At 43.1% G+C, this 70025-nt stretch overlaps 3 protein-coding genes and 4 long non-coding RNA genes across 16 annotated transcripts; 5 read left to right on the top strand and 2 right to left on the bottom strand.

Annotated features, from left to right (window-relative positions):
• Positions 1-33988: 33988 nt before the first annotated feature.
• On the top strand, positions 33989-39585 carry LOC142882431 (uncharacterized). Of its 5 annotated transcripts, XM_076017168.1 has the most exons (8): positions 33994-34282; positions 34717-34965; positions 35040-35138; positions 38586-38678; positions 38762-38790; positions 39067-39147; positions 39230-39295; positions 39431-39585. In XM_076017168.1, exons 1-8 carry the CDS (start codon positions 34159-34161, stop codon positions 39497-39499), a joined length of 810 nt encoding a protein of 269 aa, XP_075873283.1. In that variant the 5' UTR covers positions 33994-34158; the 3' UTR covers positions 39500-39585. The 5 variants fall into 5 exon arrangements, with proteins under 5 accessions (XP_075873285.1, XP_075873284.1, XP_075873286.1 ...); XM_076017170.1 differs by lacking the exons at positions 38586-38678; positions 38762-38790; positions 39067-39147; positions 39230-39295; positions 39431-39585 and adding exons at positions 35239-35325; positions 35418-35446; positions 35669-35728; positions 35821-36217 and having other exon boundaries at positions 33989-34282; XM_076017169.1 differs by lacking the exons at positions 38586-38678; positions 38762-38790; positions 39067-39147; positions 39230-39295; positions 39431-39585 and adding exons at positions 35239-35325; positions 35418-35446; positions 35669-35734; positions 35821-36217 and having other exon boundaries at positions 33990-34282.
• Positions 39586-39944: 359 nt separating this feature from the next.
• Positions 39945-41126, top strand: LOC142882432 (uncharacterized). Its single transcript, XR_012925789.1, has 4 exons — positions 39945-40041; positions 40450-40698; positions 40792-40917; positions 41018-41126. It is a non-coding gene; the product is annotated as an uncharacterized LOC142882432 (long non-coding RNA).
• A 1758-nt stretch (positions 41127-42884) lies between these two features.
• LOC142882430 (uncharacterized) lies at positions 42885-45260 on the top strand. Of its 4 annotated transcripts, XM_076017165.1 has the most exons (7): positions 42889-43204; positions 43345-43647; positions 43887-44132; positions 44208-44306; positions 44407-44493; positions 44586-44662; positions 44749-45260. In XM_076017165.1, the coding sequence occupies exons 1-7, from the start codon at positions 42895-42897 to the stop codon at positions 44848-44850; spliced, it is 1224 nt and encodes a 407-aa protein (XP_075873280.1). In that variant the 5' UTR covers positions 42889-42894; the 3' UTR covers positions 44851-45260. The 4 variants fall into 4 exon arrangements, with proteins under 4 accessions (XP_075873282.1, XP_075873280.1, XP_075873281.1 ...); XM_076017166.1 differs by having other exon boundaries at positions 43887-44306; positions 44586-44614; positions 44709-45260; XM_076017164.1 differs by having other exon boundaries at positions 43887-44306.
• A 12696-nt stretch (positions 45261-57956) lies between these two features.
• On the bottom strand, positions 57957-59759 carry LOC142882435 (NLR family CARD domain-containing protein 3-like). Of its 3 annotated transcripts, none has more exons than XM_076017175.1 (3): positions 59602-59759; positions 59074-59198; positions 57957-58875 (listed from the first exon to the last, which is right to left on the bottom strand). In XM_076017175.1, exons 1-3 carry the CDS (start codon positions 59676-59678, stop codon positions 58205-58207), a joined length of 873 nt encoding a protein of 290 aa, XP_075873290.1. In that variant the 5' UTR covers positions 59679-59759; the 3' UTR covers positions 57957-58204. The 3 variants fall into 3 exon arrangements, with proteins under 3 accessions (XP_075873290.1, XP_075873291.1, XP_075873293.1); XM_076017176.1 differs by having other exon boundaries at positions 59074-59195; positions 59602-59758; XM_076017178.1 differs by having other exon boundaries at positions 59074-59192; positions 59602-59758.
• Positions 59760-64636: 4877 nt separating this feature from the next.
• LOC142882434 (uncharacterized) lies at positions 64637-66185 on the bottom strand. The gene is made up of 3 exons (XR_012925791.1): positions 66033-66185; positions 65691-65864; positions 64637-64837 (listed from the first exon to the last, which is right to left on the bottom strand). It is a non-coding gene; the product is annotated as an uncharacterized LOC142882434 (long non-coding RNA).
• Positions 66186-67666: 1481 nt separating this feature from the next.
• LOC142882436 (uncharacterized) lies at positions 67667-68887 on the top strand. Its single transcript, XR_012925792.1, has 4 exons — positions 67667-68079; positions 68246-68317; positions 68399-68459; positions 68709-68887. It is a non-coding gene; the product is annotated as an uncharacterized LOC142882436 (long non-coding RNA).
• A 27-nt stretch (positions 68888-68914) lies between these two features.
• On the top strand, positions 68915-70013 carry LOC142882433 (uncharacterized). Its single transcript, XR_012925790.1, has 3 exons — positions 68915-69565; positions 69653-69768; positions 69846-70013. It is a non-coding gene; the product is annotated as an uncharacterized LOC142882433 (long non-coding RNA).
• The last annotated feature ends 12 nt before the right edge of the window (positions 70014-70025 follow it).

Here is a 70025-nt window from a genome sequence, read left to right as displayed (position 1 = left end):
CCGCCAGCAGTTTCCAGTCGCGAGCTAAGCACAGCTGGCCTCTCTCCGATGGTGTGGAGCTGCCCCTGATTACCTTAGCCCCCTCCCGGACAAACGCAGTCTCCCATGGGGGGTTGGAAACAGGGGGTGGTTGGGAATTGTTGGTAATGCGCTTGCCCTCCAGGGAGGATGTAAGGGCCTTTAACACTTGGTTGTGACGCCAAGTGTACCGCCCTTGGGCGAGGCTGGTTTTGCACCCTGTGAGAATGTGCCTGAGGGAAGCTGGCATGGCGCACAGGGCACACTGCGGGTCTTCACCAATCCACTGCTGGAGATTGGTTGGTGTCGGAAGGACATCGTATGTAGCTCTGACCAAAAAGCTGAGGCGGCTTGCCTCCATTGCCCATACGTCCTTCCAGCTGAAGTTCCTCCTCTCAACACCTTCCCATCGTGTCCACCGCCCCTGCTTGCCAAGGGACACCGCCCTGGCCCACCTCACAGCCTCCTCCTGACGGCGTACTTCCTCCACCACCATCTTCCTCCGCTGTGGAGCGGAGGCCTTAGCCCAAGTTGGATGGCTAGGTGTAAGTCCAAGGCCTCCCCTTCCTTGCTGAACATGTCCCACAATGTCAGCATGTCTGAGGGCTGATATTGCCTCCTCCACTGCTGTTGTTGGTCTCCATTTGCGCCCGGTTGCCAAAATTGGTGCATTCTCCCTCACCACTAAGTCTTTGGACTCGTTCAGCCTCATTTGGAGTCGTGTTTTTGCACACTTAAATGAGCGTGGAACCCCAAGCCACTTTTTTATATATGCAGTGACTCCTCTTTCCAGCTTCTCCACTGTTGAGATGGGGACCTCATACACTGCAAGGGGCCACAACATCCGGGGTAGCAACCCAAATTGTAGGCACCAGGTCTTCAACCGGCCAGGCAGATGGGTTTTATCAATCGACTGTAGGCCTTTGGTGATGTCTGTGCACAGCTGTTTTACCTGGTCTTTGTCCTTCAGGCTTGCGTCATAGCACCTTCCAAGGATTTTTACAGGCTGCTCAGTTATCGTGAGGATTGTATCATCTCCAATGAAAAATCTGAGGTCAGTAAGCACTCCCTTCACCACTGAGATACTGCGTGACTTGGATGGCATAACATTTTTAATTTTTTAAATTATTATTATTTATTTTTTTGTGAAAGAATGAAACGATAGAAAAGTCTAGAATAGATTAGGATAGTGGTTAGGGTTAAGAATAGTGGTTAAGTTTAGGTAAGAAGAAAGTTGTTAGGGTTAGGGCCAGAAGAGTGATTAGGGTTAGGTTTAGGAAAGTGGTTAGGGTTAGGTTTGGAGAAAGGAAAGTTCTTAGGTTTAGGGCCAGAAAAGTTGTTAGGGTTAGGATTAGGAAAAGATAGAGGTTAGGTTTAGGGTTAGCAAAGTGGTTAGGATTAGAGAAAGGAAAGTGGTTAGGTTTAGGGCCAGAAAAGTGGTTAGGGTTAGGATTAGGAAAGTGGTTAAGTTTAGGTTTAGGGCTAGGGGTTAGGTTTAGGGTCAGAAGAGTGACTGGAAATGCAGGTAAGTAAAAAAGGTAAGTAAAAAAAGGTAAGTCATACATCCACGTTTTCCCACAGGTACTCTCCATCCATCCACAGGTAGGTCATACACACATTTTTTCACAGGTAACATGTAGCAAGGGTGATAAATTGCTTTGGTTGCTGAACCCAGTTGCCCCAGGAATTATCATATGATCACATGGGTCGAGGTGGCCAATGGATATCAACGCTCTTATGATGACATGGAGGCACATGTGTGAGCTGGCCAAACAATGGCCAGCCTGCATGTGATGTCATATGGTCAGGTGGGTTAGTGTAGCCAATCACCACCAGCGTGTGGGTATATCAGGCCTCTGTGGCTCACTCTCAGGGAAGCAATGGGGGAAGCCACATGAGAGATGAGCTACAGGTTGGTTCTTATATACCCACCAGAGATCTGTTTTGGGCACTGCAAGGCTGTTTTGTCATTTGACTCATTGTTGACTTGTAGGAGCCTTCTATTGCGCCAACTTGAACTGAACAAGGCTGAGTGTTGCCACTGCCAGTGACCTGGTGAGTCATTTGTTGTGCTAATGTTAGCTTAGCCAGTTCCCATTCTTTTGTGATATTATATGGTTTCTATGTGTTTGATCTTATGTTGATGAATTTTACTTTGAAACCCTTAGAGACATACTAACTTGTTTGATTTGATTTGCATGTAAATATGATTTATAAGAACTGCGGTCCTGTCCTCCAGGCCAGGTCCATGAAATGATGGCGAGCTTAAGAAGCAGGATTTGAGCGATCCTACAGCCGAACCCCCCCACCTGCCAGGCCGGTAGGAACTCAATTAAAAACTCTCACCCCACTTGCTCAGCCGTGGCCCCTTTCCATCCACACCCATACATACTGACATACATACACTCATTTATATACACACACCCTCTTTTACTGAACTTTCATTTCCTTCCCATATTTCACCCCGACTACTGTATTTGACCCCAAACCCAGACGTGGGTTGTTTTGTCATGAACTGTGGGTGGGCGGAAGGGTTGGGTGGCTGCATAAATGCTGGGCTATGGAACAGTTTGTTTGATGGTTTTGTTGAAGTTTTTGGTTCTGTTATTTTTTTAAATGGCCATTTTGTTTTCCTTTTGCAAACTTTTTTTTGTTCACTGTATATAATTTCACCTTGTTTACCACCATTATTCATATATAAATATATGTAAATGCAAAACTGTCTCTGGTCGCTTGTCTCCACTCCCTCCTTGAGCAAACTCTAGAATCTTCTGAGTCTTCTATTACGTGCGCCTCACGTTGGCCTCGTTTTGATTAAATACAAGTGCTACAAACAGGTAAGTCATACGTCCTTTCATCCATCCACAGGTAAGTCATACACACTCTTTCTCACATGTAACAGGTAAGTAGTTCCCCCCCTAGTTTTTCTTCAGATTTAGACCCAATGGTTCCCTTGTATTCAGAAAGAAAATCCAAAATCTTTCCCGTTTCTTGCGTTCCCAATCACTCCAATTCGAATTCCTTTCAACCCTGCCAATTTTAGATTTGATATCCCATGTTCAAAAAAATGTTTGACCAATGGCGTATGGGCTTCTTTTTTATTCCTGATATTGCCCATATGTTGTGACAATCATTTTGACAAATTATTTTTAGTTTCTCCCACATATTTTTGATTACATGTTGCACAAATAATCACAAACAATAAATTTACTGATTTCAAATCGAATTCTCCCCTGATTTTGATTAATTGATTTGAATTACTCCGAATAAAATCTAATTTTGAAAAATTCTTCTGTTGTGCTGGTGGTTTTTTCCAATCCAAGGTAGGTAGTTTTGCACGTACCAACCAATCTTTCAAATTATTGTTCCTCCTATTGGCTGAGACCGTCCCTAAATTTGGAACAATTTTTTTAGATTTGAAAATTGTTTTGAAATTGCATTTCCACGTTCTATTTAAATTGCTGCTCATTGAGGAAAAGGTCGTAATTAAAGGAATTTGTTTATCATTAATTTTATCTTTCCTCTCTTGGAAATTCCTAAAATGGAATTTCAGGAATGCACGGGTGTATCCCCTTTCTATCAGTGCTTCTAAAAAACACTCACATCTCATACAGATTCTTTGGAATCTTAGAAGCTGCGCTTTGATAATACCTTTAAAGGTATGCGAAGGATGTAAACTATGTTTGTGGAGTAAGGCGTGGGTATCTGTCGATTTAAAGAACACCTTAACATCCAATTTGCTGGTTTCTAAAAATTCTGGGCCCCTGAAAATTGTCATATCCAAAAATTGTATAGAACTTTCATTGATTTCGAGTTTTAATTTTATAGATGAATCATGTGAATTTAGAATAGCAAAAACCCCGTCCAAATTTCAAAAAAGTCATCCAAATATCTCAAATAGTATAGTGGTTTATGTACACATTTAGAGAAAGCTTCCTCCTCCCAATTGGCCATATACAAATTTGCGTAGGCAGGTGCAAATATCTTGCCCATAGCTGTACCTTCAATTTGGAGATAGAATTTTTCATTAAAAATAAAATCATTCCAAGTAAGATTAATTGTAAGTAACTAATAATTCGGTCTGCTTTGATCAGGATATTTTGTAAAGGCTTTTTTAACGCAATCAATACCCCCCTCGATAAGAATATTAGTATAAAGATTATCAACATCCATTGAAAAGAAGAAAAATGTTTCTGGAATTTTGAATTTTTTAATAATATTTATAAAATCAAAAGTGTCTTTGACAAAAGAAGTACGCTTCATAGCGATGGGAGTCAAATAAAAGTCCAAATATTCTGTGGTGTTCAGGTCTCACTTCCACAATCTGAGACAATAGGTCTCCCTGGAGGTACCTGGAAGGGTACGGTCCAAGTTTTGGGATCCTTGTGGATCTTGGGGAGGAGATAAAATCTCCGCTCCCTCGGCTGTCCAGAACCAATCAAATATTGTTTTTGTTTAGCGTAGATAAAAAAAAAATTCTTTAGGGAGTTTAAAATATTTTCGACCATGGGTAGAGTTTCCAAATAGATTAATTTTTGTCAGCTGGTTTCATAACAATATCTTTAAGACTTTTTAGATCTCGTAGTGTTTTAATATCTTCAAGTGATACATTTGGCTTCTCTTTTATGAAATAATAACCTTTTTTAAACGTTTTTAAATCTTCATCAATTAAATTGACGGGGCGGTAATTTTTCAAGGGGGGGTGTCCAAATTGAGGGGCCGATGAAAGGGGTTCTTTTTTGGTCAGGGGAATTTTTATAATATGCTGCTAATTTAATTTTTCTGTGGTAATTTTGAAGGTGAAATTCTAATTCCAATTTTTGATTTTTGCCTAAATCTATGGTGGGGATAAAGGATAATCCTTTGCTCAATAAGCTACGTTGGGAGTCAGAAAGCTTAAAATGAGGGGCTAAAACGACAGATTTTGCGCCACAAGGGGCCGCGGAGTCCGAACTTACAGGGGCAGGAAGTTTAAAAAGTTTGTCCAGTATTCGAACACGGCCTCCGCCGTCTCATGGACATCATCCTCTTCCGTCTGGAACTTGTCCTCTGGCAGAAAAGGAATATACGGAAGGTTTCTTTTCAGGTAGGCGTTCGGGAAGTCCAGGTTCTCCCTCTCTTCTGCAGGTAAGTTTGCCGTGTAATTAACCTGGGGGATCCAGATTTCTGCCACCGGGAACCTCTTTTTTTTTTAGACCTGACCGCGCTCTGTACTGACTCCATGGTCGTTTCCCTGAATTTGTTTGCTCTATTGTTCATACCAAACGCCAGGACCACCTTTTCTACCGCGAGGTTCTCTGGTACGTTTAGCTTTTTGAGTAGAGCCTGAGCGTGACGGAAGTGACTGCCCGGGAAACTCTCAACCTGTAGGTCCGGGATGGCAAAGTCGGGAAACTTGGAGAGGTTGCAATCTCCCATTATTATTATTTTTTTTTATTCACATTTTTATTGATATTCTGCAGCAATTTTGACAAAAGATATCAATTTCAAATATTATCAACCAAATATTAGCCTGAATATCTCTTTTTAAGGTAAAAAACAAACAAAAAAAAAGATAAGTAAAATAAAATTTTAACTAAATAAAATAAATAAATAAAATAGAACAAAAAAAAACAGGAAAAAACAAAACAAAAAAAACCCCTATGAACAAAAACACCCAAAATAAACCATAAACATGAACAAGTAAGGAGTGAGGTGCATTTTCGTTTCTTTTTTTTCCTTAGCCTTGCATAATCTTTTATAAAAAATTTGAAAAATCAAAGTCTGGTCTATGTGGTGTGATATAGTCTATTTCTTCCAGCGCAAAGCGAACAAGTCCTTCTTAAAGTTCACATGTGCAGTTAGTTTTTCCATTTTGTATATGTCCATTGTAATGTCCATCCACATCATCTGCGTTGGGATTTCCGATGAGAGCCATTTTCTCGTGAGGGCTTTTTTAGCCGCTACTAGCCAGCCAAACTCTTTCCAACTCTGTGAACTGCTACACTTCTATTGATATTCCCATATTATTGCCCATTCTTCATCCGTCAAATCTAATCCTCCCTCCATTTCCCATTTTGTTTTAATATATAAAGTGGAGTGTGTTTTCACGTTAATCAGCCCTTTGTATAGACCCGATATTATACCTCTATCTTTATGTGAATTATAAGCCCTTTTAAATACATTTAGCAGCTGATTGTATTGTTCTGATAGTTTATTGTCCTTTCAACAAAAAAATGTCTCAGCTGCCGATAACGATAGAAATATTGGGTCTCTAAATCATACTTCTCTTTAACTGTTTCAAAACTAAGTAATATATTATCCTTTATAATTGTGCACATAGCTGTTATGCCTGTCTTTGTCCAATCTTTGAATCTATTATCTAATTTATTTGGTGTAAATTGTGTGTGATATGCACACCACTTAAGGACCACAATATATTTTTCTAATTTGTATTCAGCTATCACCGTTTTCCACATTTTAAAAGTTAACTTGATCCATGGATTTTCTATACTTCTAGTAAAATCTGACAGATTACCATCAGCCATCAGGGCTCGTATGGGAATGGAAGTTAAACCTTCTTCAATATTTTTCCACTGAGCTTCATAGGAAGGGTTACACCAGCATATAATGGTTCGTAATTGTGCTGCCCAGTAATAGTCTCGAAGGGAAGGAAGGCCCCACCCTCCTTTTGCTTTAGGCAGTTGCAAGGTTTCAAATCTGATTTGAGGCCTTTTACGTTGCCATATGTATCTGGACATAATTTTATCCCATTCATTAAATTGCTTTTGTCCTATTTCTATTGGAAGGGTTTGGAATAGATATAGAAATTTAGGTAAAATATTCATTTTAATTGAGTCTATTCTTGAGCTAAAACCAAAGCATGGAATTAGATTCCATCTCAAAATTTCCTCTTTCCTCTTTCTCATTTTCTTTTCAATCGGTACATAGTTGTGTTGATATAGTTCTGTAAGATCTTTCGGTATGATAATCCACAGATATTTCAAATATTCTGTCTGCCGTGCTAGATTATATTTATTCTTATTTTTGTCTGTTGGGTTGTAATTATATATAAGTAATTGTGTTTTACTTATATTAATTTTGTACCTTGACAGACTACCACAGTAATCAAATGAATACATTAATTTGGGCAGAGATTTGGTTGGTTGACTCAAAAAAAATCAATATATCATCTGCGTAACAGGCCAATTTATGCTCTTTTCCCTGAATACTAATACCTTTTATTTCTTTGTTTTGTCTTATGTATTGATTAAATGGTTCTAAATATATATATATATACATATATATATATATTTAACAGTGGTGAACATGCACAACCTTACCTTGTGCCTCTTTCTGAAGTGAAGCTCTCTGACAAACTGCCATTTACTTTGACCCTAGCAGTGGGTTTATTATGTAGTGCCTGTATTGTTTTAATCATTGTCTCATGGACGTTAAATCTGTGTAGGACTCGGTAAAGGAAACTCCAACTCACTGAGTAGAAGGCCTTTTCTGCATCTGCACTAATTACCATCACTGCTATTTTGTTTTTTTGGATGTGGTGAATTATTTGTAAAGTCCGTCGTATGTTATGTTGTGTTTGACGTTCTCGAATGAAGCCAGTCTGATCATTGCTTATTAAGTCAGGTAAAAAAAAATTCCAGTCGTCGAGCTATGATAGAAGTATACAGCCAGTAGTCTATATTCTGAACAGATATAGGTCTGTATGATCCACATTCTAATTTATCTTTATTTTCTTTTGGTATGGCAGATATTATAGCTTCCCTCCAACTGGATGGTGTTTGTGCTTTCTTTAATGCCCAATTTAGTGTGGGAAGCATCACTGGTATTAGCTCCTCTTTCATCTCTTTATACCATTCTGCTGTGTAACCATCTGAGCCAGGCGACTTTTTTAATTTCAGTTTACTTATTGCTATTTTTAGTTCTTTGTCTGTTATATCCTCAATCAATGTTATATTTTGTTCTTCGTTTAATACTGGTAATTTCAGATAATTTAGCAGACTATCTATTTCAGCGATGGTACATTCTGTCTTCTTATTATAAAGAGTCTTATAAAATGTCTGAAATGCTGCCTGGATTTCATTTAGTTTAGTTTTTGTTACCCTCGTCAATGGATCTTTAATCTTATGAATTGTGTTCTGTGCTATTTCTTTCTTAAGCTTCCAAGCCAGCACTTTCATTGATTTTGATCCTCCTTCATAATATCTTTGTTTCAGGAACATTAAATTTTTCATAATCTCCTGCGTCGCCATATTGTTAATTTCGTTTCTCGTTTTCCTGACTTCCAGTAAATACTGTGTAGCGTTCTCTTTATGCCTGTTCTCTAACTTTTTAAATTTATTTTGTAATTCTTCTAATTTTTTATTTCTCATCTTTTTTTTATAGGATGATATTGATATGATTTTTCCTCTCAGCACAGCTTTTAGAGCATCCCATAAAATGGGAGGAGACACATCTCCTTTGTCATTCACATCCAAGTAGAAACCAATCTCTTTTTTAATCTGCTCTTTAAATTGAGGGTCATTAAGCAGGCTTTAGTTTAGTTTCCAATTATATATTTTTGCTTGTAATTTTAGATCTATCGAGAGGCGAATAGGTGCATGATCGCTTAGGTCAATTATTTCAATTTCACAGGTGTGTATTTTGTCTCTGTCTTTTCCAAATATTAAGAAATAATCTATTCTTGTATATAATTTATGGGGATAGGAGTAGTGTGTATAATCCCTCCGATTGGGATGTAGTTAAGGCGTTGCGAGCCATCTCTGAAAGGCCGCACGAGACACGCATCCAACCGTCTATGATCAACTCTGAAATGCCCTCCCCACTCACCGCATTCCCAACCGCCTCATCCCCCCTAGCCGACTCATCAGACCTGGAAAAAGCCAAAGCAACTATTGCCAGCCTCAAACAAGACATCTGGAAACTCTCAGCAGAACTGAAAATCAAATCGGACTTACTCACCGCTTGCATGAACGTTGCCCACAGTCAGTGCCGTCGGATTACCTCCCTTCAGGCCTCCCTCCACGACACACTTCCCTCTTCTAGCTCCACCCCGCAATCTAACCAGACCTGGAGCAAAACCATGGTCCGCAGTAGGCCAAAAATCCATCACGGCGATGGCTCCCCGGTCTGCATCGCCACGACAAATCGTGCTGCGGGCCTGGATCGGGTGGACGGCCTCGGCGCCACCACCGCTGCCACCCCGGGCGAAACGCCGACTGGCGGTGACGCGGCCTCCCCCTCCAGCTTGCTAACTGCCCGGACGCCCGACCATGGCTCGCCCAGTACCCTGGGCCTTTCTGCTACGGCCGCAAAACCTGGGCCGGTATCTTCCCCTCGGTTGCCGCTGGACGTGGGTGTGAAGATCACCTCCCTGCCGACGTACAACGGCCCCCGGACGCCACCTGACGCTAGCGACGGGGAGTCCTCCCCGCCGGCCGGCGGCAGCGCCCGGACTACATCCACCGGTGAGCACCGAGCCAAGCCTTCCAAAAATCGGAGACCGCGATTTGGCTACCTGAAGGAAGCAGTCCGCCGCCACTCCGCTGGTCGCTTCGAGACACACAGGCTGAAGGCTCCCTCACCGCCTCGCCCAGGTCTCGCCGCGAACATCCAGCCACAAAACGGGACCGAGCTTGGAAAGCCGGAGCCGGCCCGCCGACACATCACCGACATTCCAACCGCAGACTCCATTCAACAATCCACCGATAGCGCACCCACTGGCCCACCACACGCACCGCTCTTCCCGCCGACCACAGCCATCATCGTGACTCCATGATCAGAGGTATCCGCTTTTTTAACGCCATTACTCTCTCTTTTCCGGGCACATAATTGGCCGACATCACAGGAAAAATACCCTCCCTTCTCCGCTCACTCCCCTCCTCAGTCCACCGCATCATCCTCCATGTCGGCGCAAACGACACCACTCACTATCAGTCCAATAAAACCAAACAAGATTTTAAAAAACTTTTAATGTCCGTCACTGACTGTGGTAAGGCAATTTTTATCAGCGGACCCTTGCCTACTGTCCTTCCGCGCAAGGACCGCTGCACCCGTCACCTCACGCTGAGCCGCTGGGCTCAGGCTTACTGCTGCGCTCACAACATCTGCTACATTGATAACTTCGTCCCTTTCTGGAACAGCCCTGAACATTACAGCCACGATGGCATCCACCTCAACAGCTCAGGAAAGTCATTGTTTACCTCACACATCCGCAACTCCGTTCACAGCTCCGCATGACTAGTGTTTGCATCTGCTTCTTCTTCGCACTCTGCCACACCGCCACTTCCCAGCCATAGCGCCCCCCAGCGGCAACAGACAAAACTACTCCCTTCACCTGCCTTCCCCAATGAAACGCACCATTCGACACATACTGGATTCTACCACACCATGTCCAGCTCCATCATTCCCACCATCATCTGCTGCAGACGCCCCCATCCTCCCACCTCCAGAGTGTGCAACCCCACAAACCTCCGCCCGCTTCCCCGTGCTCGTCATCAACCAACTACCCCCCCCCCCCCGCCCGACTCAGTCTGGCCTCCTTCAACACCTGTTCACTCAACAACAAGAGCCTCCTCATCTCTGAATTCATAACTGACAATAAACTGGACTTAATCTGTCTCACTGAAACCTGGCACAAACCCACTGACCACTTCTCCCTCAATCAAGCCACACCAACCGCATACAAAAATGTGGACCAACCACGCACAGAGGGCCAAAGAGGTGGCATCGCAATAATCTTCAAGGAAAACATCAGTGCCACTACCATCTCGCTCCCCCCCACCCCCTCCTTCGAACACCTCGCCTTGAAATTTCCCGGACCATCTCCATTCATCCTCAGTCTCTTCTATCGTCCACCCAAACCCAACCCCTCTTTCCTCCAGGACTTCTCAGACCTCCTCCTTCATCTTAGTACAATCTCACCATCCATCCTCCTCCTCGGCGACCTCAACCTTCATCTCGATGACCCCACCTCCCGACCAAGACTTTCTAGACATCCTCAACCACTCCAATTTCACCCAGCACATCAACTTCCCCACCCACAAGCGTGGCCATATTCTTGACCCCGTCTGCTCAACCAATATAACCATCTCCAACATCTCCAGCCATAACCTTCACATCTCGGACCACCTTGCAATCACCCTCGACATTCACATCCCTCAACCCAGCCCAACCAAACCAAGGACCATTACCTTCCGCAAACTCAACTCCCACTCCCCAGTACAGTTCACACTTCAGCTGGCTAACTCCATCCCCACCCCCCCTCCCCTTGCCTCTGCCAACACAGCCGACCTCATTGACCTGTACAACTCCACCCTCTCGTCCTGCCTTGACATCATACTCCAACATCATCCTCATCGGCTCCAGCAACCCCAGAACCCTATTCTCCATGGTCAACCGTCTGCTCAAACCACAGGATCACACCTCCGCATCATTCACCCCCAGCAAATGCAACACCTTCCTCAAATACTTCCAGGACAAAGTCACTACCATCTACCGCTCCTCAAAACCCGGCCTTGACCCCGACTGCCCCAGCAACTTCCGCCTTATCTCCAACCTACCATTTCTGTCTAAAATCATGGAACGTGCCGTCGCCTCACAACTCTCAGCCCATCTCGAATCCAATAACCTCCTTGAACCATTCCAATCAGGATTCCGCAAAAAACACAGCACTGAAACAGCACTTTTAAAAATCACCAACGACCTCCTGCTCACCTCTGACTCCAACCAACTAACAATTCTCCTCCTCCTGGACCTGTCTGTCGCCTTTGACACAATCAGCCACTCCATCCTCCTCAACCGTCTATCATCCGACCTCCACATCACTGGCTCTGCACTCTCTTGTGTAAGACAGTCAAATCCACATCCTGAAGTGTTTTCTCTAACAATGGAAGTTCTTAAAAGACGGGGGTTACAACTGTATCAATCTCACCTATTGTAATTAACTAACATGATTTACATGTCGCGGGAAAGGAACCCCCGAGGGCCAAAAGGTATCTCCTTGTGTTTGTTGGATTTGCATTCAGGGACTGTCTCTGCCTGTTGTTTAGAACTTTCCTTTGAAATGTGAGTGTCAGTGCGAGAGGTATGAAGGTCTTGGTGATCTATTGTTGCTGTGGAAAATGACTCCTGATGACCAAAAGGTTCCCGAGTAGGAAGAGTTGATCTGATTTGAATCTTTTAAATATGCATTTTAGCAGTGTCTCTGTTCTGGGAGGATATTTAAGGGAAGGAACAAGAATCTGAAACGCTCTTCTTTTTTCTCTCTCTCCTTTTCTGGGACACACTCTCTCTCTCTCTCTTTTTCCTCTCCTTTCCTGGAACCCACTCTCTTTCTTGATTCTCTTTTTCACTCTCTCTCTCTCTTCTTCTTCTTTTTCTTTGACTTCTTGAATTGTTTACCATCATTTTTACACAACCGGTCTGTTACATTTTTGCTGCATTTTTACTCTGGACATCGCAATAAACTGGTATGTTATCCATTCCCCTTCAATATTAACTTGTTGAGACTTTTGTTCTATGTGGAGAACAATCTGACATCAGATATTGATTTAGTCTTCAGTTATATGGTAAATTCATTCGAGTAATGCTTGTACTCTTTACCTCTGAGTTGAATAGAAAAGATTGAGTGTCATGTTTTTCTAACTATTGAGTTGGAAGATATAAACCTCTGAACATCTCAACCTAGATGTCTGGGCTGTTCTTCTATGTTAAGAAGGTCACTGAATGCTTTGTCTATATCTGCCATCACTGAACTAAGATAGGGATTAATCAGAATCCCAAAGACCTTAGTTATATGGTAAGTTTCACTGGACATTATTCAAACCCTTAACCTCTGAGTTGGTCAGATAAGATTGGGTATCATGTTCAATAACCTCTGAATACTCCAACCCAGACATCGGGCTATTCTTCCATGTTTAATGAACAAACTGAATAGTTTTGTTAATTTATAGAAGCCATCCCTGAACTGAAGACTAATGTCAGATCACGAGAATTTTATTATTATTGAGTCTATATTCTTAATTGTTAATCAAGTCTTTCCCTCAATCAAGATATAAAAGTAAAGTTATTATTATCAAATGGAGTCAGATTAAATTAATTATTATGTACTTTACTTTGAAATCCTCATCTTGACACCGGAACGACGGAATACGTATTGGGGAGATATTACTATTTGTGTCTAGATATTTCCTCCCCTACAAAAACTTCCTTTGTGCAAACTGTCTTGCTCTCGTTCTGTATTTGGTTTCACTTTTGCTTTTGTTTTTCGAGCGAACTGCCTGTCTTACTCTTTCCCGAGCCCACCCAAAAATCCATAGTGGAGAAGGTCCCCTAGTGGCTGTTAGCTGTAAAAAACCAAGATTAGCCGCACCGTTGTATGAGCCGCAGGGTTCAAAGCATGGGAAAAAAGTCCTACCTTGCTACACCCCTCCCCCCTTCGCAAAGACCACAAATGGTGGTTGTTCAGATCCTTCTTTTCCTCATCTTCCGAACTTTCCTGGAATATATCTAGGATCCTTTTCTTTTCCAGCTGCTCCAAATCTTCTGCAGTGGGGTAGAACGGTCTGAGATTGCAGACATGTACAGTATGTACATCCTCACCAGTATCCTCCAACACTACACAGTAATTTAGAGGGCCCAACTGTTGAACAATCCTGTAAGGACCTTTCCATTTTGGTGCGAGCTTAGCTGTGAACTTTTTAGCCGCATTTGACTGAGGAAAGTTCCTTATCCACACTCGTTGCTTTGGTTTGAAAAACACATTACGACGGTTTTTATTATAACTAACCAGTTGCCTTTGTTTTGATTTCTTGATGTTTTCCTCCACGTCTGCTTTAAGTTGATTCAACTGATGGACAACATCATAGGCAGGAGCGTCAGGTGGGCAAACTTTTCCTTTCAGCACCATGTCCATGGGACTGTTGAGTTTCCAACCAATTTGTAGTTCAGCAGGAGTGACTCCTGTAGTTTCTTGAACAGCAGAGTTAATGGTAAATCTGAATTCTAGGAGATATTGGTCCCACTTAGTGTGATTATTGTCCACATAAGAGGCAATCATGGTTTTTAAAGTACGATTTACTCTTTCAGTCATGTTAGTTTGCGGGTGATAGGCTGTGGTGAGTTTGGGAGTTACAGTCCATTGGTCACATAGTTCACGGAACACCTCAGATACAAACTGACGTCCTCGATCAGACAGAATGTAATTGGGCACCCCCCATCTTGTAAAGATCTCCTTTTTTAGAAATTGGGCAACAGTTTGTGCCGTAGCAGCTCTTATAGGAGTAAACTCAACCCAGCCAGTAAAATAATCCACCACCACCACAAGGTATTCATGTCTTTGGGGGCTTCTGGGCAGAGGACCCATAAGGTCGATACCAAGCATTTCATTTGGAGCTTTAACCTGTGTCTGTTGAATTTTCCCAGCCGGTTTCTGGTTATCAGCTTTCAGACTCTGACAAAACCGCACAGTGTCGGATAAAGGTTTTCACATCCGTCCACATACCAGGCCAATATGCTACTTCGTAAAGTCTCTTGTAGGTTTTAAAAATGCCAGCATGACCACTGAGAGGGTTTTCATGATAAGTCTGGAGTAATTCTTGAACCAGACTAAAGGGAATGTAGAGTCGATAGTGGAAGTGATTTTCAGAAAGCTGTTTTTTATGATATAGTTTATCTTCAAGGACCACGAACTCCCGTTCGGTTTTCTTGTTCTTGTCGTTTGTTTCAGCCAGCTGCTTAAAGATCCTCTATTTTGGGGTCTTTATGTTCATCTTCCCATACTTTCTCGAGAGATAGGACCATTTTTCCATCCAGTTGATTTCAGCATTGGACATCAGCAGGGATCCTAGAAAGAGCATCAGGGGCACTATGTAGTTTTCCCTTCCTGTATTCTACAATAAAGTCAAACCTTTGTAATCTTAGAGCCCATCTGATCAGTCGACTGGTGGTTTTGGTTGAGGAGAGAACCCACTTTAAGGCAGAGTGATCAGTAATGACAGTGAAGAGTTTAGGTTCGAGGAAGTGTTGCCATCTCTCGAGAGCCCAAATGATAGCTAAACACTCCTTTTCAGTTGCAGTGTAATTTTTCTCTGCTCGATTTAGGGTTCGACTTGCATAAGCAAGTACCATTTCCCTTTCGTTGTTTTCTTCCTGGGTCAACACAGCTCCTAAGCCTATGTTGCTGGCGTCAGTGTACACATAGAATGGCATGTCAGGGTTTGGATGACCGAATACAGGAGGTGAGAGAAGTTTTTAACTGATCAAAAGCATGTTGACATTTTTGGCTCCACACAAAAGGGATTCCCTTTTTCTTTAGGTCATTTATAGGCTGGGCTATTTTGGAGAAATCAGGCACAAATTTGTGATACCAACCAGCAAGTCCAAGGAATCTCTGGACTTCCTTGAGATTTGTGGGAATAGGGTAGGATTTTATGGCTTCCACTTTATCAGGGTCAGCACTAACTCCTTTTTTGGAGATAATGTGTCCCAGATATTTAATCTCCGTCAGACAGAATTTAGACTTCTTCAGGTTGATGGTTAATTTAGCCTTATGTAATCGATCCAGCACAGTCTGCAATCGCTCAAAATGTTCAGTTACAGTGGAGGAATACACAATAATCTGATCCTTTTATCTCCACCCACAGGTACTCGTGCATCAGAGTATAACGAGCTCCTGTATCAACAATTGCCTTCCCACGCCAGGTACCGATGGTGACAGGCACAACAAGTTGTTGGGGACTTCCAAGGGACTCCAAAGGATCAGAAGTCTTTTTCATGTGTGCTTTGTGACCTTGGGGTGCTGTTGGTCTAGAATCTCTCTTCGATTTCACAATTGCCACAGACCCATTTCCAGGCGAACCCTTGTGCCTTGGTGCTCGTTGAAGGTGTTTTGGGGACCCCTGCTGTTGATAAGAAGTATGCGAGCTGGTAGTCGATAAGCTGTAATGTGGGCATGAGCCAGGAGCATGATCTCCTTTACACTTCCAACACAAGACAGATGGTTTGGGTTTATAATTGGGTTGAGCACCGGCAAAATTTTTGTGATGGAGAGAGACATTTCGGGCTCCCATTTTCTGGTTCAAACTGATGACCAAGACGCACCAACTCTTCCACAGTATCAACTCGACCTCGGAGCTGACTTGCCAGAAGGGGTTTGATGTTTTTTAGGATCATCTTCACAATGTTAGCCTCTGTGAGAGAGGGATTCCACCGCTTACAGAGAGCTCTATAGGAAAAAGCAAAATCTCGAATAGGTTCATTTTCTTTTTGTCTGCAGCTTCTAACACGTTCAGCGAGCTCATCTTCATAATCTTCTGAAAGGAAAGCAGACAGGAAGAAAGTCTCAAATTGATCCCAAGTCGTGACCTCTGTTCTCGCAATTTCCCACCAATCCCGAGCAGTACCGTAAAGTACGGTTCGGAAAGTTGCTAGAATGTCAACATCAGATAAAGGATGTATGGCTATGAAGTCATGGCATTTAGACAGATAATTAAGGGGGTCTGGATCATCTGCAGGTCCTCCATAAGTAGGAAAGGTCAACTTAATGTGATCACTTTTTATCAATGTGGGTTTTGTAACTGCAGCACCAGGACTAACTGACCGCGAAGAGGAAACAGCAGATTTGGCTTCTTCTCTGAAAGTTCCTAGCCGGCTTTCCAGATTGGAATTCATTTTGTCAAGAAGTTCAATCTGTGCTTCACGTTCACTCTCCACTGTACTCATGTGGATGGTCAGTTTATTTAGGTCGTTATTCATGGCCATAACCGTCTCTGAAAGCTTGCTAATGCTTTCTTCAGTTGCAGTCTGATAGCCTTTAAGGTCCTGTTGGGTCTCCATTTGAAACTGCTCCACCATGAAGCGAACTTCGGACAACAGTGAAATTACAGAATTTTTCACTTCCTCTTTAATTGTTGCGGCGAACGCTTCGTGGCGTCAATTTTCGACCGAAACAATTAATTGGCCACCCGCATGCACCCAGCGGATATAAGCGGAGCGCACAATCGGGGGCGGGGAAGAGCGAGGACGCCAGTCTGGAGGAGACATTCGTCGGCGCGAAACCACGCACGGAGCTGTGCAAAGAAGGCAACCAAACTTTTTAGACTGAACAGACAGCCGGTAAGACCACCAGCCATGGTGTTTACAGACTGCTACGACTGCTACATGTTGCGCCTGCGCTGCATCGCTCTTGTTCCCAGCACCGGCGCAGGAGGACACGTGGGGGTGAATTGTTTATTGTGAATTGTTTACTGTGAAGCAAATGGGGCGAGGCATGTAGATTGTTGCACTTGTTTAGATTGAATTAAAATCTCACTGCTGATTGGTAAACATAATTAATAAATAGAATAGGTAAACTTAATAGTTAATAATTAAACCTAATTGATGACTAAATTAATTGGTTAAACTATATTTATTCATTTATTTTAAATATTCATTGCAAACCATAGTATATGGTGTGACTAATGTGTTGCATCAGTCTTTTGGTTTTTGGTTAAAGGTTTTTCACCTGTACATGCGTGGGGGCAGGGATCAAAAAGAGAAAATAAAGGATAAAACCTGCAAAACAAAGTCCTGTGGTTGAGTGAAGCCCAGCAAAACGTTGAGTTCGGTGCCTTTCCTCTCAAGTGTGGGAAATGCACAGTTCAGAAGGACAAGAACACTTGACATCAATCATGTGTTTCATTCCTTTCACCAGTTTATCCATTTCACTCTCAGTACTTTCGTGATGTGTTTTAATCAATGTAAAAAGTTCCTGATGATTTGTTCTCATTTGATCGCCAAGACTCTTAAATTGTTCCTGCGAAATATTTTCATTTTTCAGGGATGTTGTGAGCTCTTTAATAGCTGCGTTCTGTTCTTTAATCTCAGTGTGCATCCTTTCCCAACTTCTTTGTGTATTGTCCACAATTAAGTGCAGATTCTGAGCAGGTGTAGGCATTGCCTTTGGAAGTTTATATGGAGCTGGAGTCACACAGGAAGGTGAAGTTGTGAGGTTAAAGTCCCCTTCATCCTGTGAAGTTGCCACCGCCTCAGTTTCCCAAGCGAGATATTGATTAATGGAGTAGAGATTGTTCAAAGGGGGAACGGATCTGGGGGGGGGGGTAGGCATCTACCTCTGGCCCAGATGCCTACCTCAGGCATCTGGGCCAGAGGTAGGCGAGGAGTGGGGAAATAAGTCTGTAGGTGGTCACCATATTCAGGGTGTGCAGCATGGGGGATAACAGGAGTTTGAACATCTGGAGCATCAATGTCAAGAGTAACAGAGTGTGGGGTTGAGGAGTGTGGTGAGTGAGCCATCATGTAAAGATGGGTGAATGAATATCAATGCCCTCATAGAATAATGCACTTCAAGGAACACATAAACAATTCAAAACATGAAACCCTTGCAAAATTAAACATGCACTTCACTTGAGAACAACCAGGCAATAAATGCTTTAATCCTCTCAATTTTAGATTAATTAAATTCAAAAGCTCAGCCCCACGTTGGGCACCATTTCTGCAACGGAGCACGTCTCTCCAAACCTATATAAAACGTTCGAGTGTTGGGCGCCAGACAGAATTCACTCTGTCAGAAAAATAACTTAATCTTTATATAGATATTCTTTTTATAGTGGAAAGTGTGGAGAGAACACCCGACTTATGACGATTATACTCCTTACGAAATGTACACAATAAGGGAACCAAAAGGTAAGTTTGCAAGGTAAGGGTGATTTAAGGGACAACAAAAATGCATTCCAACATAAACAGCGAGATTCATAGTCACTTTCTCAAAATATGCATCAACAAACAAACATTTATATAAACCCAAATTTCCTGAAAAAACCACAAACAATCAAAATCTCAGAGATTGATACTCCAAAAATATTCAAATTAGTCCTATCAATATGTATGCGAGGGTGTGTGGTCAGATAGATTCCAGTTCACTCAGTTCATGAATGTGGTGTGTGTGTGTATGTGTGTGTGTGTGGGTGTAGTCAGAGAGGGAGAGTGATGAAGAAGCAAGAGAGCATGTAACGTCAGCAGCCAAGTGGAGAAGCCTGGAGAATAAGGCGGTGGAAGAACTTAGCTGAGGGAGAGGAGAGTGGCCTTTGACCCGGTCCAAGGAAGGGTTTTGGGGTTCCGAACAGGTTTGCCTGTTCCAGGGAGTTCCTTTTTCTTCCTCCTTCAAGACACTGGTCGTCGGGTCCACCTCTAGTTCACTCCGGTCGTTGCATTTTCTTTTAATCCACATCCAGGTTAGTTATCCTTTTTCTCCATAGCTCACTTTTCTTTTGTTCTGCTTCAGCTCTTTCGGTCTTCTTTCTTTGAAGTTCTCGCCTTTTTTTCAGCTCAGGTGTCTCTGATTTATAACTTCCTTCCTCCTTCACCTAGTGTGATGTCACTTCCCCCTTACACTACTTCCTGCATCCTACCTTGCTACAAGGTAAACGGTGGCTTTTCTTACACTGGGTCCCCCCCTACTGACTGCCTAACCACCACTAACTACACTCAACCCTAGTCTTCAGTGGCATTGCTGGGTTTGCCAAAGGCACTCCCAGGGTACCACCCAAAACAATAAAGGCAAAAAAAACTGCAATCGGGAAATATCGAAAAAGTGTCGGTTCATAATCGCATGCGCGACTCACATTGGGAACCTGTCGGAAACCGTCTCATAAATCCACGCGTGCAGGCACTCAGATGGGGTTGCGACAGTGGTAAAGGAAGACCAAGGCTTTGAGGTTTTGATTTTTATCCGTCTTCTTCGCTTTTTTTAAATAACGTTCTCAAAGGAACGGGAGGAAAATGGTTGCGCTTGAGTGAAGTAAACAAAAAATGGGGGGATTATAAAATTACGCAAACCTCGCATATTTTGCGCGGAAATCAGAGATTTATGCGGCGAAAGTGTCTTTGGAAAAATGCGACCCCCACACCCCCCCGCATGATTACGCGTACTTTGACTGATTATGCCTTGAATTACACGATCGCATAATGGCGTTTTTCTGGAGGGACTGACTAGACCACTGAGCAGTTAGTAGCAATAGCCGATCAGATCTGGGGCCTGTTGCACGAAAGTAGGATTCCGTCATCCAAGATGAGTAACTAAGCCGCGCTCAACCAATCCACAACACGTGTGTCCAGGCTTAATCGGTTGCACAAAAACACATCCAGGATGAGAGCACACGGATTCATCAAGCCAGGTGAAACCTATCCTGGATAAGTGCACGCACGCGGCTTCCTCAGATAGACCCCCGTTATCCAGAATCAAGGATTTGCCATGACAACGAGAGCGGCGTCCCTTTCTCGTCCGAGGCGGAAATCCAAATGGAGGTCTATGAGGAGGTAAAAGAAGAAATACAGAAGAAAGGCAACACCACCACAGTGTTAAAAGAGAGGGAAAAGCGTGGCGAAATACTGCAGACCGTCTGAATGCGTAGGAAGTGCACAAATACGAACTCGCTCCTCGCTGGAACAATCGCAATTACGATCATAATAGTTAATAATAATAATCATATCCGGATATAGTACTCCGACTACGAGCCAGTTGAAATTGTAGGTGGAATTTATTGCAGATGTGAGTGAAATTGTGTAAATGTAGCTCCAAAAAAACGTAACAATGATAAATAGACGACTTCACTGAATGTCCGTTTGAGCTCAAAAAAAATCTCTGCCATAAAATACAAGAACATCCTGCAAAATGGTAACCCTAACTAATATTTAAGATACACAAGTGTACGTTGTATGCAGAAGGTGCCTGCTCACCTTTTGTTTTAGCATCATTTGGTCCACACAAAATTTCATATGTGTAACAGGACCCAGATGCTGTGTATGGAGAGAGCCATCCTGGCAACATAGTGGGAATTAATGGAAGGTAAAAATTTCCATTATGCAAAATTGCCACTGTGCTAATTGTCATGGGTTAACAGAACTCATAAGTTATCAGACAATTGTATGCCCAGCATCTACAGCAGCAAATGCAACTGGCTGATTTGGGCATACAATACAAGAAGGTGAAGACTGCAGACATTTTATTAGAGTCCGAAATAAAAAGGAAAACAATAAGAAAACTCAACCTTGAAATGGAGAAAAATAAAGAAGAAGAAAAAAACTTGAATTAGAGCTGAGTCATGCTTTCAATGCACACTGTATGCTGACTGGAACAAAAATCTAATAATAATTATTCTCCTTTCCTCTCCCAGCTCCAAGAACATGACACATCTTAAAATAAATAAAGGTCAATTGAATTATGATGGTGTCTGTTTGTTTCATGTATGCACCTTTTGACCTAAACAGAGATGAAAGGGTTTTTTTTTTATCTGTAATCCTACCTTGGTGCTATGATTGGTTGGAAGTTGAAACTCGGGCATCATTCATAAGGTTAGAAGAAATGCACTTAATGTATCATGAAATGCAACTTCTCAGAAATATTAAAACACTTTATGGTAATAAAACGTGAGAACAGGGAACAGTTGAAATATCTATTCTTTAAGGTAGTAGATATCACAATGACATTGATTTGAAGAAAAAAAGAGTACAGTGATAATAAACTAACAATTTGCAGCTTGTGAGGTGTAAATAGAAACCTCAATAAATGTGGCAAGACGCAAAGGGCCTGGGCAGGCTTCAAACCCCAGACTCCCAGGTGATAGTCATGCGCGCTAACCATTTGGTCAAGTAGCCAGGGTGCATGATCAATTATTGGAGGCATAGTGACAGGACCGTCAACTGTCACAAAAAAGAACCTCATGTTACTCTTTGATGTGTATTCATGTTTATATGGGATGTGTATTTTTATATATGATGCGTGGTAAAGTATAAGTTATGTAACAAATTATCAAATGATTGCAACATTATCTCAACTAATTTCTCGATAATGATTGAAATTAAATGATTCCAAAAGTTGAAAGTATATAATTAAATTATTCCAAATGTTGAAATAATGCCAGTGAGTCTAGTTGAATGTGATAACAATGTGCAGTGTTGAGTGGAATAACGATTAGTTTCCGTTGGTGGTGATTGTTTCCTGAAATACAGGGTGAGATTAAATAGATCCTAGAATTTAGCCTGGTCTGGAGCAGGTTCACTCCAAAGAATAAATCTCCATGGTAACTTATACCATAACATGTTGCTCTTCCACCTATCCTACTTTTGTGCAACCGGATCACGGATAAGTTCATCCAGGATGACCAACATATCCCGGCTTAATCCCTTATCCTAGTTTCGTGCAACGGGCCCCTGGAGTCTCCGATGGCAAGGTCAGCTAGCTGGATTTACGCTGAACTTCACATGTAAACATCCTGTGATTGGATAAGAAGCCCTGAGAACCTCGAAGACTGAACTGAACCTGGAGATCCAGTTACCACCACGGTGAAGCCGTAATACTTGAAAAAGAATATAAAGATTTAGTTGCCGAACCATCTGCAATTTCACATATATAAACCGTGGTGCATTGAATTGGAGACAATGTTCAGTTTATTGGTCCAGTTTGGACAAGAGTTGAAGCTCATTTTGTGTTAATTTAGGGTTGATTAAATATGACGTCGCTAAAGGCCTAGGCTAGAAATGCATATAACATAATATAATATAATATAATATAATATAATAGTATTTTATATTTTATATCACTTATTAATAAAGCATTATATAATCACTATATATGAATTCACATGATCATGGGTGTTATGATGCAATAAAGTAAATACGATGTGAGTCAGTAAAGTATCCGTTCTCTACTTGTTCTGTAAAATAGTGGTGTGTGTGTGTGTGTGAGTGCGTGCATGCGTGCACACTTTTTTTCCCCTGTTTTTGCTGAGCTAACTGTTAGTTGACCTTTGACCTTGTGCTTAGTTCCTGCAGCCTGACATCAGTCACGTCAGCTCATTGGCTGGCACCAGTTCACTGCCAGGAAACACTCCCACTGCTATCTGGATTGTCTTGTTGCTTTATTGCTTCAATTCAACAGTTGATCATTGACTTGACATTGTTGTGCAATACAGACTGATGGCATATTTCATGACTTATTGATTGACTATTGTCACATTGAGCCAGCAAGGGAGCTCATACCTGGGGTCTAACACTTTAATGAGCTTCTTCAAGCGGTCCTTCTCCACCGTGCTCAGGGGCATCATGTCTTTAGCCGAACAATACGTACGTTTGTTGCTGCACTTTGATTTTTTTCATATTGTGTAATGACAAATTTCTTTTTATTTTTTTTAATTTTTTTTTAACCAAGCTGCTTCCACTCGCAATGCTTGGTTAAAAAAAAAAAAAAAGAAAAACAGAAACGCTAAAATATTTGTTTGCTGTCCTGGTTGGTATCAACCACCGGCATATACCACTGGCTTTGTCTGCTCCTTGTTGCTTTTGCCGTATCCAAACCACTTCCACACAACTGACACAGTGCTTTGTTTTTTTTCCCCAACAATCTCATTGGTTTCAGGTGCGGTAGAGATGTCGCTTTCATGTTTGGCATTGTTTTCGCCTTCCTCCCCTTCAACTTCACTTAGTTTACCTCCTTACCAACTTCTTCTCTTTCTTTCTCTCCCTCTGGTTTCAACTGTGGCCGGACGGCACAATGGGGAAGGGGGTGCATCCTACCTATACGTGGCAGCCGGCATACTCTCATACTGTTGTTGTCCTTACTTTTCCATGTGAGCACATATCGATAAAACAGGTCCCAGCTGATCATCGTAATTGATCAAAATTTTATTTTGATCCTGAATGGAGATCGAATTATCGCCCATCGCTATTTTAAAGCACAACTTCACATTCAGTGATTGTCTTTTTTCAAACTGATACCAAGTGTGTGGATTTACTAATCAACCTAACAGTTTTCAAAGTGTAATTACTCACTTGTGTTTAAATGGCAAAGTCCAATCCCTTAATGCTGCACTTGTTTGTTTTTCAGATTTCCACAGAGGTGCCTTTCCAGCCAGCTGACGTGGCCATGTCTTGTTCTGTCGAAAATGACAATCACCAGGTAGGTTGATCACCATTTACTTTTGTACATTCATTCATTCATTCATTCATTCCTTTATTCTCTTCGAGGTATAAACTCACGAGTTGGTAGACGCACGGTCCTGTGCATGTCTCAGCTTGTCAGGTGGAGATTTTAGGAGGACTTTGAGTTTTGTGTTTGAAAGGATGGATGGATGAGTTGCCTTTAGCAGCGGGTGGACACATAGGTCCTGTGTAATACTCTCCTAGACAGGTGCAGCCATTAGGAGGACTGTTTGGTTTTGTTTTTTTAAGCGTGCGTGAACCTTCCATGTATTCCTACTTTACTGATTAGCCAAGCTATGGACATGGCTCTCTTGTGTCTACATAAATACACATAAGATGTGTGATCATGTTCGTCCACAGTTCTCGTCTTCCAGTTCAGATTTTTGAAGCACAATGATGAGATCAGCCTGTAATTGTGTCTTTGTAGATTTCCAAAGAGGTGCCTTTCCAACCTCCTGACATGGCCACATGCGGTTCTGACAACAATAGCCAGGTGAATAGGTCACCACTGACTTTGTCCTTTGAGTTTTGAGTTTCAAATTGCACAATGTAAATATCCACAGGTGTCGAGGCATGCTTGCTGTCTAATGTCCAGATGGACCAGTGTCAACATTAGATTACATAGTTCAAAATTATGGTATTTTAAAGGTCCTGAAAATCTATTTAAATGGCATCCATTTACCATTATATGTGCTAGGCTAGCATTTGCAATCCATTGTTCTTTCGGCTAATTATGGTATAAATTGGATTCCATTGGCATCTGCCAATTGATGGTTGCTAATGGTTATTTTATAGCTTTGTTGTTTTTTTTAACATGTAATATGGATATAAAGAAAAAAAGGTTAAACATAAAAAATAAATTCAGACAATTTTACATCAATATTTGACTGTTTGAAAAAAATGTCCCTTATGCCTACACTAAATGAATATGATCAGTGTTTGATAGGTGTCAGGTCAGATCAAAAATGGTCTTTTAATTGCCCCTTTTTTTCAACAGAACTGTGATCATGAGTTGGTCATTGAAGAAATAGCAAGTTTAGAAAAATGTGCTGCATGCAGAGGACCCTTTGCACCTCTGAAATGGATTGGTGAGAGATGTAAAAGTGAGTATTTATTCATTTTTGTGAGTCTTGTGTATATTTTTGACTGCAATTTGTCTGGTTGTGATGACATGAAAAGGACCGTTGCTTTTTTTGAGATAACAGTCTCTGAAATGGGTTGCTGTAATTTTGAATAAAGAACAGTAGTTTGTTGTAGTTTGTCTGTAGTTTTCATCTACAAAACATGTTGCTATTTTCACCCTCCAAATGAGGCATATATGTTCAGAGGTACTCTATGAAAAACTAACTTCCAAGTCACCTGTGCAATCTAGTAAGCAATCATCAAATGTATTGGTTGCAAAATATGGATTGTCATAATAGTATACTCCACATTCCTAAATTTAACGTCAAGTTTGAACAAAACAACTAGTACTGTTACATGACATGTGTAACTCTGCTATTTTGGTGTTAAATGATATGCATCTGCTTTTATTTGCTTTATATAATTTGACAAAGAACTGTCTTTGCACTAATTATGGCATCGGAACACTACCAAAAGTGCTGTGAACAAAAGTCACACGCATAAGCTTTTTTTTATAACCTGTATTTCTGTTTATGAGCTTTTTTGTCACCTATATTTCTGCTACCTAATGTAATTTTTTGACAGGACAGGAAAAAACATGCTTGAACTTGCACACAAAACTTTCAAATGCTCGTGTGAGAAGTTCTCGCATGTGGAAACTCTCAGCTGCTCCCATCAAAAACTTGCACCAATATTTTTTTTTGCTAGGATTTGGTCAGTAAGAGACTGATTTTTTTCAGTTGTGTATTTTTTCCCTGAATATTAAAAAAAGAAAAATCTATAAATAAAATAAAAAATGAACAATACAACTCGGCATTCATGTAGGTGAAATTTAAGATGTTGCCTATATAAACTGATAGGTTTTTTTGTAACTTATCTTGTATTAATAATGTTGTGTAAATGTCTAAGGTGAATACATAGAGATATTGACCAAAGTCTGTGTAACCCAGCCCGTGTAGGAGACTGCGCCTGTCTACGCCCGGAGACTCTGCGTTGTGTTTGTGTTGGCCGGATGTTTCGGTGGGGTAGAGGAGGGACGAGTCGGACACCGGTTGTTCGTTTTTTTTCAGGCTCGGACCACGCCGTTTATTTCTCCGCACTGCATTCCTTTCGGTATCACACAGAACACTCATATTAAAAACAAATAAACAACAGCAACGAAAACATCTACTGCACGCCTACAGCACCGAAACAGCTGCAGTCACGCCCGTAGCTAATGAGCGGTTGCGACCGACATAAAACAGTTTACACTCATCACCCAGCACCATTTACGCTGCTTACCTTTCGGTATCACACAGAACCCTAATATTAACATGGCGCTGGGGCGGGAACACACCTAGAACTATGGTGGCCTGTCTGGACAAATGGCCAGACCGGCTAGACCCGAGGGCGAAGAGGAACACCAACAATAAAAAAAGAATATCAGGGCACCCTCCTTTGGCTTCGTTAGGCCACTGCCCTACATCTACAAGCATAAACTCGACGGGCGCAGCCAGATTTGAGTAAAGTAAAAGCCTGTTCATTTTCAAATTCCTTGCAAATCTGCTAAATAAGGTGCACTAACGTTTTTCCTTTTTTCCTTCATGCCCTGTCTTTTATGATTGGCAAATGAAGGGGGGCAACATACTCCCACCCACTAGATTGGGATCAGTACAAAAACATATCAATGTAGTCAACATCTTAAATTTCTCCTGCATGTGGTGTATTGATTTTTTTTTTTTTTTTTTTAGTTATGATTCCTTTGAAAACCATTGTCGGGGAAAAAGATTACATCTACAAGAAGGAAATGGTTTTACCAAAATTTAAAAAAAATGTCCTATGTGTACAACAGGAAACACATTTACAACAAAACAATCAGCCTTTTTCAGTCATTAATGTCAATGATATGGGAAACCAGAGACGCACTTGAACAAACTTAAAGCCTATAACTATAGGTTTGTGACATTTTGCAAACATTCAAGTCAATTTCGTATATATTCTACCAAATCCCAATGGAGTCATTGAGGCATACAGGCCTGTGTGGCTTGACCTTGTGCTGTCCTATTGGCAAAGTCGGTCAACCAATCTTCTTCTGCTACAATGGAGATTTGCATGCCACCCACTTGCTGACAAAATCATCAAAAAGGCGACTTGTGCTTTTTGAATGCGAGCAGCTGAGACAGATGCGCACAGGGAACTCGTGGAATTCAGTCTTATGCAAGCATCTGAAAGTTTAGGTTCATACGCTGACAATAAATTCCTTTTTTGATAAATGTATTTTCTGCCTAGTTTGTAACCAGCCCTGGCACAGAACGTGTTACATTAAGCATGTGAAGAACATTCCAGAGACGCTGACAGTAAGTGTTGTAGTATAATTATTCTCTGTGATTTGCTCTCAAAGTGGACAAAAGGGTTGTCTTTATCTTTTTAAATAGGTGTCTGAAAAAGAAAGTTCAAGTGACATAGCATCCTCAGGGGAGGAATACGTGCCTGATTCTGACAGTAATTCCGATGTCCCCAATCAAGTAAACCCAGAAATTCAAAAAATATATCACAAACATTTGGAATTACAGAATTTTGATTTTGAATTTTCCAGCAGTGATTTGCTACCTGGAGATGTGGTCGTCACAAATGAACTGTCAGGAGCTGGGAATAGTAATTCTGGTCCTGAAGACATCTCTGTTAACGATCAGACTGAACCTATAGACCAACAGATCTTACAGTCCTCCTCTCTCAGAAATAAAACTTATTGCTACATTTGTGGAAAAGCCCAGACAAAATTTACGCGTCACTTAAAAACTCGTGAGAATACGCATGTGGATGTGGCTCGAGTTTTGATGCTTCCCAAAAAGTCCAAGGAGCGCATGAAAATGCTTGTCAAGCTTCGCAGCAAGGGAAACTACAGCCATAACAAAGATGTTTTGGAAAATGGAGCTGGATCATTAAAACTGAGACGCACAGCCAAGAAAAAAAAATTACAATGTGAAAGACTATGTGCATTGTATGTACTGCAAGGCATTATATCTGAAAAGGGATCTGTGGCGACATGTCAAAAAATGCGCATCCAAACCAGCTGGATCCAATACGAGCGACTGGAAGAACCAGGGTTGCGTCTTTGGCCGCCATGTCTGACTCAACTGCGTGTCAGCAAATATCTGCAGGGGTCTGGAAGCTGCTAAGTGTCATGAAAGACGAGGAGATAACTGCCACGGTCCGTAATGACTATTGTGTTCTCCAGCTTGCACAGTCATTCTTAAACAAACACGGACAAGATCCCACAAAAGGCGACTATGTGAGACAAAAACTGAGAGAAATCGGGAGACTTCTACTAACACTGCGAAAAGAATTTGGAATACACACTCTTAAAGATGCCATTCGACCTGCGAAATTTGAAGTGGTCATCCAAGCAGTAAAAAAAAGTGTCTGGGTTTGATGATAATGAGCATTGCTACCAAACCCCAAGTCTCGCACTCAAGCTGGGTCACTCACTGCAAAAAGTGAGTGACATTTTATACTGCCGAGCACTGATGGCTGAAGATAATGAGCTGATGAAGTCCGCAGAGACTTTTAAGGTCCTATATTTCAAAAAGTGGTCAGAATTGGTTTCTCATGCAGCTTTAACGACACTGAATGAGCGTCATTTTAACAAGCCGTCCACTCTTCCGTTTACACAAGATGTACAGCGTCTACATAAGCATCTGGAAAAGGTCTCTGAAAAAGGCAACCGAGGACTTGAAAAATAAGTTATCGCCACAATCATATGCTGAACTATGCAAAGCGACAATGGCAAACGTGATACTATTTAATCGGAGACGTGGAGGCGATGTTTCGAAAATGCATATGAAGGGCATCCTGGAGCGGGACACAAGTGCCTTGCATAAGGATGTTGAAGTCGGGCTCACAAAGTTTGAGTTGGAACTATGCAACCACTTTAGTCGCGTTGAAATTAGGGGAAAGCGGGGAAGGAAGGTTGCGGTGTCGTTGTCACCAGGTATGGTCGATGCCTTGACACTTTTAATAAATAAAAGAAGAGACTGTGGTGTCCCAGGGGACAACCTATTTCTTTTCGCCAGACCACATTGTCTCACACCTTACCGAGGACAGGACTGTCTGAGGGTTTATGCCGACGAATGCGGGGCTCAGAACCCTCAACTCCTGAGGTCGACACAATTGCGATAGCATGTCGCAACTTTATCGCAGGTCCTTAATCTCAAAAATCACGAATTGGACCAAGTTGCAGATTTCCTTGGACACGACATCAGAGTACACAGGGAATTCTACAGACTGCCAGACGCCACGACCCATCAAAACTTTTGCTAGCCCTGGAAAAGGGATCCCTTACAAGTCTTCAAGGCAAAACACTTGAGGAGATAGAAATAGATGGTAAGTATATATACTTTTATTTTGTGAAAAGTTAATTCTCTTGCAATTTTTGATGCATTAAAATGGGTCAGATTGCCTCTAGCAATGGTTTTCACTTTTACTTCCTAATTTATACAAGCTAATATAAACTTTGTTAGATGACCTACAGTTGTCTGATGAAAGTGAACAGAGGGAGTTTGAGGAAGAAAATCTCCCGACATACTCACAGGACCAAGGTAGGCACACTGATTTTCCATCATATTTATATGTTGGCTATGTTGGGATGGCTAATTTTGAGCTACACTACAGCTTCAGCAGAGATCAACAGCGCGAAGCAACCTGCAGAGGAACCTCAAGACAGATCTTATCAGCCGTCTAATGTTTTTTTTTTTAATTCATCATGATATCAGGTTGTTATATTTTGCCCTTCTCTTCTGTGTATTCACTATTTGAAGTGACATTTGGGTTGTATAGGTTAAACTGATTTTTTTGACATTAACCACATATTTGTTGCATAAGTGGAAAATGGTACCGGTCTGATTCAGCAAAAAAAATAGTTTGAAGACGAGGCCCTTCTAATGTCAGATACACCTGTGTGTGTGTGTGTGTGTGTGTGTGTGTGTGTGTGTGTGTGTGTGTGTGTGTGTGTGTGTTCTTCATAAAGTCATACATGGGCAGCAGCAGCTCCAGGACACAGTCCCATGTTTTGATTGGCTCTCAGCAATAAAGTGAAGCTGCTGTTGATTTGATTGAAGATGTTTTGAAGAAGTTGTAATTGTCTTCCATTGTTTTGAGTTTATTGCATGAACAACCTGTTGGTTCCATGTTTAACTTTCCTTCCTTCTTCTGTTCACATTTTCTCCTGAAGCTTCTTCACTGAGGAATATTTGACCTTTGTTTCCTGGAAACAAGGCTGTTAGTCTCTTTTGTCTGCAGGGATGAACTTTGTTACCATGTTGTTGTTTTTCTCCTCCGTCTTCACCAGTGACCAGAACTGAGAACCATCAGTTGTCCTGCTATGTGACATCACAAGGTTCCTGTATATACAAAGTGAGGTGGCTGTATGACGGAAAACCTTACTCACAACCTGAACCCAGTTATGGATGCCAACACAATGTATCAATGTGCCAAGACTGTGAGGAGCCACTCCAGGAGGAGCTCTTCTCCTGTGAGGTGTGGAGGACTGCTCCTCTTGATTATGTGCAGCTGTTTCCTCTCATCCATCAGACTGAAGGTCAGACTGGGACCAGTAAAGTCACACCTGTTGCCATGAAAGGAGAAACTGATTTTTTGTCTCTATTTGTCCAGGCCCCTATGCAACAACACCAACACTGACCACCAGGTGGCCTAGTGCCACTGGGAGCACTGGGAACACTGGTGGGAACTCTGAGGAGCCTCAGCCTGGAGGTGGTTCAGCCACGTGTGGTGGATCTTGTTTCTTCAGCCTCTGGAGGATTCACCTCTGAAACAAGTCAAGTTTCAAATGAAGGTTTTTTTCTTCTTCCAGGCTGGTGGCGCCATCTTGTGGCAGTTTTGCTTGTGGTCGTTGTCATGTGCATCCTGGTGGACTTTCTACTTTGGAAGACAACCAAAGGTGGAAGCATCTTTTCCACTCATCAAACTTTGTTCTGAGGAGAACTTTGCATTGAGGAGCTGAGATTTGACTGTCTGTGTCTCCGTCTGAAGGCAAGAAGAAACCTCAGGAGGAGAACACAGTGAATGAAGACTGTGTGTCTGCACAATTTGGCTTCAAGTCACTTGATTTGTTTCATTTAAAAACATACTGTTCTTTGAGTTGTTTTAACACTGGTGAAAACAACACAAACTGACAAGAGCTGAGTCATCTAAAAATAGAATATCACTGACAGCACAGTGTGAGGACACACACACACACACACACAGGAAGCACTAACTCGCAGCTGTGTGGTTGGATGTAGGTGGAGCCTGAAGCTGGTGTTTCTTCACCATCCGTCAGCTACACCAAGAGAGGAGCCAAAGTCAGAGTGAGAAACACACAATTTCATTCTAATTATGAGGACCATGATGATGATGATCATCATCTGACCTCCAACCCAGGTGCAGGTGACAGACGGTGAAGATGGAGGTGAAGCTGCGCCCTCTGGTGGAGCAGCTGATGAGTCCACCCTCTATTGCAACGTCAGCACGTTGGATGGATAAAAAGCCTCCACAGAAGGAATGTGGAGACTAAAGGCATTGGAAGACTTGGCAAACATGAACTACAGTGTCCAGTCAGCATTGGAAGAGCCAGTAGGGGGCTGTATTGGGTCAGCAGGTGTTGCTGCTGATTGGGTAGCAAACAGTTTTCCACTGTGCCCTGTGTGTTGCATTGATCAGTTTTGGCTTGGTTATTTTTGTTACTGCCAGATTGAGTTATCGTGATTAATGCTCTACGATGTGATGAGTTATTGTCGTGATATATGGAAATAAACCGACACAGTATTGTAAAATTTAACTCCCGTTTCCTGATATTTCTTGGCGTATTGGGCGCACGTCTTCACAATTCCACAAGTAGCAAGAGCAGTAGTGGCTCAACAAAGGGGCTTTTGCCACTGCAAGCAGACACGCTCATAGACGGGAGTCGTCTTAAACCTCTGATTTCTTTTATTGCAGCACATGTGTGAACACAGCCCTACGGAAAACCTGTTTGGACTGAACAGGCTTTAGCATGGGAGTAAATGTTGCAATATTCTGTATTTTATTGTCTAATTTATGAAGGCAGATGACAGAGAGGCACACAACACAATGACACCTGCAGTTTAGTAGAATAGATAGTGGAGACAGAAATGAAGAGACTCCTGCAGCTCGGAAGTCATTTCTCCTCTCTTGGCTGTTGCAATCACACTGAACAGCAACTTCCTGTCATGATGTTATATTTAAAACAATGAAAAAACTTGAGGGGTGGGGGTGGCAGGTGTTAACTGGACGATGACTCAGTTGCAACTGCAGCACTGACATGTTGCAGAGCCAAAGGGAAGTTGGACCTCACAGCCAGAAGCAGCAGCAGCAGCAGCAGCAGCAGCAGCAGCAGCAGCAGCAGCTACTTTGAACAGGATGTTGGCTGGTGTGATGGAGGAAGTTCTAATAGTGTGAAGCAAGCAGGCGACCAAGAGCTGAATTCTAAAAGAAGCTTCCCACAGACACATGAGGGCTGATCAGTGGTTCATCTCCAGGAAGCTGATTATTACCACAGATTTGAAAGTCAAAAAAATGGAAAGAAAATGAGTTTTTGTATTGGAACTGATTGTTGTCGGGGCATGGGGGTTAATTGGTGATGTGAAGAAGTCTAATCAGCAATAATAGATTAAAATCAAATCAACCTGATGACTTTCACACTGTTTGTGTTCCAGTTTCAAGCTGGTGGCCCTTCGCAGTGGCAGCTGCAGCTGCAGTGGCACTGCTGGCCATCCTGGTGGTCGTCATCATCTGCCACAGAGCTAAAGGTGAGAACATTCACTGATGGAACTCCTGAAGAGAGTTTTACATTCAGGAGGCAAAGGTTGACTCTGTGTGTCTCGTTGTGAAGGCAAGAAGACGCAACAGGTTGACAACACAGTGAGTTCACTTTGTTTATCAGCACCATTCTGACTCCAATCATTGTTTCTATGTTTTGTAGTAAGTTTTTTTTTTTATTTATTTTTTTTAAACTGACTTCTTTTTAAGTTCTTTTAAAAATGGGAACAAGCAAAAAAGAAGAAGTGACACAATTATGACACAAGAGCAGAGTCGTCTAAAAATATCAAGAGCAGCAACACAAACATGGTTTGGTCAACACAATTATTTGGTGTAAACCTGGAAAAGCTGTTGAGAAAACAGGATTTCTTTCTTCCAGAGCCATTTATATGAGCAAATACATCAACACAACTCCAACCCTGTGGTGGATGAGTCCAGTGTGGAGGAGCGCCAACAAGTGGTGAGACCTCAGTGACGCGACAGCGATGTAACACAATGAATCACTGACTCACAGCTTGTGTGTGTGTGTGATGTGGATGTAGGCGGAGCCTGATGAGGATGTTTCTCACGCGTCCATCAACTACATCAAGAAAAGACCCAAAGTCACGGTGAGAACCACCATAGAAACACAATCCTACACTAAATATGGGAGAAGATTTGATATTGAAGCTGCCACTGGTTGCAGTGAACCTGAAGAGAGTCATAATTATCTTCATCACTACATCATGTGACCTCAACAACAGGTGGAGGTGACGGACGAGGACGACGGAGGCGATGCGGTGACCTACAGCACCGTCAAAGTGAGCAGATGATGAGTGGAACCTCCAGCACCACACGGACCAGGACTGTAGCATCAGAGGGCAGACTCTGGTTCTCTACGAAAGTGTTATTGCATCATGGCCTGGACCCAAAAGGACAAAAAACAAAATAAAAAAATGCCAAAGACTTTTTCACAAATGATGGTGTCCAAGTTGAGAAGGTGGAACTGAGGTTTGCTTTCTAACATCCTGAGTTCAATACAGTCTAGAAATGCTTCCACTTGATTTTCCCTTTATTTTTACAGTTGCAGAGTGTCAGTTGTTGCCGTCAGGAACGAAGACAAAGTTACTTTACCCTGTGGACAACAGCTTCCCAACTGTAGGAGTGTTGACTGGCTGTTTACTGGGAGGTCCTACCAGACGATCCCCCTGGTTAAAGAGGGGGAGGTTCCCCAACAATATGTAGAAGAATATGGCCAACTGTCTTTCACCAGTGACACCAGTGAAGATCACTGAGGAGCTTGTTGGAGTGTTCACCTGCAGAAGGAGTGATTCATATCTAGAGCTAGCTGCCATTCATCTGTTCGTTGTTACCTGTGAGTATTTACATCTAATCTAAGGTGTGTGTGTGTGTGTGTGTGTGTGTGTGTGTGTGTGTGTGTGTGTGTGTGTGTGTGTGTGTGTTCTTCATAAAGTCAGACATTGGCAGCAGCAGCTCCAGGACACAGTTTCTATCATTGTGTCCCATGTTTTGATTGGCTCTCAGCAACAAAGTGAAGCTGCTGTTGATTTGAATGAAGATGTTTTGAAGAAGTTGTAATTGTCTTCCATTGTTTTGAGTTTATTGCATGAACAGTCTGTTGGTTCCATGTTTAACTTTCCTTCCTTCTTCTGTTCACATTTTCTCCTGAAGCTTCTTCACTGAGGAATATTTGACCTTTGTTTCCTGGAAACAAGGCTGTTAGTCTCTTTTGTCTGCAGGGATGAACTTTGTTACCATGTTGTTGTTTTTCTCCTCCGTCTTCACCAGTGACCAGAACTGAGAACCATCAGTTGTCCTGCTCTGTGGCATCAAAAGATTCCTGTATATACAAAGTGAGGTGGCTGTATGATGGAAAACCTTATTCACAACCTGAACCCAGGTATGGATGCCAACACAATGTATCAATGTGCCAAGACTGTGAGGAGCCACTCCAGGAGGAGCTCTTCTCCTGTGAGGTGTGGAGGACTGCTCCTCTTGATTATGTGCAGCTGTTTCCTCTCATCCATCAGACTGAAGGTCAGACTGGGACCAGTAAAGTCACACCTGTTGCCATGAAAGGAGAAACTGATTTTTTGTTTTTATTTGTCCAGGCCCCTATGCAACAACACCAACACTGACCACCAGGTGGCCTAGTGCCACTGGGAGCACTGGGAACACTGGTGGGAACTCTGAGGAGCCTCAGCCTGGAGGTGGTTCAGCCACGTGTGGTGGATCTTGTTTCTTCAGCCTCTGGAGGATTCACCTCTGAAACATGTCAAGTTTCAAATGAAGGTTTTTTTCTTCTTCCAGGCTGGTGGCGCCATCTTGTGGCAGTTTTGCTTGTGGTCATTGTCATGTGCATCCTGGTGGACTTTCTACTTTGGAAGAGAGCCAAAGGTGGGAGCATCTTTTCCACTCATCAAACTTTGTTCTGAGGAGAACTTTGCATTGAGGAGCTGAGATTTGACTGTCTGTGTCTCCGTCTAAAGGCAAGAAGAAACCTCAGGAGGAGAACACAGTGAATGAAGATTGTGTGTCTGCACAATTTGGCTTCAAGTCACTTGATTTGTTTCATTTAAAAACATACTGTTCTTTGAGTTGTTTTAACACTGGTGAAAACAACACAAACTGACAAGAGCTGAGTCATCTAAAAATAGAATATCACTGACAGCACAGTGTGAGGACACACACACACACACACACAGGAAGCACTAACTCGCAGCTGTGTGGTTGGATGTAGGTGGAGCCTGAAGCTGGTGTTTCTTCACCAACCGTCAGCTACACCAAGAGAGGAGCCAAAGTCAGAGTGAGAAACACACAATAGAAACACACAATTTCATTCTAATTATGAGGACCATGATGATGATGATCATCATCTGACCTCCAACCCAGGTGCAGGTGACAGACGGTGAAGATGGAGGTGAAGCTGCGCCCTCTGGTGGAGCAGCTGATGAGTCCACCCTCTACTGCAACGTCAGCACGTTGGATGGATAAAAAGCCTCCACAGAAGGAATGTGGAGACTAAAGGCATTGGAAGACTTGGCAAACATGAACTACAGTGTCCAGTCAGCATTGGAAGAGCCAGTAGGGGGCTGTATTGGGTCAGCAGGTGTTGCTGCTGATTGGGTAGCAAACAGTTTTCCACTGTGCCCTGTGTGTTGCATTGATCAGTTTTGGCTTGGTTATTTTTGTTACTGCCAGATTGAGTTATCGTGATTAATGCTCTACGATGTGATGAGTTATTGTCGTGATATATGGAAATAAACCGACACAGTATTGTAAAATTTAACTCCCGTTTCCTGATATTTCTTGGCGTTGTAGGGGAGGAAATATCTAGACACAAATAGTAATATCTCCCCAATACGTATTCCGTCGTTCCGGTGTCAAGGTGAGGATTTCAAAGTAAAATACATAATAATTAATTTAATCTGACTCCATTTGATAATAATAACTTTACTTTTATACATTGATTGAGAGAAAGACTTGATTAACAATTAAGAATATAGACTCAATAATAATAAACTTCTCGTGATCTGACATTAGTCTTCAGTTCAGGGATGGCTTCTATAAATTAACAAAACTATTCAGTTTGTTCATTAAACATGGAAGAATAGCCTGATGTCTGGGTTGGAGTATTCAGAGGTTATTGAACATGATACCCAATCTTATCTGACCAACTCAGAGGTTAAGGGTTTGAATAATGTCCAGTGAAACTTACCATATAACTAAGGTCTTTGGGATTCTGATTAATCCCTATCTTAGTTCAGTGATGGCAGATATAGACAAAGCACTCAGTGACCTTCTTAACATAGAAGAACAGCCCAGACATCTAGGTTGAGATGTTCAGAGGTTTATATCTTCCAACTCAATAGTTAGAAAAACATGACACTCAATCTTTTCTATTCAACTCAGAGGTAAAGAGTACAAGCATTACTCAAATGAATTTACCATATAACTGAAGACTAAATCAATATCTGATGTCAGATTGCTCTCCACATAGAAACAAAAGTCTCAACAAGTTAATATTGAAGGGGAATGGATAACATACCAGTTTATTGCGATGTCCAGAGTAAACATGCAGCAAAAATGTAACAGACCGGTTGTGTAAAAATGATGGTAGAAAAAATCAAGAAGTCAAAGAAAAAGAAGAAGAGAGAGAGAGAGAGAGAGAGTGAAAAAGAGAATCAAGAAAGAGAGTGGGTTCCAGAAAAGGAGAGGAAAAAGAGAGAGAGAGAGAGTGGGTCCCAGAAAAGGAGAGAGAAAAAAAAAGAAGAGAGAGAGAGTGGGTCCCAGAAAAGGAGAGAGAAAAAAAGAGAGAGAGTGGGTCCCAGAAAAGGAGAGAAAAAAGAGAGAGAGTGGGTCCCAGAAAAGGAGAGAAAAAAGAGAACTTCAGATTCTTGTTCCTTCCCTTAAATATCCTCCCAGAACAGAGGCACTGCTAAAATGCATATTTAAAAGATTCAAATCAAATCTACTCTTCCTACTTGGGAACCTTTTGGTCATCAGGGGTAATTTTCCACAGCAACAATAGATCACCAAGACCTTCATACCTCTCGCACTGACACTCACAACATTTCAAAGGAAAGTTCTAAACAAAAGAAAGAGACAGTCCCTGAATGCAAATCCAACAAACACAAGGAGATACCTTTTGGCCCTCGGGGGTTCCTTTCCCGCGACATGTAAATCATGTAAGTTAATTACAATAGGTGAGATTGATACAGTTGTAACCCCTGTCTTTGAAGAACTTCCATTGTTAGAGAAAACACTTCAGGATGTGGATTTGACTGTCTTACAGCGTATTGGGCGCACGTCTTCACAATTCCACAAGTAGCAAGAGCAGTAGTGGCTCAACAAAGGGGCTTTTGCCACTGCAAGCAGACACGCTCATAGACGGGAGTCGTCTTAAACCTCTGATTTCTTTTATTGCAGCACATGTGTGAACACAGCCCTACGGAAAACCTGTTTGGACTGAACAGGCTTTGGCATGGGAGTAAATGTTGCAATATTCTGTATTTTATTGTCTAATTTATGAAGGCAGATGACAGAGAGGCACACAACACAATGACACCTGCAGTTTAGTAGAATAGATAGTGGAGACAGAAATGAAGAGACTCCTGCAGCTCGGAAGTCATTTCTCCTCTCTTGGCTGTTGCAATCACACTGAACAGCAACTTCCTGTCATGATGTTATATTTAAAACAATGAAAAAACTTGAGGGGTGGGCGTGGCAGGTGTTAACTGGACGATGACTCAGTTGCAACTGCAGCACTGACATGTTGCAGAGCCAAAGGGAAGTTGGACCTCACAGCCAGAAGCAGCAGCAGCAGCAGCAGCAGCAGCAGCAGCAGCTACTTTGAACAGGATGTTGGCTGGTGTGATGGAGGAAGTTCTAATAGTGTGAAGCAAGCAGGCGACCAAGAGCTGAATTCTAAAAGAAGCTTCCCACAGACACATGAGGGCTGATCAGTGGTTCATCTCCAGGAAGCTGATTATTACCACAGATTTGAAAGTCAAAAAAATGGAAAGAAAATGAGTTTTTGTATTGGAACTGATTGTTGTCGGGGCATGGGGGTTAATTGGTGATGTGAAGAAGTCTAATCAGCAATAATAGATTAAAATCAAATCAACCTGATGACTTTCACACTGTTTGTGTTCCAGTTTCAAGCTGGTGGCCCTTCGCAGTGGCAGCTGCAGCTGCAGTGGCACTGCTGGCCATCCTGGTGGTCGTCATCATCTGCCACAGAGCTAAAGGTGAGAACATTCACTGATGGAACTCCTGAAGAGAGTTTTACATTCAGGAGGCAAAGGTTGACTCTGTGTGTCTCGTTGTGAAGGCAAGAAGACGCAACAGGTTGACAACACAGTGAGTTCACTTTGTTTATCAGCACCATTCTGACTCCAATCATTGTTTCTATGTTTTGTAGTAAGTTTTTTTTTTATTTATTTTTTTTAAACTGACTTCTTTTTAAGTTCTTTTAAAAATGGGAACAAGCAAAAAAGAAGAAGTGACACAATTATGACACAAGAGCAGAGTCGTCTAAAAATATCAAGAGCAGCAACACAAACATGGTTTGGTCAACACAATTATTTGGTGTAAACCTGGAAAAGCTGTTGAGAAAACAGGATTTCTTTCTTCCAGAGCCATTTATATGAGCAAATACATCAACACAACTCCAACCCTGTGGTGGATGAGTCCAGTGTGGAGGAGCGCCAACAAGTGGTGAGACCTCAGTGACGCGACAGCGATGTAACACAATGAATCACTGACTCACAGCTTGTGTGTGTGTGTGATGTGGATGTAGGCGGAGCCTGATGAGGATGTTTCTCACGCGTCCATCAACTACATCAAGAAAAGACCCAAAGTCACGGTGAGAACCACCATAGAAACACAATCCTACACTAAATATGGGAGAAGATTTGATATTGAAGCTGCCACTGGTTGCAGTGAACCTGAAGAGAGTCATAATTATCTTCATCACTACATCATGTGACCTCAACAACAGGTGGAGGTGACGGACGAGGACGACGGAGGCGATGCGGTGACCTACAGCACCGTCAAAGTGAGCAGATGATGAGTGGAACCTCCAGCACCACACAGACCAGGACTGTAGCATCAGAGGGCAGACTCTGGTTCTCTACGAAAGTGTTATTGCATCATGGCCTGGACCCAAAAGGACAAAAAACAAAATAAAAAAATGCCAAAGACTTTTTCACAAATGATGGTGTCCAAGTTGAGAAGGTGGAACTGAGGTTTGCTTTCTAACATCCTGAGTTCAATACAGTCTAGAAATGCTTCCACTTGATTTTCCCTTTATTTTTACAGTTGCAGAGTGTCAGTTGTTGCCGTCAGGAACGAAGACAAAGTTACTTTACCCTGTGGACAACAGCTTCCCAACTGTAGGAGTGTTGACTGGCTGTTTACTGGGAGGTCCTACCAGACGATCCCCCTGGTTAAAGAGGGGGAGGTTCCCCAACAATATGTAGAAGAATATGGCCAACTGTCTTTCACCAGTGACACCAGTGAAGATCACTGAGGAGCTTGTTGGAGTGTTCACCTGCAGAAGGAGTGATTCATATCTAGAGCTAGCTGCCATTCATCTGTTCGTTGTTACCTGTGAGTATTTACATCTAATCTAAGGTGTGTGTGTGTGTGTGTGTGTGTGTGTGTGTGTGTGTTCTTCATAAAGTCAGACATTGGCAGCAGCAGCTCCAGGACACAGTTTCTATCATTGTGTCCCATGTTTTGATTGGCTCTCAGCAACAAAGTGAAGCTGCTGTTGATTTGAATGAAGATGTTTTGAAGAAGTTGTAATTGTCTTCCATTGTTTTGAGTTTATTGCATGAACAGTCTGTTGGTTCCAGGTTTAACTTTCCTTCCTTCTTCTGTTCACATTTTCTCCTGAAGCTTCTTCACTGAGGAATATTTGACCTTTGTTTCCTGGAAACAAGGCTGATAGTCTCTTTTGTCTGCAGGGATGAACTTTGTTACCATGTTGTTGTTTTTCTCCTCCGTCTTCACCAGTGACCAGAACTGAGAACCATCAGTTGTCCTGCTCTGTGGCATCACAAGATTGCTGTAGACACAAAGTGAGGTGGCTGTATGATGGAAAACCTTATTCACAACCTGAACCCAGGTATGGATGCCTAGAAACTGTATCAATGTGTCAAGACTGTGAGGAGCCACTCCAGGAGGAGCTCTTCTCCTGTGAGGTGTGGAGGACTGCTCCTCCTGAGGATGTGCAGCTGTTTCCTCACATCCATCAGACTGAAGGTCAGACTGGGACCAGTAAATTCACACCTGTTGTCATGAAAGGAGAAACTGATTTTTTATTTTTTATTTTGTTTTTTGTCCTTTTGGGTCCAGGCCATGATGCAATAACACGAAAACTACCACCAGCAACAACAACACCAACACTGACAACCAGGTGGCCTACTGCCACTGGGAGCACTGGGAACACTGGTGGGAACTCTGAGGAGCCTCAGCCTGGAGGTGGTTCAGCCACGTGTGGTGGATCTTGTTTCTTCAGCCTCTGGAAGATTCACCTCTGAAACAAGTTGAGTTTCAAATGAAGGTTTTTTTCTTCTTCCAGGCTGGTGGCGCCACCTTGTGGCAGTTTTGGTTGTGGTTGTTGTCATGTGCATCCTGGTGGACTTTCTCCTTCGGAAGAGAGCCAAAGGTGGGAGCATCTTTTCCACTCACTTTACATTGAGGAGCTGAGATTTGACTGTCTGTGTCTCCGTCTAAGGGCAAGAAGAAACTTCAGGAGGAGAACACAGTGAATGAAGATTGTGTGTTCTACACCAAGAGAGGAGCCAAAGTCACAGTGAGAAACACACAATAGAAACACACAATTTCATTCTAATTATGAGGACCATGATGATGATGATCATCATCATCTGACCTCCAACCCAGGTGCAGGTGACAGACGGTGAAGATGGAGGTGAAGCTGCGCCCTCTGGTGGAGCAGCTGATGAGTCCACCCTCTACTGCAACGTCAGCACGTTGGATGGATAAAAAGCCTCCACAGAAGGACTGTGGAGACTAAAGGCAGACTCACTCTGCTGATTGACCTCCACCAACACAACTGACTTGGCAAACATGAACTGTAGTGTCCAGTCAGCATTGGAAGAGCCAATTTTTTTTTGGACTGAGCCCCAACACAGACCTGCTCTGATGATAAGAGCAGGTCATCGCCAAGGCGAAGACTCAAATGTTTTTCGTACGTTTCCTCTAATCATTTTCTTCCTCTGCCGTTTTCTGCTCAAATTTGACCCCCTTACCATACTCCTAAAAGTCGCCAAATTTTACACATTGGTAAGAACTCGCGTAAAATTTCATAAAATTAAGAGAAAATGGCAAAATTCCACTCTCTAGCGACCCCTAGAGGCGTCCAAAAAATATTAATGGCCCTAGCTTCCACTAGGAAAGTCATAAAAGCATTGGGGAAAAATCAAACACGTTCGTCTCTTCAAGCCTGACAACTGTCCGTTTTTTCATTGACAACGCCTACACCGTTAGTCACACCCCTGATTCCCTGATTGCTGAAGCCCTTAGCTACAAGATGATACCAATATATTTCATGTAGACGCAGAAATGGCTGAGTTCCTAGCATTTGTTTCCAAGGTTGCCAAAGCGGAGCAAACGGTAGTCCCTGCTGTTGCTGCTCAATAGCAGTCCGTTCTTTCACTGGCCACACCTACACCGTTATTCACACCTCAGTTAACTATACATCGCTTGATTGCTGAAGCCCTTTGCTAAAAGATGATACCAATATATTTCATGTAGACTCAGAAATGGCTGAGTTCTAAGCTTATGTTCCAAGGTTGCAAAAGCGGAGCTAACGGAGCTAACTCTACTCTTGCTAGTTGGGAGCCCTAATGCCTTTCTCTTTCTCTCCCTCTTTTTCAACACACACATAAATGGCTGCAGTTTCCTTTCGGAAAGTGCTACAGACGTCATTCAAACATTCACATGTTTGTCTCATCAAGGCCTATATTTTAAATTTGGCAGCCTCTTCCAAAAACAATGGAGGTGAAAATTTTCCATCATTTGTATACACAGGCTTATGATGATTAATTAGACTTCTTCTTGATGTTTTTTTGAACACACACATAAATGGCTGCAGTTTCCTTCAGGAAAGTACTACAAACGTCATTCAAGGTTTATCTCGTCAAGGCCTATAATTATCAGTTGACAGACTCTTCAAAAAAAAAAAAAAACTGAACAGGCTTTGGCATGGGAGTAAATGTTGCAATATTCTGTATTTTATTGTCTAATTTATGAAGGCAGATGACAGAGAGGCACACAACACAATGACACCTGCAGTTTTGTAGAAAAGATAGTGGTGACAGAAATGAAGAGACTCCTGCAGCTCGGAAGTCATTTCTCCTCTCTTGGCTGTTGCAATCACACTGAACAGCAACTTCCTGTCATGATGTTATATTTAAAACAATGAAAAAACTTCTAATGTCACTCGTCAGTTCCTCAGAAGACGGCAGCTCCACGTCTTCAGGCAGAGATTTTCTCCAGGCTGCCAGCTTTCAGAAAGCTGAACTGATCTCCTCTGTTTTCCATGCTGAACACCTCAGAGACTCCAGAGAAAAGCTGCCACTCACAAATATCAGAGATCTTTTTTCTTTCAACTTGGTCTTCAAAGTTAGCAGAGTGATGGCTGTCGGCAGCACAGGGGTGGAGGAGCGAGACGGAAGAACCTTTGGAAGCCAGAGGGTGAAGATATGTGCGAGTGTGTTTGCCACACTCATCATCTCTGTTGCAGGTAAGAGCTGAAAAAATGACAAAGACTTTTTCACAAATGATGGTGTCCAAGTTGAGGAGGAACTGAGGTTTGCTTTCTAACATCCTGAGTTCAATACAGTCTAGAAATGCTTCCACTTGATTTTCCCTTTATTCTTAAAGTTGCAGAGCTTCAGTTTGTTGCCGTCAGGAATGGAGACAAAGTTACTTTACCCTGTGGACAACAGCTTCCCAACTGTAGGAATATTAACTGGCTGTTTACTGGGAATTCTAACAAGACATTTCGCCTGGTTAAAAACAGGGAGGTTTCCCAACAATATGTAGAAGAATATGGCCAACTGTCTCTCACCAGTGACTGTTCTCTGGACATCATGAAGATCACTGAGGAGCTTGTTGGACAGTTCACCTGCAGAAGGAGTGGTTCACTTCAAGATCTGGCCACCATTTATCTGTCGGTTGTTTCCTGTGAGTATTTGAATCTAATCTAAAGTGTGTGTGTGTGTGTGTGTGTGTGTGTGTGTGTGTGTGTGTGTGTGTGTCACCCTATTTTGGCCCACCACCATGGAGCCTGATTCTTGGAGGAATGGGCAGAGATGATGAGGAATATTGGACCTTTGTTTCCTGGAAATAGGCTGTTTGTCTCTTTCGTCTGCAGGGATGAACTTTGTTACCATGTTGTTGTTTTTCTCCTCCGTCTTCACCAGTGACCAGAACTGAGAAGCATCAGTTGTCCTGCTCTGTGGCATCACAAGATTCCTGTATATACAAAGTGAGGTGGCTGTATGATGGAAAACCTTATTCACAACCTGAACCCAGTTATGGATGCCCAGAAAGCGCATCAATATGTCAAGACTGTGAGGAGCCACTCCAGGAGGAGCTCTTCTCCTGTGAGGTGTGGAGTGATTCTCTTGATGATGTGCGCCTGATTCCTCTCATCCATCAGACTGAAGGTCAGACTGGGACCAGTAAAGTCACACCTGTTGCCATGAAAGGAGAAACTGATTTTTTTGTCTCTATTTGTCCAGGCCCCAATGCAACAACATCAACACTGACAACCAGGTGGCCTACTGCCACTGGGAGCACTGGGAAAACTGGTGGGAACTCTGAGGAGCCTCAGCCTGGAGGTGGTTCAGCCACGTGTGGTGGATCTTGTTTCTTGAGCCTCTGGAAGATTCACCTCTGAAACAAGTTGAGTTTCAAATGAAGGTTTTTTTCTTCTTCCAGGCTGGTGGCGCCACCTTGTGGCAGTTTTGGTTGTGGTTGTTGTCATGTGCATCCTGGTGGACTTTCTCCTTCGGAAGAGAGCCAAAGGTGGGAGCATCTTTTCCACTCATCAAACTTTGTTCTGAGGAGAACTTTGCATTGAGGAGCTGAGATTTGACTGTCTGTGTCTCCGTCTAAAGGCAAGAAGAAACTTCAGGAGGAGAACACAGTGAGTGAAGATTGTGTGTTCTACACCAAGAGAGGAGCCAAAGTCAGAGTGAGAAACACACAATAGAAACACACAATTTCATTCTAATTATGAGGACCATGATGATGATCATCATCATCTGACCTCCAACCCAGGTGCAGGTGACAAACAGTGAAGATGGAGGTGAAGCTGCGCCCTCTGGTGGAGCAGCTGATGAGTCCACCCTCTACTGCAACGTCAGCACGTTGGATGGATAAAAAGCCTCCACAGAAGGAATGTGGAGACTAAAGGCAGACTCACTCTGCTGATTGACCTCCACCAACACACCAAGTCAGCCTGTCTCAAACTGGAGCCTCATTCAAAAGCTGCCACACTTTCAACTGTGTCCGTCTTCATTCAGACAACCTTTCAAAATGCAGCACGTCACACTCATGCCTGTTTTTCCAGCCTCATAGCAGCTTCACATTGAGATTTCAATGGAAAATCATTCCACTGTATTAAAACTGATTTTCCACCTAAGTAACACTTTGTTGAACAGCCTAAGGCTTTTGATAATGGTTTATTAAAAGTGTTTATTAATGCATATAGATCGGATTCCGTGCAGAAAGTCATCTCTAGACTTTATAGAGGACTTCAGGAAATGAAAACAACAAATACCATATATATATATTCGGGGTGTAAAGATAAACCGATCTGAATCTGTTATCGGTCTGTGACGTATGAGATCCGAGTGCATCGGTTGATGGAGCCCTGGATCGGTAAAGATCGGTAAAGTACCGTAATTTCCAGACTGTAAAGCGCACCTGAATATAAGCCGCAGCAGCTAAATTTAGGGGGGGGGGGAACAAATGTGTACATATACAAGCAGCACTGGACTATAAGCCGCAGGTGTTTCGTCAGGAAACGGATCCGCGGAGCGGATCGGTTCGGCGACTGCGAGCCTGCAACTCTGGACTCGCACCGCGGATCCTGTTTGCGAGGTCCCGCCGGTCACCTCGGTTAATTGGTATGGAGTCGGACCAGAACTCGACAGCAAGAGCAAGACTAGAGAACATACAGACGAGAGCGCAAGCGATCTAGCCAGATCGACTGCCTTTAACTTAAAAGCTGCATCATATGGAATTCGTCGTTTGTTTTCCATAATGAGGGTTTGTGCATGAAAACTTCCTTTGCGCAAACTATCTTGCTCTCGTTCTGCATTTGCTTCCACTTTTGCTTTCGTTGTTCGCGCGAACTGCCTGTCTCACTCTTTCCCGAGCCCACCCAAAAATCCATAAATTGAGACTGTCCCCTAGTGGCCGTTAGCTGTAAAAAACCATAGATTAGCAGCACCGTTGTATTAGCCGCAGGGTTCAAAGCATGGGAAAAAAGTAGCGGCTTATAGTCTGGAAATTACGGTAAAAATAAGCACTTGGGGTTAAATTGTCCATTTGTATTGAATCGCACTGAACCGAATCGGATCGAATTGTACCAAATTATTAACTATTTTTATGAATCGTATCGTAGCTTTTGAATCGAGATTTAAATCGGATCGTTTTGTGAGTGAAAGATTCATACCCCTAATATATATATAAAACAAAAATGGGACAGTGAAAGTAAGAATTGCCTCTCAGAAGAGACTTGGCTAAAATACTGTGAATTTCAATGGCAGATGAACTCAAACTCATGGAGATCATTCGGTCAGAAGTGTCTCATTAGGTATTTCATTACAGCAGCTCAGTACAACTACCGAGCAGGCTCCTCCAGCTGCAGGTTGTGTCATTCACAGGAAGCCAACCACTATCATTTGTTTTGGGCCTGGCCAAAAGTTAATATTTTTTGGCACAAGGTGTTTTTGGAATTGGCAACAATATTTGGACCTGAAATTTCATTAAATTGGGAAGAACTTCTTTTTGGACTTGTACGTTCAGACAACTTAAGTGTGAAAAATAAATATTTCATTGGAACACTAAATCTAGCTGCTAGAAAAGCAATCACAAAAAAATGGCTGAAGCCAGACATCCCAAGGGCCAATTCCAATTCCTCCCTTAACTCCTCAATCTCAACCCTCGCACTTAACCCTCAATCTTGGCCCTCAAAAATAAGTGTAAGGGCTATATTGTGACTTAGAAATGGGACACACCTTAAGTGCAGTTACGTCTTAAGACTGTGGGGGGCGGCCTTACGCCAAAGCTACATCCAGTATGTCGAGAAGACGATGACGACGAAGAAGAAGAAGAAGAAGAAGACGAAGAAGACGGAAAAAGACGAAAAAGAAGACGACGACGACGACGACATTTTAGCGACAATGCCGTCTGCTTCGCTGATTTCCTTTGCGTGGGCTTTGGGCATCTTCATGAGATTGACTACTGCCAAACGGAAAAATGATCGAAAGAGAAGGCTCTTCCGACGCGTCGTAACGCTCATGGATCAGATTCAGGTATGTAAACACAATACACAATTAACAATATAAACAATAAGAACAATGAAAATAAACTAAAGCAAATAAATCTTGTTACTCATGAAAGATCAGAATTAGAGGGACCGTAGATATATGAATTAAGCGTTGAAGTGCTTAATTGCTGATGTATTAGATAAATATTTTTTTTCATGTGATCTTTCCAGAGTGGTCATCCAATGGTGTACTGCAAGCTGAACCAGGACGTGCCAGTACTGCGACTGTGGTTCAATGTAGAGGCTGAACTGAAGCAGGACTTTCGTCTGAGCAGAAGAGCCATGCAGGGTCTACAAAGGCTCCTGCAGAGGGAACAGGACAATGGCTGGGGCTCTCAACTAGAGGTCCTGATATATGTTTACTGGCTGGCTCACGGCTTGTCCTATCGGGTTGTTTCCAGCGTCTTCTGTGTGCCAAAGACAACTGTACACCGTGTCATACACAGAGTTGCACGTCTGATCTGGCTCAACCTGAAGCTAGCCATCCACTTCCCAGAAGACCTCAAAGAAGTTGGAGAAGGATTTGGGCAGCTTTCAGGAACCCCTGTCCTGAACTGTGTCGTTGGCGCAATAGATGGCTGCCATTTTCGCATCAAACCTCCCTCTCAGCACAGACTGGACTACTTAAATTACAAAGGGTTCTTCTCAATCAATATGCAGGCCATTTGTGATTCAAAGGGAAAGTTTCTGGACATTTTTGTTGGGTATCCGGGGTCAGTACACGACACACGCATCATGAAGAACAGCACATTTTACAGGTCCCAACAGTACCCCCCCAGAGATTACATTATTCTTGGCGACGGAGGCTATCCCTGTCTGGACAAACCAGTCAGCCTCATCACACCCTACAAAGAGCCTGTAAGGGGACGCACAGAGGCCTGCTTCAATTTCCACTATTCCCGGGGGCGCAGCATTATCGAGAGAGCTTTTGGTATGTTGAAGACGAGATGGAGGTCAACACTTTTCAGAGCTCTGGAGGTTAGGCCAACATTTTCAGCTGTAGTCATCGCTACCTGTGCCTTTTTGCACAATGTCTGTTTAGAAAATGGTGACATGCTAGAGCCAGACAATGATGCTACACAAGAGATCTTTGACCCTCAACCACACTGTGAAGCCCTAGTGGCAAATCAAACATCTGGTAGTGCCAAAAGGGACCAACTGGCTGCCTTAATTTCTGGCCAAGACCAACAGGGTTGAAAAAATGCTGTCTACAACATATGGAAAATACTGAGCATGTATATAGTTTTAAAATGTTGTGAGTGAATTTTATACACATTTGTTCAATAAATACTTTTCATAGAAATTTACTTTGTTTTTCTTGTTTTTTTTTCCTGTGTGTAACATTTCTACTTGCAATCTGAGACAATCTGTTATAATGACATAAGAACAGTTATGCCCACAATCTCAAAACTCAAAACTTTTTTAATTTAAATATAAATATGAAATACAACAATACAGGGATAACATTGATAATATTCATATATATATATATATGTATATATATATATATATATATATATATATATATATATATATATATATATATATGTGTGTGCACTGTTAACACTGTCAGTTTAACACAAACGCAGTTATCACTGACGGATCCACAAGTTTTTTGTAGCCTGAGTTAAACAGAAAGAAAAGAGCGCCGTGTATTCTCTAAATAATATTAGCTAATAGCACAATAGAGGATACATTATTCTGTCCTCTGTCGCTACACAACGAAGTAACGTGAAGTATTACGCAACAATGATGTTAATAATCCATAAAAAGTATAGAACTAAGACAAGGAAATGTTTTCGTAATATTGTAAATAATCTTTATTAACTTAGAAAATACTTACATTTATAGCTCGCTCTTTTCGCCGCCATTGTTTTCGGAAAAGTTTTGTCGAAAATACGCAATGCCTTCTGGGTAGCCCTTACTCCCAAGGGTGGTGCCGGAGAATCTCAATATTGAGGGCGATACAGCCCTTGATCTCGTCCCTCAACTTGACGTTCTTAGAATCGGGACAGCACTTGCACCTAGCAGTAGTCTGATTTTAAATGTCTGATCCTAATTGTCAATAAAAAAACAAACAAAAATAAACTGATTTTCCTTTTCTGTCAGGTTTAAACCCTCAAAGTATGAAAGGGACACACAGGAGTCAAGTATATCTTACTCGCGAGGAGAGCAGTGACAGAAAGCAACCTCAGTTATATTCCACCCACCCTACTCTGAAGCGCTTCCGACTGCAAATCTCCTTTTTATTATCATCTTTTGGGCCAGTCCCTGGTTACATGGGTTTAGGTCATTTAAAGTTGACATATGCACGAGACAGCACTCAGACATCACACCTCCTCCACACTAGAAGGTCAAGACATAGTACTTTCTTCTAAACAGGAGGTCATGAAAAGTTATTCTGCTTTAGGTGTTAAAACAACAGGAAACACTCACTTCTCCGTCTCATGAGCTGCTCCTGCATGAGTCTTCCTGTTCTTCTTTCTGCAAGACGTCTGCTGCAAAGCTGTGATTATGAGACTTTCGCTTGTAGCATGCATAGTATATATTCATCTCTTAGCTTAAGCATATTTTGAGATAAAATACAAAACATCTTCATTTTTCCAACATTCATCTAGATAATGTCACTATACCCAGCACGTACTCACCTACCGGAATTGGAAGGGTCTTAAAGGCAGAGCTGCATCATTTCTCTGATGCCAGCTCTAAGGGCTATGGTCAGTGTTCATATCTGAGTATCCGAGACTGCAAAATGAAGAGGGAGATGTTTACTACTCCCTAGTTGTTGGAAAATCACGTGTCTCACCTACAAAACTCACTACCATCCCAAAATTGGAGTTGACAGAGGGAGTGGTTTCAGTAAAGACAAGCAAGCTGCTCAAGGAGGAATTTGGATCTGCTGACATTGAGGAGTTCTTCTGGAACGACTCAAAGGTGGTCTTAGGATATATAAAAAGTGAAGTACGGCGGTTCCACCCCTTTGTAGCTAATCATGTCCAGAAGATTCAGTTGAGCTCAGCTCCTCACCACTGGAGATACGTACCAACCAAGGAGAACCCGGCTGATCATGCTTCGAGGGCCTAAACAGACTTGTAAGGAGGGTTAAGATCTGCCTTGGTGACAGGAAGCTTGGCAAAAGGGGAGAGCATTTCCACAAGATGTCTGAAGTAGAGCGCCCAATCCAGAAACTAGTCTTGCTGCTGGAAGCTGACTAAACTGTCTTCCTTCTCCTATGATTTATAGTATCCTCCTGTCATACCTTATCATATTGACACAGTTGTTAAAGGTTGTCATAGGGCACTGTATGTGGGTTCAAATAAGAAAAGTTTTTTTTTTGTAAATCATCCGTGCTTAATGTTAGTGATATGCTGTTCCATTATTCACTCATGATTGGTGGGAGTGTAAGTAAATCAAAAATCTAATTTCTATTATTATGGTATTGACTTCCTGTGTGTGTGTTTTATTCTGATGGGTACCGGAAGTAGCTAGCCATTTGTTTGTTCGAATGTTTTAAGCTTTACATCGCTCTGACAAGACGGCGAACAGCGATCGGTTGCAATTGTTTAGCTCCAAAAGGTTTCCACGTCGTTAAGCACCCAGCTGGGAACAAGGTATTATTGAAATAACATGTTTGATGTTCAACTTTATGTAATTTGGTCAGTTTGGTCACATGCTAACAGCTATGCTGATATCGGCTCCACGGTAATGGTTTATGTGTTCATACTTATTTTGTCCTTTAGCTCTTATGGTGTTAAAGGAAGAACTGAGCATAAATAAAAGCCTGTAAAACATCAGTAAGCTTCACCATTGTCTGGCTGGGGTTAGCTACAGCCGAGTGTCTCCGGCTGTCAGTCAAACAGGGTGGGCAGGGCCTGGACGCCACTTCCTGTTTGTGCTCCTGGTGACTGTTGTCCACCTGATGTTTGTCTCCACGGCTGCTGGATGTTTGTACCACGTTGTTTCTCTTCCTCTGCAGCCCATTCACCCCACAGATTAATAATGTGTCATTAGTCCACATGACAACTTTATTACTGTGGAAACACAGCTGAGGTCTGTTTCCTCTCTGGACCTTTCCACCCTGACCTTTGACCTTTCAACAACTCATCCATCTGATCAACCTTCTGACTGTTGATCCGTTTGTCAACAATCAGAAGAATGCATGTAAATATTGTGAGAGAATTTTGTCTTTTGATTCTGCTTGTTGGCTCAATGTGACAACAGTCAATCAATAAGTCATGAAATATGCCATCAGTCTGTATTGCACAACAATGTCAAGTCAATGATCAACTGTTGAATTGAAGCAATAAAGCAATAAGACAATCCAGAGAGCAGTGGGAGTGTTTCCTGGCAGTGAACTGGTGCCAGTCAATGAGCTGACGTGACTGATGTCAGGCTGCAGGACCAGCTGTTCACCAGAGGGGGGAGGCAGAGAGTCAGCAGGAACTCACATCTTTTATTTCACACCTGACAGTCACTCTGCTGCTGATTGGTGGAGTGGCTGTATAGGTTCCGCCCCTTTTGCGCTGATAGTTAATGAGTGCTGATCTTTGGCCCTGTTTGCACTTGGTCACTTGTAACTGCTTTGGGGGATTGGATCACGAGAACGGATCTCGAAGCATCTGTTCGCACGTAGCATTAACATGCGTCTCGAGCGTGCCATTTGTGATCGCATTACCCCCCCTGCAGAACCTATGCAAATGCAACATGCGTCATTTCCGTTTTTTTGTTTTTTGTTTTTTTTTTCAGTCAAGGACATCAAGTTTATAGTCAAAGGCACAAAAGTTGAAACCAAACTGGGAGACAAGGACTGATAGCAGGAAGCCAGATACATGATTTCCTTTTGCCAGCAACGCAACACACAAAAGACCAACAACTCAAACGGGACGTGATGTGGGACAAAAAAAAAAAAAAAACAAGCTTTACTTTGCAGATGCAGTGAAGCTCTGCGACAGCAGTGAGGATGAAGCTCGACTCTCCGGGAAGGAGGACAAACTCTTAATCCTGGCAGGATTTCACTAAATTATCAATGAATGATTAATGTCTGCAGCTCTGCTATCACCGCAGGGGGAGAGAGAGAGAGAGAGAGAGAGAGAGAGAGAGAGAGATGGGGTTGAAAAAAACATTTTCATAAGAAGGAGGAGTCTGACAGGGTTTTTTTTTTTTTTTTCCCTTGTCCGGTCTGGCCATAATGACAAGCAGAAGTGTCTCTGAATGTCTATGATGGCTGACAGATTTTATTCTCAGAGGTAGATCTTGAGAGTGTGAGCCACGTGGGTGGTTTCAGGAGCTACCTCTTCAGTGGTTTTATTATAATGTTCTTGGTGACATTCTGGCCATGACCGGACTGAGGGGGATAGATAGGGGGGTGAGTAGAGAGGGGAAATGAGTGTGGGAGGGGTGGGGGGGGATGAGATGATGAGAGGGATAGAGAGAGAGGAGTAGAGGAGGCAACTGGCAACAATATACAATTGTGTTAAAAGAGAACAAAACAGCTCGTAAATATGCATAGCTAATTGTCAGATAGTGCATATATACCCATACAAACATACATGCGAGTTCATACAGTGATGATAATAATAATAGCGATGATAATAATAACAAAGTTAATAGTAATAATAATAATAATAATACTAATAATGTTCATAGTAATAATAACGATGATAATAATCTACTCATGGATAAATAAGACAATAAGCTATGCAGTAGTGTGCAACAGTGTACCTGCGCTCGGTACCCAAGGCAGGCCCGGGCACCCAGAGGCCCCCCCCCTACGGACCCAGTATGGCGCATCAACCGGCCCCCTCCACCCCCCACACCCCCCAGCCACCCTCACCGCCCCGGGACCCCCCGGCCCCCGGGGCCACAGCCGCACCCCCGCCCCCAACGCCGGCAAAGCGGGCCCCCGAGCGAGAGTCCCCCCTGGTTCCCCCTGTGCCCTGTAAAAGAAGAAGATAAATAATTAAAAAGATACAATTAAATACTCAATCTGTGGGCCCCCGCCCACCACTGTCAGACCCCCGTGTCTCGGGTCGTCGCCGCCCAGCCGCCCTCGAGCGGCGGAGGGGGACCACCCGGGCAGCGGCCCGGTCCCGGGATTGGGGGAAGGGGGACCCCGCCACAAGTGGCAAGGTCCCTATAAGCCCAGCCGGTCTCGCACCTCGGGGGCACCGGACTGCACAGAGCCCATCCAGGGTGGGAAAGATATCTGGTCCAGCCCCCACTAGCAGGCCGACCCCACTGTGTGTAGGAGTGTCAGTGTGTGTATATGTGCACTTGCTGGTGTTTTGGACTATCTTGCATTTAAAATGGAAGGGTGGTAAGGCCCTGGGGCAACCACACTGCTGCTGAGCAGGGCGGCGGCCGCAGTGCACGAACCCCCCCCCCCCCCAGGTCATTTCCGTTTTTAACCACTAGGGGCAGTAAAGCGCAAAACCACGGCTAGTTTCACCTGAAAGCGAATAAGAATCAACTTCCTGTTTGTGGACTATATCAAGTCACTCGTTTTAATTCTACTGCAACTCGTATGGATCCGAATGAGGAGTAACGACTGGTGGGACAGAGTGGTGACGACTTTATTTTCGGATCAACAGTGGCTGGCAATTTTCGGATGCAACGTCGCACATTTAATCTCATATGTGGGAAACTGCGACCGCTGCTCCGCTGACAAAATACTCATGCGGAATGAAATTTATTAGCATCCTAATAAAAGAGTCCAACAAAAATGATTTGTTTTCGCTTCTTGTTTGTAACTTTATAATGACTACGCCGAGAGGTGGGGCACCGACCAAGTACGTACACGGGAGAGGTGAGTGGAGTAGGCGGTCGTTAATGTGGACTGAGCTCGCATTCTGTTCGCACGTCGGTGACAAATGCGTTTTTATGCGATGTGACTACCAAAACCCCCTCCCCGAGGTGGTTTTGGGATTCGGATGACAAAACAGATTTGGACTGTTTGCACTTGGTTTCTTCGTGTGTTTTTTGCCGATCGGAATACGAAAAATGCATGAAATGACCAAGTGAAAACAGGGCCTATGTTCAGCTGGGTTCCAGTTTGTTCTTCCTTCTTTTCAAAGTCAATTGGGAGCAAAATGCCTCTGAGTGAAGTTTCTGTTAGTTTTTTGTATTTGCTCAATAACCACATCTTGAAGTCCCCACTGATAGAGTGAAAGACAACCATCCCCCATTGGCCATATATATATATATGTGTGTGTGTGTGTGTGTGTGCGTGTGTGTGTGTGCGTCAGTAGCATTAACATCACCTGCCAACATTAACCAGACGACCCAGTTTGTGAACCCTGAACTTTGATCTGTCTTCAGCTGTCAAACAGAGAAATGAAAAAATAATTTAAAAACCATCAAGTTTCATATTAAATATTAAAAGTTAAAATGTAAAAATGAGTTTAAAAAGGTTTACAAAGAAGTGGCTTCATTGAACAGCAACATCTCTTTCCAGCAAGGTGTCTTTTCATCATTGTCTTGAATATTTTGCTGCTTTGCCAACTATTGAACCATTTTCAATCAACAGCTTTGCTTCATAACATTTCTAAAACAAACTCACTAGGAATAAGAGTGCAGGGTGTAACTCTGGGTGTCACCAACAGAGCCAAACCAGGCAGCAGCTGGATTCTTTTTGGTTATTATTGTGTTATTTCAGTGTTGGCTGAGTCTCCACTGGTCTGGATCAGAAACCTCCAGTCCTCCCAGTCCCAGACAGGAGAGCCTTAAACAGTGGTCTGGAGACCAAGACCACTCTGGAGTACTACAACACTACCTCAGTGATGACCTCGCAGGTCCACCTGTTAGCACCACCAGCCTTGAACAACACCACAACGTCATCATATGCTGAGATCCATCTGCTCCGGCCTCCATCTCCAAGTCCTGCTGCTTCCACTGAGGATTCAGCTCCACCAGTGGCTTCTGGGACGTCTCTCCCAGTAACCACAGCAGCTTGTAGGGAGAAGCAGTCCGCCAGCCACCAGGCTGCACTGGGGTCAAAGGTCGTGACACGCCCACAGACAGTGTGTGTGTGTGCAGCTTGCTGTTTAGCGCCACTTATTGTAGTTCTGTCACCACTAGATGGAGCTCTCCTCTTCATTCTCCTCCTCACCCTTCCTCACCTCCAGCTGCAGAGAGAAGAAGAGACAGCAGGAGTCAGGACTCACTCTCCAGACTCTCAGTCACATGTCAAGTGTGGAACATATGAAGGTCATGTGACCATGGAGTGTTGGACTGATACTGAGGCCTGATGAAGATGAACTGATCAATAATTGAGTGGTGAACTGAGAGAAGAAGCAGTTTGGCAGCAGATGTTGGATGAATGAGGAGCAGCTGGACGTCACCATCCTCCTCTCACACTGTGACTGGGAACACTGGCCCTCTGCTGTGGGATCAACTGGCTTTGGTGCTGGAACCATCATCCACTGGTTCCAAACCAGTACTGACCTCACACTCTCCAGTTGATGGTCTCTGCTGTGGACAAGATTCATCAGTGGCTTCACTGATGAAGCCTTTGTAGTATCTGAATCTATGTATATGACATCATTTGATCCAATGTAGATGGCCTGATGTGAACTCAGCAGTGAACCCGCTGCTGCACTCCTTCCCTAAGGGCGTCAGTTTCCATATATGGTCTTGTTATTGCCACTGCCACCAAATTAAAACCAGATGGCCATTGGGGGATGCAATTATGGAATGCATACATTCTCCCCCACTTCTAGCATCTTCCTCCCTGGTTGCTGGGAGGTATAAGAGGTGATGTGAACAAAGGATCATCGGAGTTGCTCACATCTGGCCCAGAGACATCCCCAGGCTTTCTAGGTGCCTGACTGACTTCTGACTTCTTTGCAAATAAACCAGTTTTTATACAACTAAGTCTGTGTCAGTGAAGACTCCTTCAACATCTACATCACGCGAAGCCACCAGAAGAATTCACCACACCTTCAGCTGGTTCCCTCTCAGGTCCAGGTGTCTGAAGTGGGAGGGGGGGAGGGATTGGACTTCAGAGCTGAGAGCAGCCAATCACAGCTGAGCTCTGACAACCTGCAGCTCTCCAACCTGAATAAAGAATAAATGATTGAGAGTTTATAATGATGGAGAGTTTTTCCAGGGTGTCATCACTCTGAAAATCAAAGTGAAATGTCGACTTCAGAATCTGACACTACAGAAAATGTCACCTTGAAATTAAATCCTCAGTCCAAAACTAATGTGTGTGTAAATGATGTTGGTCACATGACCACTGATGACCTGCTTTAACTTCAAACATGAACAGAATGAAGTTTTCATATTTCTGGATGTTATTTTGATATGAATCAACCTTCAGCCCACCAACCTGAATAGAGAATCAATATTTGATTTCTTCCATGGTGTAAATGTCATTTTAAGAGTAATTTCTCCATTTTTCCAAAACAAATGTGCACATTATAAAGACTCACAACAACAAAAACATAACAACTGTGTGAAGGAAAAAGCAGCAGGCTGAAGCCCAAGCTGATTATTGCCTATCCTATACAGTCCATAAGATTATCTGGAATAATTTGTCAGACAAAATCAAAAAGGAAAAAAAGAGAAACGCAACTCAATAAAATATGCTTGACATTATTCTTCATCACTGACTCACAATTCAATCATTTATCCTCATCATCATCAAGTATTTTGCCCTTCAAGATTTTTTCAACTCAACAAAGAAGCACACATTTTCAAATGGTCACTGATCCCATTCCAAAATGGAACTCCCAGAAAAGAAAGACATCTATACTTAACAATGCTTCTCACCTTCCATCATTCAAAGACACTCAACCCTCTGAACATGGATTGATTTTCTCTCACTTTAAAAAACTTAGAATACTGAGTGCAAGATTTTCATTCTTTCCTGGAAATAGTATTTCTAATGTTTTCAAGTCCACTATATCTATGAATTGGAAGATCTTTGACTCTATCAATCATTGATTTCTGCATTAGTGTTTACGTACCTTCCTAAACCTATCACAGCCTTCCTGCAGTTCCTCACAGCTGGAATCAGTCTCAATCTTCCCTCCATGGTTGTGTTGTACTTGCTGAGGTCCAACTCCTCCAGAACCTCCTCTGACATCTGCAGCATGTAGGCCAGAGCTGAACACTGGATGGCTGAGAGTTCCTTCTTTGATCTGGTCTCTGACTGCAGGAACTCTTGGACCTCCTGATGCACCGACTGATCCTTCACCTCCAGCAGACAGTGGAAGACGTTGATGCTTCTGTCAGGAGAAACATCACCAGTGTTCATCTCCTTCAGGTTGTTGATGACCTTCTGTAAGGTTCCTGGATGGTTGTCAGTGAGACCCAGCAGGCCTCCTAAGAATCTCTGGTTGGATTCCAGACTGAGTCCATGGAGAAAACGAACAAACAAGTCCAGGTGACCGTTTGGACTCTGCAGGGATTTCTTCATCATCCTCTTCAGGAACCCATCAAGGGTGTCCAAGGTTTGGTTAGGATTATGGCAGTCTTCCTTTTTAAAAAAATTTAAACGTTTTAAAAACATATTTTCTTGTGATGTCCCTGCTTTTGAGTCTTTCAGGAAATCCTGAAGAACCTCCTTCTTCCTCTTGGTGTGACAGTGGAAGCTGAAGACTGCAGCCAGAAACTCCTGGACGCTCAGATGAACGAAGCAGTAGACGGTTTTGTGGAAGATCACACTCTCTCTTCTGAAGATCTCTGTACAAACTCCTGAGTACACAGAGGCGTCAGTCACACTGAGACCACACTTCCCCAGGTTTTCACTGTAGAACATGATGTTTCCACTCTCCAGATGTTCAAATGCCAGCTGGCCCAGCTTCAGAAAAACCTTCCTGTCAGCCTCCGTCAGCTCCTGTGGACCTCCTCCATACTTGTGCTGCTTCCTCTTGGTCCGGACCAGCAGGAAGTGTTAATACATGTCAGGCAGTGTCAGTCTCCTCTGTGCTCTGAGCTCAACATGCTCTCCAGAACTGTGGCAGTGATCCAGCAGAAGACCGGGATCTCACACATGATGTGGAGGCTCCTGGAGGCCTTGATGTGGGAGATGATCCTGCTGGACACATCTTCTCTATCTCTGAACCTCCTCCTGAAATACTCCTCCTTCTGGTCATCGGTGAAGCCTCGTACTTCTGTCAGCCTGTCCACACATGACGGAGGGATGTGATTGGCTGCTGCAGGTCTGGAGGTTATTCACAGCAGAGCCGAGGGAAGCAGATCTCCTCTGATCAGGTTTGTTAGCAGGACGCTGACTGACTTCTTCTGAGTGACGTCGGTCACCACCTGGTTGTCCTCAAAGTCCAGAGCCAGTCTGCTTTCATCCAGGCCGTCCAAGATGAAGAGAAGTTTGCAGACATGCAGCTGCTCTGCTGTGAGCTTCTCTAACGTTGGATGGAAAACATGGAGCAGCTCCAGAAGACTGTAGTGCTGCTCTTTGACCAAGTTGAGCTCCCTGAATGAGAGAGGAAGCACCAGATGAAGGTCCTGGTTCTCCAGGCACTGGGCCCAGTCCAGAGTGAACTTCTGCACTGAGAAGGTTTTTCCAACCCCAGCGACGCCGTTGGTCAGCACCACTCTGACTCTGAGTCCCTGCTGCTCAGGTGAGGCTTCAAAGATCTGGCTGCACCTGATTGGACGGTCGTGGAGGCTCTTCTTGGTCTTCTTGGTCTTCTTGGTCTCCAGCTGCCTGACCTCATGGTGTCTGTTGACCTCCTCACTCAGTCCCTCAGTGATGTAGAGGTCAGTGTAGATGCTGTTGAGGAGGGTTTGACTTCCTGCTTCTTCACCTTCAGTCACACGTTCACATCTCCTCTCCAGACTGATCTTCTGCTGCTGTAGAAGCTCCTGCAGACCATCATCAGCCTCTGGAGCAGAGAGAAGGTTGGAGAAGAAAATATCAGTGTGACAGTGTGAGCATCATTTCCTGTCCACAACTTGAAGCTGCTGCTGCTGCTGCTGCTGTGTGACTGTTTGCTCTAAATGTCCCTCAGTCAATCTTCTCACTGGAGGTCCTGAAGGATCTCAGAGGGAGAAGTGAAGGAGGTGCAGGTGGACAGTCTTACTGTGAGCAGTCTTGGTGTGACTGGCAGGTTGCAGTGCTGATGGAGCAGACTGGTCCCAGTATGAGCTGCTGGACACTGGGTCAGTCAGGACGTCACAGCCACCACCACCACTGCTCTTCCTCCTCCTGTGGAGAAGTTTGGGTTTGACTGCTCAGTTGGACAGCTTGGATGATAGTTTTTAGTCTTGAACACATTTTTCCTGTTACTGAAGTTTTGATTCTTCAGTCATACTAACTTACATGTAACACCCAACAAGATAAAGTTTCGACTTGGTCAAGCTGTCTATTCTAGAAGCACAGAGTGTCTTTTCTTCTGAAACACAAACAGTCAAATCCTTCATTTCAAAATAACTCCTGCACTGCAACTCCAGCTGCCAGTTTCCCTCTTGACTCAAACACTATGAACTGATGTGGTGATTCTACAGGAGCTCAAACAAGTTTAAAATAAGTCATTCATTCCCAACAAATGTGAACTGAAGAAGCAGCATCAGGAAGAAGACTGCAGAGGACGACACTCCAAGTTTCTTACTTTGCCTCAGAAGGTCCAGGTTCATGACTGAAGAATAGAGGTTCATCTTTGGACCAATCACTCTTCAGAGACACCATGCTGGGCCCTGGAGACTCTGACCTCCGTCTCCGTCCCTGAACTCTGCAACACAAACATTCCTTGAGTCAAAAACATCAATCTTTCATCAACTGTCTGCTGAGAAACATTAAAGGCAAACTGCTGCTCAGATTGAGGAGCTGCGGCAGCAACAGTGATGCTGCTCTTTATCTCTAGATGGTCTTCAGGAAAAGTGAAGAACTGAGAAGGAGAAGAGGACGGGCTGGGTTGCTGACCAGTCCACCAGTCAACCAGTTGACCAGTTGACCAGTCCACCAGTCAGAGGTCACTGGGTCATTGTCACCATGAAGGTGGTTTTCTGGACCAGTCTGGCAGGAAGATCAGAATCCCTTGACAGTCAATCAAGTGTCAATAACTGATGACTATTGACTAAATGATCCGATTAGAGTCAATATGAAACTGACTTTATTCTTCCAATCTTCATGAGATCAAACTGGTAGTTCACCCCATTATAATTCAGAATGCTATTGTCATAATAGTAATAGATTCGTAATAATCTATTATTCTGAGGCCTCAGGGTAAAATCACAAAATATTTCCTGCTCAGCAGACAAGCCAGTGGATATCCTCCCCCCTCCTCCTCTTGCTATACTGAGGACTCACATTATTAAACTGGGAGAAAGAAAAATACTTACAATGATTTTAAAAATTACAATACTGAAAGCAATGATTTCTGATCTGCCTCACAGTTTTCAGTCAGTGATGGTGTCTGTGACCAGAGTTTTCTTACTGGGTCCAGGTTCATTACTAAAGAATAGAGGTTCATCTTTGGACCAGGCACTCCTCAGAGACACCATGCTGGGCCCTCGAGACTCTGGTCTGACTTCTTCTCCATCCATCTCCTGAACTGGAGTCAGTCTGAGGTGAAACACAGCAGTTCTACTGTCAGCTCAGAACACAGTGCAGAACTTCACTGCAGTGGGAGAGTGCAGGACAGGTGCCTGCAGACACTGGAGTTCTGCTCCTCTGACCACACCAGGCATGATGAGTTTTTTTTACTATTTCATTATATTGTACCTAACTTCATATTAATATTTTCTGGAAATTCCTGGTTGTCACTTGATGATTCTCCTTCAGGGTGGTAGGGCTCAGAAGTCTGATATGGAACACCTTGATGCACCAGCACAACATCAAAGCTAAAGCTATTTGTTTCATGGGTGGAGATAAGAGCTGTTCGGCGTCGGCCACCAGTCCATCCGACGAAGGATGCGAAGCAACGGATTAATCCGTCGACTGGTGGCCGACCCTGGTGCATCGAGGTGTTCCAGAACTGACAACAGGTTGGCTAGGGCGACCTCGTTTGCCTCCATATCTGGGACGGCAGAATATGCAGCCAAGCTCTCGATCACCTGCTCAACTCGGTCCCGAGCATCAGATTCAGATACATGATTCAACTCCACCTGGGAAGCTGTCAGGTTTAAACCCTCAAAGTATGAAAGGAACACACGGGAGTCAAGTATATCTTACTCACGAGGAGAGCAGTGACAGCAAGCAACCTCAGTTACGTTCCATCCACCCCACTCTGAAGCGCTTCTGACTGCAAACCTCCTTTTTATTATCATAAATGGGGCAGTCCCTGGTTACATGGGTCTAGGTCATCTAAAGTTGACATATGCATGAGACCAGAGCCGGCCCAAGGCATAAGCGAATTAAGCGGCGGCTTAGGGCCCCAAGGCCACTAGGGGGCCCCCAAGAGCAATCAAAAAAAAAAAGTTTTTTTTTTCCATGTATAAATGATGATTTCTATATGATCAAATATATGTTATTGTACAAAAACACACTTTCAACAGAGTGCAGCTGCTGATGTAGACCCTAATGATTCTTAATGCCTCTGTACCTCACGTTGTGCTTTATCACTTGGAATGTTGTGTAAATCAACCCCAGGACACTCTTGTAGCTGGATGTGCTGCCCGTTGAGATTGAAAACCATATGTGGCAGCCTGGACGTGATACATGATGCATTCATTGAAATTATTCAGATTAAGTTTGCATTGGTATTACTGATGTTTCTGATTATTTTACCTTTGGAGATACAGCAACAGCATCATTTCAACGTGTAATACATACATGTGTAAAGACATGTCAGGCCGTCAATAGCTGCCAGAGCTGCACTGAACTCATTGTAGGTGTGTGAATGATCAACAATCAATACTGGCTGAAATAGAGGGCCCCAAAATCAAATTTTGCTGAGGGCCCCAAGAAGAAGAAGAAGAAGAAGAAGAAGGCTGGGACTATTTGGCACCGGAGAGAGCTGAGGCCCTGCCCCCTGGTGGCCATTCCACGTCAGTGGCATCTAAGGTGGGACTTGGAATCTTGTCTTTAGTGGACGGAACGTTGCTGAATGTCAAAGCCTCATCAAAGGCCGTGACCTCAGAGGTCTGCTTTGCTGTAGGGATTCTAGAACTCTGGCCTTGTTAAAGCAGCACAGCGGCGCAACGCACACCAGTCGACATTGGAGGACGAGAAGAAAGAGAAGGACGTTGGAAGACGAGAAGGCTGAGAAGAAGGAGCATCGCTGCTGAAGAAGGATGGAGACGTCGGGTCAACTCGGAGCCTCGAGGCCTCAACTGGGCGTGCGGCTCATCAAAAGGTCAGCGCGGTTTCCACTCATCTTGTGATTGACTGAAAATATGACTTGTTGGAGAAGAAGAAGAAAGAGGAGAAGAAGGAGGAGAAGAAAGAGGAGAAGAAGAAGGAGAAGGAAGATGAGGAGAAGGACAAGAAGAAAGAGGAGAAGAAGAAGGAGAAGAAGGAGGACGAGGAGAAGAAGAAAGAGGAGATGGAGGAGGAGGTCAGAAAAGAATCAGCCAAGAGAATTATTTCACTAGAAAAGGACATTTTCATTTACACTTTCTAACAACTCATTGTGATGCTTGGAAAATTATTTCACTTCCACAAGAAACAAACAAATGTTCAGATTCCAAATGAAACGCTGATCATCTTTGTTCTGGAGCTGCATCAACATCAACACTGCTACAATGAAACACTGTAGAAATAAGAACCAATCAGAATGAAGTGCGTAAGTAATATTCAGTCCAGTTCATGAGGTGGATGTTCACCTGGAGAATATAGAGATATATTTTATATGATACAAATGCATGTGTTACGTCTCCCCAGGATGGAGGACCACAATAACAAATACAGTCCCTGTATAAAGCAGGTTGAGTGGAGAAGCGGAGACACAGTCGGTGCTTTAGGTTGAATGCGTCTGAGGAAACGGGGAAGGCACCGCCCCCTTTACCTGTCCCCAGCGCAACTCGTCCCAACACAGAAGTCCCCCCCCACCCCCTCAGACTTTCCGCATAAATGTCACCTAAGCACTCATATAAACAAACAAATTAATGAAAATAAACAATTGATTCACCTCAAACCGCTGTGATGCTGGTTTGATTTGCTGGTTGTTGGGGAGAAGAAGGGATGCAAGAAAAGAGAAAAGGGGCGGTGCTGCTGCCTCAGGGAGAAGAAAACATCACAAGTCATCAATAAACTGTCACGTTGGTTCAAAGGATGCTCACACGCTGGTTTCAAAAGGTGGCGCTAATGTTACATTAAATCTAGATGCTTGTGCCTCATCATATACTCACTGATATAAATATGCATCATCATATAATCATTGATGTGAATATGTATTCTTAGAGATGGGCAATCTGTGCTGAACACTGTAAGATTCTGTGCAGACTGACAGGACACCTCAGAGAAGACTCAGGAACACAGCCATTGTAAAACAGTGACCTCAGGTGACATTAGGCGACCTCAAGCGACCTAAAGTGACCTCAGGTAACCTCAGGTGACCGCAGGTTACCTTCAGTGTCTTGCCCAAGGACACAAGGGCGGACTAGAATGGAGCGGGATTTGAACCGCCAACCTTTGGGCCAACCCGCGTTACCTCCTGAGCCACAGTGGCCACAGTCGCTATGAAGGGCTACATGGCCCAGAACATTGCGCAAACAGCCGATTCACGAGTTCCTTTGCTGAGTTGAACTTTTTGAACCCTCACGTCCTCTGGGTGGTGAACCAAAGGGCTGGGGGCCTGGCCCAGACATGGCCTCCCTGTCGAGGAGCAGGCACCGCCCACTTCACTGACACCAACGCTAACACCAACAATTTTATTTTCATTGTCAGAGGTACAACTTCCATTACATTTAAGACATTTTTCATCAAAATAAAAACAAACATAATGTTAATACAGAATCTGTTCTTGAAACTCAGGACCTCTCCTTTCTCTCCATGTGCACATTATAAGAAAAAAATAAAATAATGCTGATGATAGCAACCATATTAACCAGGTTAATTACATTACAAAAAAACAGTAGAGTGACAGCACAGTGTAAAAAGCAAGTGCCAATAAAATGAGTCTAGTGTATCTGTTTTACTGTCCTGTACTGCACACTGCTCTTCCTCTATACTTGTCATGGTGTAATTACACACCAGCGCATGTTTGTAATAATTGTTAGGGATTTGGGGGGGGCGGTGTTAATAACAATACATTGAACAATAGAACAGTAGAACAGGGATGCGTCTTAGGGAAATACCTCTAGGGTTGCTAGGGTTGAGAATGATGGCACTCATTGGGCAGAAATTCACTATTTTAATGTGTTCTGGTGGCGGGAGCAGCCAGAGATCTTTGAAATAATACGCATCAGTCTGTTGTGTCCCTTGGATGAGGCGTCTTTTTTCTGCACAGGAAATCCACCTTTTTCAATCTGTCCATTTGCAGATGGAGTATGTGATTTTTTTCCACTAAATAAATGTCCTCCATTGAGTCTGTCCATTCTTTCACTGGAGGAGGTTCAGGATGCAACCAATGTCTGGTGATATTTGCCTTGACTGCAGTTATCATTATCATCAATAGGTGTCTATTGGCATCTCCCACAATGAAATCTGATTTACCTAAGATGGTTTGGTATCTTCTGATGAAATATTTATTCTACTGTTTTGTGCTCCTCTAAGCAGAAGCTCTGTAGACCTGGACACTTCCACAATATGTCATGTGGTGATCGTGGCTTTAATCCAACAGGGCAGGATGCAGGATCCACCACTAGATGGAGCTCTCCTCTCCACTCTCCCTCAGCTCCATGGTCCAGTCAGATCTGCTGCTGGATCATCAGGACCAGCTGATCCTCCATCAACATCACCACCAACTGTAGAGAGAAGAAGAGACGGTAGAGTCACCACTCACAGTCCTTGAAAGCATCGTCCCAGAGACGTTCACTGTTCACAGACTGTCAGTCACATGTTGACAGTGTCAAAGATGAAGGTCATGTGACCACAACAAAGTCATGTGTAATGCTGGAGTTAGCTCAAGATAACAGCAACAGTAAAGGAAGTGACTTATTATGGGCTGGACTGAATTGGGATGAAGTATTGAAGACGTCAGGAACGACTACGGAGCCTGTGAGTTGCACCAATAATATCACAACACACACAAACACAGGAACTGATTTGTAGTCTGATTTTGGGCCTTTTGTTCACTTCAGGACTTCTTTGCAGTTTTTTCTTCTTGAAGTCAGTCTTGGAATACGTGCTTCCGCTGCACTCCGACCACCTTCTTGACTGAGGAGTCCACGATATCTCTGTCTTCTGCTTGCTATTTAGTTCACTTGGGTCTCCTCCATGGCCTCGGAGCTCAACATCTACATCTCCATAGAACCCAGATCCAGCCATTCTGGTTCCAGGTGGCTCCAAAAGACCCTGACCATGCAACTGTTCTTCTAGGACGGACTCCTTCTCCTTCCAGGGTGGTAGCCGCCTGGCAGGAGGTTGTTCTGATGGTTCACTTCCTCCATGCGGTGGCAAAGGAAGTTGAGATCGCTGTCAAGCTAACTGTGGATACGCCTGACAGGAAGTTGCACCGACAGCGGACTCGCCCTTCACAGTAAAAGCTCATTTAACCTGGGTTACACATGTGGCTGGCTGACTGGCACCATCCTCCTCTCACACTGTGACTGGGAAACGTTATCAACCATCGTCCACTGCTTCCAAACCAGTACTGACCTCACACTCTCCAGTTTATTGTCTCTGCTGGTGACCAGATCATCCAGTATCTTCCCTGTTGACTCCTTCACATTGTTGTCACTCAGGTCCAGGTGTCTGAGGTGGGAGGGGTTGGACTTCAGAGCTGAGAGCAGCCAATCACAGCTGAGCTCTGACAAACTGCAGTCCTCCAACCTGAATAAAGAAGGAATGATGGAGAGAGACATTCACAGTTGGGTGTGTGCGTAATTTAAATCCAGTTTTACACATTTTTGATGGAATCAAAGTGAATTCCAACAAAGTCAATTCAAAGTCATAACAACAATCACTGCAGCAGTTGTAGAGTGAAGAGGGTGAACTGACCTCAGAGTCTCCAGTTTACAGTCTGGACTCTGCAGAAAACCACTCAGCTCCTCCACTGATGAATCCTGCAGCTGGTTGTCACTCAGGTCCAGCTGTCTGAGGTGGGAGGGGTTGGACTTCAGAGCTGAGAGCAGCCAATCACAGCTGAGCTTTGTCAACCAGCAGTTCTCCAACCTGAATCAAGATTTGATTTCTTCCATGGTGTAAATGTCATATTCAGAGTCATTTCTCCCTGTTGATGATCCAGATGTGCAGCTGTTGGGATCACTGAGTCATTCCCTCAAAGGAGTCATTGTGCCAGTGTGTTGTCAACACAACAACAAGGGCAGTGCGTCAGTCAGTGTGCAGCCAATCAGCAGTGAAGATGGAAAATAATCAGTGAGTCCTTTGTGTGCTTGTGGCTGTTTTCAGTCATCAGAGTCTCATTACAAGTCAAACACATTCTAAGGACAAGATGAAGAAATACTGCTGCACTATTAATCTGCCTCTAATATTTCTTCACAGGATCTTCTGCTCAGTCATGTGACCTTCATCACCAATCAACAACTTCCATTGAGCTCCAAAGTGACTGGAGACATTTTCCACACTTTCTTCCACCATCCAAAGTCTTGTCTGGCTACAGGTTGTTGACATGAAAATATCAACAACATCCACTTTGTCTAGATGAGTCTTTAATATCTGCTTCAAAGTCTTCACACTGAGCAGCGTTACACACCAGTTGTCATCTGCTGACACGCACTGGCCACCAGTAGAAAGCAGGAACTGACCTGAGATCTTCCAGTCTGCAGTTTGGACTCTGCAGTCCAGCACAGAGCAGCTTCACTCCAGGATCCTCCAGTGTGGTGTTACTCAGGTCCAGCAGTGTGAGATGGGAGGGGCTGGACTGCAGAGCTGAAGACACCACTGCACACTGAAGCTCTGAGAGTTCAATGCCTGTGTTTATCCGTTTGGTGAAATCGCAGCAATGAAGGAGAGCAGAGAGAGAAGTTGTGGTTGACATGAAACTCTGCTGGGTACAAAAGGGTTTCAAGACTCATTAACATGTGATCAGCTGCTTCCATCATCACCACCACCACCACCACCACCACCACCACCATCATCTCCATCAGCAGGTCCTCAGTGTCTCCACTGCAGTCTCCTCAACCAGGGAACACACACTCCAGTGTGTTCCAGCCACTGAGTGTCAACACGTCCTGTTGTGACTGACAGTGTTGCTCTGATCTTCTTCTTCAACTCAACATGATGCTCAGTTGTGATTAATGTTGACACACACACACACACACACACACACACACACGAAATTATTTAATTGTATCAAGGTGCAGAAAATAGGCATTTGATCAATAACAAACGTGCGCAGTCTCCAACAGAGCTCAATTAAAAAGTTGGTACTGACAATGGGGGGAAAGCGCCTACACCTGTGATCAACCAGGTGCAGTGGTTATCAAAATCATAGTCTCCCAACAGAGCTCAATTAAAAAGTGGGTACTGACAATGGGGGGAAAGCGCCTACACCTGTGATCAGGCAAATTAATTACAGCCTTTATATATAAGAGTGAGAATCATTTCTGAATGAGAGGAGTCAGATACTGAAACAAACAGAACAGAACAGAACAGAACAAACTGGACAGAAAACAAAAAAGGGAACAATGGACCCCAAAATAGTTAGCGAAGTCTTGCTTTACTTAGAGCATAATTCCTTCCCAAAGGATTTGACTAAAACGCAGCGACACACAATCAAGCGGAGAGCTTCCAGTTTTGTTCTCAAGGGTAAGTATGAAACTAATGTAAGCCTAGATGTTTAAAGTGGAAAGATGTTTCTCTCTGAACTTGTTGTGATCAATTAGATGGAATTCTTCATTATATCTGCCGAAGAAAACCTTGCGAGCACATTGCTCAAGTGGTGCTCTCGGCCTCTGAGGCAGAGGCAATTTTCCAAGAATTTCACTGCAGCAGCATTGGGACACGTTGTGGGGTAGAGAAAACCCACAATGCAATAATAACTCGGTACTATTGGCCTGGCATGCAAGCTGACATCAGGAAATGGGTATGTAATCTTTATTTCATTAATTATGTCATGAAAAATTTAAAATTTTTCAAGCAGTCACACCTAACTTGTTAATAAAACATGTTTTGTACAAAGTGAATTGAGATATTTACTTAGAAATCCTACATAGATTTAAACAATGCGCATCAATACTTTGCTTTTCTAGATTGCACAGTGTCCAGACTGCCAGGCCAAACGTGCGACTCTCAAAGAGAGAACACAGTACACGCCTATTACTGTAAGCTTGACAGCACAACTGCACCAATAATCAATGACATCAATCGAGAGTAACCCTTGTCTAACAATTTCTTTCTTTAAGGTACAAGAACCATTTGAATTGGTTGGGATGGACCTCATGCGCCTGACCATGACAGAGGACGGTAATCAATACATATGTGTAATGGTTGATTATTTTACCAAATGGGCAGTAGCCTACCCTCTGAAGAGTAAAACAGCAGAAGAGGTCCCCAGTTGTATTCTTAAATTTAGATACACATATGGTGTACCTCAGACTGAGACTGCTAACAGATCAGGGGACAGAGTTCAAGAATAAGGTGAGAACCAAACTGTTCATTGCGATATTCCTGTGCTTGATATAATGCACCCGTTTCTGTTCATTTGATCAACAGCTAAATAGACATCTGTGTGAGAAAATGGCCATTAAGCGGAGCTTTCGCTCTCCATACCATCCCCAAACAAATGGTTTGGTGGAAAAACTTAATGGCACCATTCAGAGGTGAGTTACTTACTTTTAACACATTTTCTATGTTGAAACAAGTGACTTTATGAAACATTTTCAGATCTTTAAACATTCTTTGTAAATCCAAGCCAAAATCCTGGGACAAATTTTTAGACTCAATGTTTGCACTGAGAACAAATAAACAACTAACAACCAAACAGTCCCCTTTTTTTTTTTTAATGTTTGGTCGAGAGGCCAAATACCCTTCACAGGTTCCCAATGATTATGAGGTAAGAACAAAATTTAACTTCCAAAAAATTGTGCTGACTACAGAACATTTGATATTTAATGTCTGTTACACTGAAGGTCACCCACGAGGAGGTGGAAAGACTTCAACAATGAGGACCCATTTGAGGGACTGCTGACACTTGAAGAAACCTACCTTGAAGTTGAAAAAAAATGTTGAAAAGTCACAAAGAAAAATTCAACATAAAAAACTTGAAAAAGGTGAAGACGTGACCTTTTGTGTTGGCGACAAAGTTTTGAAAAAAAACATCCGTCAAGAACAATGAAAAGGCGGCAAAATGGCCCCAGACATGTTGGGGCCATTCATTGTGTCCAACATAGAGGACAAACTGGTGTATTTAAAAAGAGGGAGGTCAACAATGTCAGCAAACATTGACCAGTTGGAGCACAACATTGAACAAGAGGAGAGAATTCCCGCAAAACTGAAAAGGATCGCAAGCTCTCCTCCGGTTCAATGCAGTGCTCCAAACGTCCCTCAAAGTGCTGCATGTCCAACTCCAGGTAAATCTCATGCTGCTCACGATTTGTCATTATATTAGTAGATTCCTGCAGCATATCCGTACCTCATAAAATGTTGTCAATTTTCAGCTGTAAATGACATCTTAAAAGCCAAGGCGGAAGTCATTTGGGCAAAGTACGGCCCTAATAAACTTTTTACAGCTGACTTCAAAACCTTGGCTCCATCCAAAGAACTTGTCAGTGAGGTGAGGTCATCAACCTCTTGATGAGATTGTTGTTGTTGAATGTGGCACAAGTAATTTTTCCTCTTCCTCATTTCCAGGTTTTAAATTGTTTTTTACACTTTTTAGCCAACCAAATTTCTGAAAAAATACTTGTAATTGATTCATTTGCCATAACAGAAATTTGGAAAGGCACTGGTAAAAAAATGAAAAAGGTAAGCTTTACAATTTACAAGTTGATGGTTTAAGTCTGGCTTCTTGACCACTAAAATCATTGTTAC

The sequence above is a fragment of the Nelusetta ayraudi genome, unplaced genomic scaffold (genome assembly GCF_046127955.1).
Source record: "Nelusetta ayraudi isolate G7.1 ecotype Tasmania unplaced genomic scaffold, CSIRO-AGI_Nayr_v1 ptg000275l, whole genome shotgun sequence".
NCBI classification, from domain to species: Eukaryota; Metazoa; Chordata; class Actinopteri; order Tetraodontiformes; family Monacanthidae; genus Nelusetta; species Nelusetta ayraudi.
The sequence above is the reverse complement of the archived record's forward strand: the minus strand, read 5'-3'. Positions and strand labels throughout refer to the sequence as shown.

What these genes read in the sequence shown, in the direction of transcription:
- LOC142882431 (XM_076017168.1), top strand. Translation starts at nt 34,159, where the DNA reads ATGGCCAACTGTCTTTCACCAGTGACACCAGTGAAGATCACTGAGGAG. An exon ending in CGCAACAGGTTGACAACACA is followed by an intron (nt 38,791 to 39,066) that starts GTGAGTTCACTT and finishes TCTTTCTTCCAG; the next exon opens with AGCCATTTATATGAGCAAAT. An exon ending in AGAAAAGACCCAAAGTCACG is followed by an intron (nt 39,296 to 39,430) that starts GTGAGAACCACC and finishes CCTCAACAACAG; the next exon opens with GTGGAGGTGACGGACGAGGA.
- LOC142882430 (XM_076017164.1), top strand. Translation starts at nt 42,895, where the DNA reads ATGTCACTCGTCAGTTCCTCAGAAGACGGCAGCTCCACGTCTTCAGGC. An exon ending in ACTCATCATCTCTGTTGCAG is followed by an intron (nt 43,205 to 43,344) that starts GTAAGAGCTGAA and finishes TTATTCTTAAAG; the next exon opens with TTGCAGAGCTTCAGTTTGTT. An exon ending in TTATCTGTCGGTTGTTTCCT is followed by an intron (nt 43,648 to 43,886) that starts GTGAGTATTTGA and finishes CGTCTTCACCAG; the next exon opens with TGACCAGAACTGAGAAGCAT.
- LOC142882435 (XM_076017175.1), bottom strand. Translation starts at nt 59,678, where the DNA reads ATGGTGTCTCTGAAGAGTGATTGGTCCAAAGATGAACCTCTATTCTTC. An exon ending in CCTGGACCTTCTGAGGCAAA is followed by an intron (nt 59,199 to 59,601) that starts GTAAGAAACTTG and finishes ACTTCTCCACAG; the next exon opens with GAGGAGGAAGAGCAGTGGTG. An exon ending in TCACACCAAGACTGCTCACA is followed by an intron (nt 58,876 to 59,073) that starts GTAAGACTGTCC and finishes TCTCTGCTCCAG; the next exon opens with AGGCTGATGATGGTCTGCAG.